This window comes from Amblyomma americanum, chromosome 7 (genome assembly GCF_052857255.1).
Source record: "Amblyomma americanum isolate KBUSLIRL-KWMA chromosome 7, ASM5285725v1, whole genome shotgun sequence".
NCBI lineage: Eukaryota > Metazoa > Arthropoda > Arachnida > Ixodida > Ixodidae > Amblyomma > Amblyomma americanum.
Window position 1 is genome coordinate 82657281 of NC_135503.1, and position 71744 is coordinate 82729024.

The 71744-nt window shown below is 47.1% G+C and overlaps 2 protein-coding genes across 6 annotated transcripts; one reads left to right on the forward strand and one right to left on the reverse strand.

Annotated features, from left to right (window-relative positions):
• The first annotated feature begins 21310 nt into the window (after window positions 1–21310).
• On the forward strand, window positions 21311–37843 carry LOC144099362 (uncharacterized). Of its 5 annotated transcripts, XM_077632594.1 has the most exons (5): window positions 21311–21813; window positions 24045–24146; window positions 24408–24626; window positions 26598–26700; window positions 34553–34818. In XM_077632594.1, the coding sequence occupies exons 1-5, from the start codon at window positions 21511–21513 to the stop codon at window positions 34684–34686; spliced, it is 861 nt and encodes a 286-aa protein (XP_077488720.1). In that variant the 5' UTR covers window positions 21311–21510; the 3' UTR covers window positions 34687–34818. The 5 variants fall into 5 exon arrangements, 3 of the variants coding, with proteins under 3 accessions (XP_077488720.1, XP_077488719.1, XP_077488721.1); XR_013307390.1 differs by lacking the exon at window positions 24408–24626 and having other exon boundaries at window positions 34553–34674; XR_013307389.1 differs by lacking the exon at window positions 34553–34818 and having other exon boundaries at window positions 24408–26131; window positions 26598–26719.
• A 1769-nt stretch (window positions 37844–39612) lies between these two features.
• On the reverse strand, window positions 39613–58697 carry LOC144099363 (calcyclin-binding protein-like). Its single transcript, XM_077632596.1, has 6 exons — window positions 58577–58697; window positions 55703–55919; window positions 52826–52922; window positions 48656–48755; window positions 46659–46753; window positions 39613–40501 (listed from the first exon to the last, which is right to left on the reverse strand). Exons 1-6 carry the CDS (start codon window positions 58592–58594, stop codon window positions 40342–40344), a joined length of 687 nt encoding a protein of 228 aa, XP_077488722.1. The 5' UTR covers window positions 58595–58697; the 3' UTR covers window positions 39613–40341.
• Window positions 58698–71744: the final 13047 nt, after the last annotated feature.

The following is a 71744-nucleotide window of genomic DNA, read 5'->3' on the forward strand; positions in this document are numbered from 1 at the left end:
GGTTGGACGTGTGGCACCTCCGGCTATTGGCACCTTAAGTTCTGGCACCATCACCTTCGAAAGACGCGGGTTTGATCCCGGCCGCGGCGGTCGAATTTCGATGGAGGCGAAATTCTGGAGGTCCGTGTACTGTGCAACGTCAGTGCACGTTAAAGAACCCCAAGTGGTCAAAATTTCCGGAGGCCCTCACTACGGCGTCTCTCATAGCCTGAGTCGCTTTGGGACCTTAACCACCATAAGCCATAAACCACCAAAATCATCAGGTTGCCCGCTCACAAGGCTCATCCTGGCAACGAGGCAGCTAATTCCATCGCTCGCGATAATAATAATAATAATTGGTTTTTGGGGAAAGGAAATGGCGCAGTATCTCTCTCATATATCGTTGGACACCTGAACCGAGCCGTAAGGGAAGGTATAAGGAAGGGAGTGAAAGAAGAGAGGAAAAAGGAGGTGCCGTAGTGGAGGGCTCCGGAATAATTTCGACCACCTGGGGATCTTTAACGTGCACGGACATCGCACAGCACCCGGGCGCCTTAGCGTTTTTCCTGCATAAAAACGCAGCCGCCGCGGTCGGGTTCGAACCCGGGTACTCCATATGAGTAGTCGAGCGCCCTAACCACTGAGCCACCGCGGCTTTTTTTTTTTTTTGGGGGGGGGGGGGAAGGAAATTGCGCAGTATCTGTCTCACGTATCGGCGGACGGCTGAACAGCGCCGTAAGGGGGGGGGGGGGTGAAGCAGGGACTGAAAGAGGAAAGGAAGAGAGGGGTGCCGTAGTGGAGGGCTCCCGAATAATTTCGACCACCTGGGGATCTTTAACGTGCACTCACATCGCACAGCACACGGGCGCCTCAGTGTTTTCGCCCTTAAAGAAACGCGGCCGACTCGGTCGGGTACGAACCCGTGAACTCCGGATGGTTTTTGGGGAACGGAACTGGCGCAGTATGTCTCACATATCGGCGGACACCTCAACCGCGCCGTTAGGGAAGGGAAAAGTAGGGACTAAGAAAGGAAGAAATAGGTGCCGTAGTGGTGTGCTTCGGAATAATTTCGACCACCTGTGGATCTTTAACGTGCACTGATATCGCACAGCACACAGGCGCCTTAGCGTTTTCCCTCCATAAAAACGCAGCCGCCGCGGTCGGGTTCGAACCCGGGAGCTCCGGATCAGAATAGAAAAGCGTGGTCCAACCGCGGTAAACACATGCTCTAGCACGCTTACTCGGTTAACTACGCTAAAACTCCACCAGATTTCTTCTTTTCTGAGAGGAGAAAAAATTCTGAGAGGACAAAAACGGCATCTCTATCACCAAGCAGCTGGGATACCAACGGGGAGGCCACACACACAACTGCCGTACTATGTGGAGCTGTAGCCAGTGGTTTAATCAGCAAAACGGCGTACATTTTCAGAGTTAGTTTATTCAGGCAACGTAGACTAAAAAGCAAATGAATATTTGACAAGCAGTCTGCGCCCTTCTTGCTCCGATTCGAGAGCACAACACATTCAGTCTATAAAATAAACACTAAACGAGATATTTCAAGGCAGACCCCTTTAACCACTGTACTGTAAAGAGTGATCGCTCTATTATATAGCAATGAACCCGAAGCAGAGTAAAGCGCCCCCCATTTACTCTGTGTTCCACCCTGGCTTGAACATTGGTACTTGTGGTTTTATTAAAAATAATAGCAAAAAGGCAAAGATTTTTGCTAGCCCCGGCAAGTTGGCCAGAGCCGTCATACACGAGGAGCTCCAGGACCATCTCCTCGTGTACACCGACGGCTCAGTAGCCCGTGACAGCTGCTCCCTTGCTGCGGCGGCCACCATTCCCGCCCTGCGACTGCACAGCCAGCAACACGCAACCTTCCTGGGCTCCTCCACCACGGCGGAGTTGATGGGGATCCGCCTCGGGCTGGACCTGCTGCTCACCCTCGGCCCTCCGCCGCCCAGGAGTGCTCTGCTGTGCGACTCCCGCGCCGCCCTAAGCCGCCTGCAATCTAACGGCCGCGGCACCCCACTAGTGCGGGAAATTCGCTCGCGCATCGAGCGCCTCGCGCAGAGAGGTTGTGCCGTGCGTGCACAGTGGGTGCCCGGTCACTGCGGCATCGCCGGCAACGAAGAAGCTGACGACCTCGCGACCGCTGCACACCAACTACCTGCCAGCGATCTGCCCCTTGCGCTGGAGGACGTGCGTGCGGCCATCCACGACCATCTCCGAAAGCAGCACCCCGACCCACGCATCGCGGGAGGTGAGCGCATCGACAGTGTCACCGGCTGTCGCGCACTTACACGGTCACAACGTGCAATGATCCTCCGCGCGCGCATTGGCTGCGTGTGGCCCGGGGAACGACGGGTGCGTCACGGAATCGCGACGAGTGATGTGTGTGACGGATGCGGTGCAGTAGAAACTCTAGAACACCTGCTCCTTCGCTGCTCCGCGTTCGCCGATGCTCGTCGCGATATGCTCGCGGCCTATAGGGCGCAGGGCATACTACCAGACTCCATCAAGACGCTATTGTGGCCGCAGGGCAGTGCGCGCACTCGTGAGCGAACTTTGGTGAGCCTCTGTGCATTCCTCGAACACACGGGCTTGACGTCCCGTCTGTTCTCCGTCAGGTAGTTACACGCAGTGACCGAACGCTCCGCGAGTTCTACCTTGAACGATTAATAACTGGACGCCCCACTCCAGTTGTAACCAACACAGTGCTGTGCGCGTGTGTGATTTAATACCTCTAAAATGAACTAATCACGCGCACAACCTGGACACATTTCTTATTGTGTAAATAGTTTGTACATATTACTTCTCCCCCTATCCTCTCTTCCTGTCCCCTCACCTCTTTAATTTCATTTCTCCATTCTGCCTGCTGTCCTTTATTTCCGCTGCCCCAGCTCAGGTGCTTCAGTATCGATGGCAGATGCCGGGGCTAGCAAAAATCTTTTCCTTCCTTTTTTACTATCTTTTTTTAATAAAACCACTACCACCACCACCAGCCCCGACATCTGCCATTGATACTGAAGCACCTGAGCTGGGGCAGCGGAAATTAAAATTGGTTTTGCGGGAAAGGAAACGGCGCTGTATCTTTCTCACATCTCGGCAGACGCCTGAGCAGCGCCGTAAGGGAAAAGAAAAAGGAGGGACTGAGAGGAGACAGGAAGAAAGAGGTGCAGTAGTGGAGGGCGGAAAAATTTCGACTACCTGGAGATATTTAACGTGCACTCATATCGAACAGCACACAGGCGCCTTAGCGTTTCGACCCCATCGAAACGCAGCAGCTGCGGTCGGGTTCGAACCCGGGTACTCTGAATCAGTAGCCGAGCGCCCTAACCACTGAGCCACCGCGGCGGGTCCTTCCTGGCTGCCAGAGTCCGACCAAGGGAAGATAGCGAAAACGAGGCATTTCTAGTAAATTTGATGTTTTAATCAGCGTCATAAACAATAACATAATAGGAGTTATAAAGCTCACACTCAATCACAGCGAACAACAATTGGCTCAAAAAAGCGAGCCGGAAATGTAAAACAATAATGAGGGTTCCACTTCCACCCCGGCGATCGGAGGCACCGAGGAGTGGACCGGTGCATGTGCCGCTGCCCCTGGACACAGTCGCTAGACACTCGAACTTGAACCAAAGGCTCTGTTTTGCCTCCGGGTGTAGAGGAGACAATGGCCACAGTACGGTCTCCTCGGCCATGGTGCCGGGTGGATCCCGGGCAGCCGCAACCAGCTGCCAAACTTCAGGGCAACGTCGCCACGAGTAGAGCTTGCGGTGACACATTGGTGGCGGTATCCCGACCGCCGCCTAAGCCCGGTCCAATGCAGTGAAGAAAGCAGAGGCTCCCGAATCTCCTTCGGGCCGGCTTGAGTCGCCTTCGACATCTGCATCCTAGACAGATACCGGCCGGGCAGCGTCGATGCAGGCCCGCAGCAGTCGAGTCTGCACTGGCGGCCGACGACCCCAAGCCGTGTGACACCGAGGCCTAGGTGCGCGCCGGCCGTCCCACCGATTGTCCACTGGAGAGGCAGCTCACCGCAGCTGCTGGTGGAGAGTACCATCTTGGGCGGTCACCGCCGAGTGCCGCCGCAGTGGAAGCAGCAAAGTATCGGACGAAAGCTCGGTCCTTTCCGGGAACTTGACACACTAATCGGGCGAGGCCGCGTCTTCAATAACTGAGGCGTCCATGCAAAGCAGTTCGTGAAAGCTCGAGGAGCGCGGACGCGAGAGAGGCAGTGCCTTCTTCTTTCTCTGCCTACCTCTTACACGTGATGAAAATTGGTGTTTCAAGAAAAGAAATGGCGCAGTCACCGAAATCAACAGTCACCGAACACCCAGGTGCATAGGGAAATTTTTTCTATTTTTTTAATATCTATAGCCAATCAATTGCCTTTAAAGAAAATTATTTATAAAAAGGGGCATATATCTGCTAATAGCTTAGCGGTGGTCTCGGTCCTGGCAGTCTTGTTGACATAGGTAGCATAAGAGGGCAATCGCATAGTTTCCGCCCTCGCCGTTAGATGACGTTCTACGTCACACTCGCGGTATTACAGGACGTGCTACGTCCACCGCTATGGTCGAGGGTGGCGCTGGTGTACACTCTCAAGGTTCGCTTACATGCGTAAACATAAATACCCACGAAAGCAGCAGATTGGACAGCCGTCGCCGTAGCTCAGTTGGTAAGAGCACCGGACGCGATATTCGAAGGTCGTGGGTTCGGATCCCACCGGCGGCATGGTTGTTTTTTCTGTTGCTTTATAAATAATTTTCTTTAAATCGATTGATTGGCACTAAAAATTAAAAAAAATCAAAAACATTCCCCTATGCCCCTTTGTGTCGGTGACTGTTGGCTTCCTTTATATATATATATATATATATATATATATATATATATATATATATATATATATATATATAAAGGTAAAGAAAATGAGGGGCTCGTTTGACAAACATATGAAGGGAGCCAACAGTCACCGAAACCAAGGTGCATGCATAGGGGAATGTTTTTAATTTTTTCATTGTGGTGCGCAAATCAGTGGGATAATAATACTTACATTAATCTATCGTTAAATAAATTTACTTATAAAGCCGCAGAAAAAACAACCATGCCGCCGGTGGGATCGGATTCGACCTGCGTCTCAGATGTTGGCTTTCGCTTTGGTTAGGTTTAGTCGGGTTAAACCTTTGCCTAGTTTTTTTCTTGGCAGGTCCATACCATATGGTACAGGTCTGCCTTCTCCCCAAAAACCCTGTATTTTGCTTCCATGGAATCAGGATTTACGGCGTGTAATATATAGGGGGTGTGGAATGTCTCATTATGTAGTCTACGGAGGGACATCTTGTTCTTGCTCAGGGTTTTAGCAGGCGGGGGAAAATTCTGCCGTCCCGACCGCGGCGGCTGCGTTTTTATGGAGGAAAAACGCTAAGGCGCCCGTGTGCTGTGCGATGTCAGTGCACGTTAAAGATCCCCAGGTGGTCGAAAATTATTCCGGAGCCCTCCTCTACGGCACCTCTTATGCCTTTCTTCTTTCACTCCCTCCTTTATCCTTTCCCTTACGGCGCGGTTCAGGTGTCCAACGATATATGAGACAGATACTGCGCCATTTCCTTCCCCCAAAAACCAATTATATTATAATTATAACTTGAGGGGCGGGGCCTCCGCGACACGTGGTCGCTTAACACGGTGCTGCTAGACCTTACATACACCAAAGCTTCCCACTGCAACGGTATCTCCCATTTCCTTCACTCCTCCCGCTAACCGATACTGACTCCCTGGCGGCCCCTCGGAACCACTACCTCTGCACCGAACCCCCGCTCCTCTTCCCACCTACTCCGGCTGGCCTAAACCCGATCTTGATGCGGAAATCTTGCTGGGCGTGGTTCGTGCGGCGCTAGTCACGCTCCGCACCCCCTCGGCCCCTGGGGCGGACTGCCTCACTAACGAAGCGCTCCGCAACTAGACAACACCACCCTCGAAGCTCTTAATAACTTTATCAACACATTGGCAGGCTGGAACTCTTCCCTCCTCATGGACCTATGCACGTGTATTTCATCCGCAAACCCGGCAAACCTATTGTGTTAGAACACTCCCACTCCATCTCTCTCACCTCCTGTCTCGGCAAGCTCATTGAGCGCGTCATCCTAGCGCACCTGCAGACACCTGGATGACCACGACATGTATCCGGACCCCATGCACTGCTTTCGTCCCCAGTTGTGTACCCAGGATGTCATGCTCCAGCTCTCAAAGGATGTCCTAAACCCTCGCACCACAAACGCACTCGAGATATCCTGGCGCTGGACCTCACCAAAGCATTCGGCAATGTACATCACACCGCCATTCTGGACGCTCTCTCCTCCCTCCATGTCGGGACCCGTGTCCATGCATTCGTCACCGCTTTCCTCGCCCACCGCAATGCCGAAATCTCATAAGGCCATCTTGCTTCTCATTTTTCACCCTTGGCAACAAGGGTACCCGCCAAGGTTCTGTCTTGTCCCCTCTTCTCAACATAACCCTCTTCCCGCTGGCAAATGCTCTGCACACTATCCCAGCTCTGTCTCATGTTTTTATGCCGATGACATCACCCTCTGGGTGACCACCGGCAATCTTGGCGATATAGACACCTTTCTCCAGGTGGGTGTGCACGCAGTGGTGACTCGCGCCCGGGCTATCATGTTGAGCTACTCCCCGACCAAAACCGAGCTGTTGTTCCTTCAGCCTCGGAGAGTGGCCCCATTGTCACCCTCTCCTTTCACCGTCTACCTGGATGGCACATCCATACCTCTTGTTTCTACCCTCCGCACCCTTGGACTATTTCTTCGGTGCAATGGCGAGCACACCACCTTCATCACTCGACTCCCAAACACCGTACATCAGACCATCCGCCACATATGCCACACTGCCAACCGCCACCATGGCATGCGCGAGCACTACCTAATCCGTCTGGTGCAGGCCTTTGTTCTAAGCTGCTTCATTTATTCTCTTCCGTACCTCTTTCTTTCTCGCAACGAGGAGGACAAAGTAAACAGCCTCATTCGCCAGGCGTATGAGTCGGCCCTACCCTTCTCGCATCTCCCTCGACGCCTCGGCTACTGTCCATGGGCTTCCACAACTTCCTTACTCACGGAGCTGAAGGAGGCCCTTCGCACGGCCCAGCTCCTCCGTCTCTCCCGCACCCACCCGGGTCCCGCACTTCTCTCCACTCTTATCCCCCTTCCCACCTCATTCCCATTCCTTAATACGTCTCCTCTCTCCTAACCGTCCATCCCCTTCCTAACAATAGGCATCCTGGAACACCCCTCGCGCGGATCAGCGCGAGCCTCCGCGATCTGGCGTGAGTACGGACGAGAACCTGCCGTGGCTTATGTGGTTGCCGCCCCGTACCGTCGCTACCTAGTTCACACCCTTGCAATCACCGACAACTCCCTCCGACCCACGCTTACTGCCTCAGTGTACACTTCGACTTCTGTAGACGCCGAAGAGGCAGCCATATTGCACTTGCCATCACGCAAACCTCCGCGGAATACATTTTCAGTTATTCCAGTGCCAGCGGTCTACAACTACACGGTTGGACGTGTGGCACCTCCGGCTATCGGCACCTTATGTTCTGGCACCATCACCTTGGAAAGACGCGGGTTCGATCCCGGCCGCGACGGTCGAATTTCGATGGAGGCGAAATTCTGGAGGTCCGTCTCATGTGCGACGTCAGTGCACGTTAAAGAACCCCAGGTAGTCCAAATTTCCGGAGCCCCTCACTACGGCGTCTCTCATAGCCTGAGTCGATTTGGGACGTTAACCACCATAAACCATAAACCACCAAAATCGTCAGGTTGCCCGCTCACAAGGCCCATCCTGGCAAGGAGGCAGCTGATTCCATCGCTCGCGATTCGACTCACTGAACAGGTCCGACCTCGCCCGCAATGAATACGCGCCACGCGCTCCTCACGTGCCACGATATCACCTTGCACCACTGCCTCTCTTGTCTCACTTTAACCCTCCGAACAAATTCCTTTGTCTGCACCAGCAACGCTTGTGGCGCCATCGTGATGTCAACACCTTTCTTACTCCCGCACGTCTTGCCCTCCTCGCAGGCCTGCCGCTTATGTGGCAGCCCAAACCGACTACGCTCATATTCTATTATCCTACCCAGCACATTTGCCCCCTGTCTCTTGGCACCTAACCAGTCGGCAGCAGTGGGAGGCTGCTTTGTCCAGCATCGAGCCGGATCTTCGACTTCGGCTGGTGACCTGGGCAGAGGACGCCTCGTCCGGGCACAGTTTGGACGCCACAGCCGGTAGCCTGAAGTCCGCCCGCAATTCTCCTGCGTAATTTTCTTTATTCTAGGCCTTCATATCAATAAAAGTTTTTCACTACAACCACCAGTATCTCGTTGTATATTGTGAGTAGATCAAACTGGTCCGATTCCGAGGTACATCTGTCGGGCCCCTGGGTTAGAAAAGTTCGGGGAGAGTTGTATGCCAACTGGTTCCCTCTATTCCGAGATGCATCTGTCAGGGCCCTGGGTTAGAAAAGCTCGGCCTGAGTTGTATGCCAACTGGATCTCCTCTATACCGTGGTGGCCAGGTATCCAAGTTCAGAAACAGGGATTATGGAACCGGGCCTATATCCTACATTATTCGTTAGTCAAGATTGGGGTCCCCGAACATATCGGCGGACACCTGAACCGCGCTATAGAATAATAGATAAGGATGGATTGAAAATAGACAGGAAGAAAGAGGGGCCGTAGTTGAGGGCTCCGAAATAATTTCGACCACCTGGGGATCTTTAACGTGCACTGACATCGCATAGCGCACGGGCGCCTTAGCATTTTTCCTCCAGAAAAACGCAGCTGCCGCGGTCGGGTTCGAACCTGGGTACTCCGAATCAGTAGCCCAGCGCCATAACCACTGAGCCACCGTGGCGGGTCCTTTCTGGCTGCCAGAGTCCGAAAAAGGGAAGATAGCGAAAACGAGGCAGCTATAGTAAAACTGCTGTTTTAATCAGCGTCATAAACTATAACATAATAGGAGTTATAAAGCTCACACTCAATCACATCGAACAACAATTGGCTCAAAAAAGCGAGCCGGAAATGTAAAACAATGATGAGGGCACCACTTCCACCCCGGCGATCGGAGGCACCGAGGAGTGGCCCCGTGCGTGTGCCGCTGCCCCTGGACACAGTCGCTAGACACTCGAACTTGAACCAAGGGCTCCGTTTTGCCTCCGGGTGTAGAGGATACAAGGGCACAGTACGGTCTCCTCGGCCATGGTGCCGGGTGGATCCCGGGCGGCCGCAACAAGCTGCGAAATTTCAAGGCAACGTCGCCACGAGTCGAGCTTGCGGTGACATATTGGTGGCGGTATCCTGACCGTTGCCAAGGCCCGGTCCAATGCAGTGAGGAAAGCAGAGGCTCCCGAATCTCCTTCGGCCGGCTTGAGTCGCCTTCGACATCTGCATCCTAGACAGGTACCGGCCGGGCAGCGTCGATGCAGGCCCGCAGCAGTCGGGTCTGCGCTGGCGGCCGACGACTCCAAGCCGTGTGACACCGAGGCCTAGGTGCGCGCCGGCCGTCCCACCGATTGTCCACTGGAGCGGCAGCTCACCGCAGCTGCTGGTGGAGAGGACCATCTTGGGCGGTCACCGCCGAGTGCCGCCGCAGAGGAAGCAGCAAAGTATCGGGCGAAATCTCGGTCCTTTCCGGGAACTTGACACACTAATCGGACGAGGCCGCGTCTTCAACAAGCGGCTTCTGAGGCGTCCATGCACAGCAGTTCGTGAAAGCTCGAGGAGCGCGGACGCGAGAGATGCAGTGCCTTCTTCTTTCTTTGCCTACTTCTTACACGTGATGAAAATTGATATTTGAGGCGCAGTCGAGCGCCCTAACCACTGAGCCAACGCGGCGGGTCACGTGATTGTCTTAAAACTGGCTTTTGAGGAAAGGAAATGGCGCAGTAACCCTCTCGAATATCTCGGTGGACATCCGAACTGTGCGGTAATGGAAGGGAGAAATAAGGGAGTGAAAGTGGTGCCGTAGTGGAGGGATCCGGTATAATTTCGACCCCTTGGGGATCTTTAACGTTCACTGACATCGCACAGCACACGGGTGCCTTTTGCGCGGCCTCCGCAGTCGGGTACGAGACCGGTACTCTGGCTCAGTAGACAGAGCGTTAACCACTGAGCCACCGCAGCGGGTAATTTAAGTGTGCCGAATTTTTCGTTCGCGTGGAGGTCGTTTAACATGCATTGACATTGGACAACAGGGACGCCTTCATCGTTCCGCCTCCTCCGAAACACGTCTGCCCCGGTCGCGACTTGGCCACGCGTCATTGGGCCGAATAAGCGAACACGGTGTTCATTGTGCGTTCGTTTCTTCACGATTGAAAACGGCGGACGCCTGAAAAGAACGCGGTCGCCTACACGCGGTCGGGTTCGAACCCGGGAACTCCGGATCAGTAGCCGAGAGCGCTACCCAGTGAGTCACCGTGGCGGGTAAGGGTCCAATTTTTCACCCGGAAATTTTTGGAAATTTTGACCACCCAGGTGATCAAAATTTCCGAAGCCCTTTACTACGGCGTCCTCATAGACTGAGTTGCTTTGGAACGTTAACCACTATAAACTATTTTTATTATAAGATTTTATTCTTTAAATCTTTTTTATATTACAACTGCTTTATGACCATGCAGCATGATATACGATTCCAATGCTGTTGAGTACTTTTCCACTCGGAGTAGCATTCAGTTTTTAGCCTGTCCGCCGATATGTGAGACAGATACTGTGCCATTTCCTTTCCCCAAAAAATAGTTTTAACGCGACATCGTTAAGGGCCCCGTGTCGCAGAAAAGCCGGTGTCGCCGTCGGCGTCTGCGGCGTTGGCCGTGAGCAAAAAAAGTCTAGCGGTGGCTTAACTCGTCTATGCCGCGACCTAAGTAGCGTGAGCGACGCTGAGCCGTTGAGCATCAATTGCCGCTTAGCAGCAATTTCGCTCTCCTTCTCAGTGGCTATACCACACTGGCAAACGCCCCGCTATTTGTATACCCCACTGATACCTCTGCGCATGCGCACAAAATGAGAGGCGCTATCAAGCGGCTCCGTCGCAGCGTCATACTTGGCTACTGCGCAACGGAGGCGCACAGCTGGGCACGCGCCGGCGCCAGTGCGTCTGCCGCGACTTTGAAGTCACTCCTCCGGAATGCGCAGACCGGCGAGGCGTGCGCGGCGGCGGCGGCTCCGGCGCGCCAGCTGTGCGCTGTGTGACGTCACTGCTCCTCGCGCATGCGCACGAGTAGCCATGCGAAACTGCTCAACCTCCGCCAGTGTAGCTCACGCTACAAAATCCCAGAAGCATTAAAAAAATAAACCCGAATAGGAGATTGGTCGAGTTGGGGAATAGAACCAGGGCCTCCGGAGTGCGAGACGAGAACGCTAACCACTCCGCCACGCCAGCTTCTTATTCTTTATTGCATGGAAATAGTGCCGAAAAGAAAACTCTAAGCATGTTTACGCCACAAAACGCCAGGCCGTCATGCCCCTGCATGACCCCTCCTTCCAAAACATCAGAAGTTGGGAGGCACACACATTCATCCAGATAAGGGAGCCAGCTATGCGGCTCTTGCAGGGCAGCATATACTGCCCGAACCAAAGCGCGTTGTTCACGAAACAAAGATTTCGACGATTATGGTGATTCGGCGTGGTGGTCCGTCATGCGGCTCTTCCAGAGACTAAATAGTCCCAGCAAAATAAATAGATCATATGGCACAACACAGTTTTCCTACACATGCAAAAAACGTATACTTTAGGGTGTAATGTCAATGTCGTTCATAATTGTTCGTTGCAGTATATCCCGGAAGAACGCAGCATCAATGCACAGAATAAAACAATGGCCAATTGTCCCTGGTGTACTACACAGGCGCGCAGTTCACCGACCACGGCACAAGCACCTCCTTAGCATGAAGCCATGCCTTCACAGGCAGCGTTGACGTGTGCAGCTTAAAAAAGAACGTTTTTGAAGCAGAAGAAATGCGCATTCGCCTAACATGTTTTAAAACACTTGTGTCAAGGAACTCCAGAAAAGGTTGCCAATACAACGGTACATGGAAAAATACTCTGTAAGTGCCTGAGCCAGCTGCCTTCTGGAGAGGCTATACAGGTAGTCTAAAGAAAAGCGCACAGTGAGGAAATTGAAAGTGTCAGCAACGTCCTTAAGGAACCCCTATAAAGGCCCCTGACGATTGTGTCCAGTCGGTGCGAAAAGGAAAGGCCAATGAGCACTGAGACGCCTAATAAGCACAGCTCCCAAAAACGGTGATTTGATGATTTGAAACTGATCCGGAGTTCCCGGGTTCGAACCCGACCGCGGCGGCTGCGTTTTTATGGAGGAAAAACGCTAAGGCGCCCGTGTGCTGTGCGATGTCAGTGTACGTTAAAGATCCCCAGGTGGTCGAAATTATTCCGGAGCCCTCCACTACGGACCTATTTGTTCCTCTCTTCTTTCACTCCCTCCTTTATCCCTTCCCTTACGGCGCGGTTCGGGTGTCCAACGATATATGAGACAGATACTGCGCCATTTCCTTTCCACCAAAAACCAATTATTATTATTATTATTATGATTTGAAAAAGAAAAAAACGTAAAAGAAGCCGATGCACGAATAAGTGAACAAGGCCGATTCCACCATACTCAAGAGAAAGAAATTGGTTATCGCGACGCCTGTCGTCCCATAGGGAACGCCATACTAATGTAGCAAATATTCTGTGCATCACCTGCACATTCTTCCTTGCACAGTGGATAACCTGCAGCACATAGTCAAGTTTTGCAAATAAAAAAAAATGTTGCAGACTTGAGCCCGAGCAAACACTGACAGTTCCCTACCCATCCAAGCCTGGGTTTGTCGGCTCATGGAAACTGTCTGTGAATCCCAGTAGGATCCACTGTTGCGAATTTAATGAAGAGGAACCTCTAATTAGTGAAGGGTACCGCAGTCCCAGCTTATGCCACCATAATGGCTTGGCATTGTACCCAATTGCCCAACTAAAACCCCCTGGATTTACCTAGATTAAGAGCCGCACCTCATACCTCGTAAAACTGTGCTGGCAAATGTAATGCCTCAAACACGCTCTTATTGGCAGAACAAAAGAGGGCGACATCATCTGTAGAGTCTAAAATCGTAATTTCACATTGCGCCAGGGAGAAACCACGTATAGTTGCGCAGTTAATAATACTGAGGCAAAGGGGATCAAGATATAGAGCAAACAACGAAGGCGATAATGGACACCCTTGGCGAACCGATAATTTCAATAGAATAGTCTTTGTTAGCCTGATAGCTTCTGCCAGCACTTCGCCTGTGCTTCCCTTGGTGAAGAAATACCCCGCTGGAATTTTGAACCTGGCGTGCAGCCCGCAGAGCAGGAAACACAACAATGAATTGGCGAGTTCACCCCTTTCCTGCACTGGCAGGAAATGGCCAAGATCTCTGATATCAATGTCTCCCAGAAAAGCGTCCCTCTGCCTGTGATATTCCAGCTTCTGTTTGATGTGCATCTCGTCTATGACTAGGCCACACACTTGATTGTGAGGTGACTAAGCAATCTAGCTCTGTGCTCAACCTTCTCTTGACCAGGCTACTAAACCCAACATCTCCTGAGCAGGTCCCCATGTATTTGTTAAGTGTGGTTCTACTAGGCAGGACAAGGAGTTGTTCTGCTCTGAGATGCTCATAGCACCTGGCAGAAATGTTGCGCAGAATATGTAGTGTCGGACGGTGACCTCACTCCACACTGTTTTTTTTTTTTTTGCCGTATAGTTAACAACCTGATCTAATAATAGCCTGGCTTTCTTGTCGTGTTCGGAGTCTGCCACAATCCGAAGGAACGTTTTTACGTGGAATTTTTCCTTGATGAGTTCCAGCTTTTTGTACGCGTCAACAGTGCATTTGAGCCTTTCATTTCGTGACTTCCAAGCACGTTCCTTATCGCGCCACTTTTCTCGGTCAAGGAAAGCGGCTGGTGATTTTTGTTTGTTTGAGTGCCGGACGAGAGTAAGACGGACGCGGTCTGACGAACGTGAACAGGATTTTCATACTGTGCATGCGGCATCACTTGATTCGCTAGCCGCCATGTAAAGCTCTACGGCGGTCACACCCGATGGTCCAGGTTCAGAACTGCGGACGGTGCCCAGAATCGAGTATTCGCGTTTTCGCTTTTTTATACTGCTGTCGTCGCGGGATTTCATTGGTGCCGGCGTTAGGTACGACGGGTACTGATTGAAGATGCTTGGCACGACACCCTTTTTCAACATAGTCAACTTGGTGTCTTCCCTAAAGTCATTTGGCTGGAAATGCAAGCTACAAACTACAGAATAATTTGATGTGGTTTTTGGCTGCCAGTTTTTCCTTCTAATTACCTTGAGCCATCTTTCCTGGGATTCTAAATCGTCAGGAATTTCATGGAACGAAACGCCGGGCTTCTTGTTTCGCTGACTGGACGTGCAAAACGGAACGCAACAGCAACGCATTTTCGCTCGCTACTCTCTCCAGTAACTGTAGTCATCAACATGTCACTTGTTAAACAGTGACACTAAACACACCACACAAATATTGTAAGAAACAGCGCACCAGAAGGCATACTTTTTGCTGAAACGGCAGTCACAAGAATTTTTTTTTGCTGCCTGCGTGTCGTCTGCTGGATGGATGAATACGGCTGAACCCTTTAAATCGGGCGGTGGCTCAAGCCACCTAACCATGACTTATGAATAGGGTGGATGGTTGGAAGGTAGGAGCGTCCCCTTAGAAACGGGGCAGTTGTTGTTGCCATTATGCTCAGATTTTTTTCCTTTATTTTTGTTTACTCTGCTGTAAGTTGTTAATACAATTCGCCATTTCCTTTAAAAAAACGTCTTCCAACACTTTAAAACTTATGTCACCTCTCTGAATTTGTGCCACCAACCCTCCAATCGCTTTTTGCTAATTTCCACCGCAGATTTATTTACATGACTGTTGTTATCTCTAAACCCTAAGCCCTCAGGAAGAGTGACTGTGCCTCCATCGACATCGGGATGGATACCATCGCATTTTAGGATGAGGTGTTCTATTGTTTCTTCAGATTTACCGCACACAGCACATGTGTAATCTTCTTCGTTAAATTTTTTTCTGTAGCTGCGCGTTCTAAGACACCCTGACCTAGCTTCAAAGAGGAGGGCACTGCCTCTTGAATTATCATAAAACGTTTCCTTCCTGATCTGCCTTTTCCAGCATCGATATAGTTCTACATTATGCTTCTTTTGCATTGAATCTATCCATTTTTTATCTTCGACGTTTTTAACCTGTCGTTTAATGCTCTTTCTTTCTCCTTCCTCGTCTCTGGCAAACTTACTGGCCAGCTTTCTAGTAAGTTTCCGCCACTGTGTGTCAAAGCTCTTTCTGTAGAGGTATTTAAATACCTTAGCTGCCCACCTGTTATCATCCAATTTCCTCAGGCGTTCTTCGTATAGTACTTTACTCTGAGATTCCCGTGCTTCGAACGTTGCTCAGCTCATATGCCCCTGTACTGACTCATTTGTGGTTTTCCCTTGGGCACCTAGTGCTAATCTTCCGACAGTTCTCTAATTTACTTCTAATCGCGACTGAACTGCAGCCCTTAAGCATAGAACCGCATTCCCGAAAGTAAGCCCCGGCACCATTATTCCTTTCCAAATACCTCTGAGGACTTTATACCTGTTGTACCCCCACAGTGCCCTATGTTTGATTATCCCGGCATCTCTTAGCCCTTTTGCTATGAGAGACTGTTCGTTCTTTTCGGTGTACATATGCCCGTTGTTTACCCATACCCCGAGAGATTTGTATTCGGCCACTCGGGGTATTTCATGGCCTTGTACTGTGTGATCCTGATCAGTTGTGCCGTTGAAAACCATCACACCTGACTTAGTTGCGCTAAAACTGAAACCTAGACTGTCTCCTTCGTCTCCACAGCAATTCACCAAAGTTTGCAAATCATCCTGGCTTTCTGCTAACAGTACAATATCGTCCACATACATTAAACCCGGTAGTCGTTGCTCAACAACATTTCCGCCTAATGTGTATGACAGATCATAACCTAGATTGCTTCCTTGTAGCCTTCTTTCCATACTTATCATATAAAACATGAACAGCAGCGGTGATAGAGGACAACCTTGCCTTAATCCTTTGTGTGCCTGGATAGTTGTACTCTTTAATTCCTTCCCATGCTATTTCAACTTCATTTTCTCGATATATTTCCTGTAGAAAATTAATTACCTCATGACTGACACCTTCACTTTTTAATATGTTCCACATGAGTTCCCTGTTCACGTTGTCGTATGCAGCGCTTATGTCCAAGAAAGCTAAATAGAGAGGTCTGTTTTCCGCCTTAGCTATTTCTATGCACTGGGTAAGCACGAACAGGCAATCATCTAAGCGCCTATCACTTCTGAACCCGTTCTGAAGTTCTCCGAGTATTCTATTACTTTCTACCCATGACTGCATTTTTATTTTCACTGCCTGCACCGCCGGTCAGAGGGATATCTGAGAGACGGTTACCTGGCAGAAGGTTAGGGTGCCTCGATGCGCGCCCGCTCTCCGCTTAGGGTGAGGACAACCGCGTCGTCTGCTAGCGCGACCGCCATTTTCTTGCTTCCGCTGGTCGCGAGACGCTCGTTTGCTGCGTGGCGCGCCTAGATAGAGGTGGCCCCGCTTGCATTGGGAGCTTGAATTTGACTTTACTTTTGAAAATCATTCATTTTATAGTTTAGATGAAAAGTAAGAGTAAAGATTCGGTGATGCATTCGCTATTTCGAGACGATTAGCGAAAGTATAGCGGATATCTTTCTTTGTTTTGCTATAGGTGATCACGGCGGGCAGCTGATCGTCGTCGTTGGAATACCGGCGCCACGGAGTTGCTATCATTGCGCTTACTTGTGGATATAGCGGAAAGAGGGTGAAGTGCGCCAAGTGAACAGCTGCATATTCAAGTACGAACGCATGACATACTTACGTTAACTTACACTATTATGCAATGGTGGCAAAAACATTTTGCAGTCAAAACATAAAAACCTAGGCGCACGCAAGAACAATCATTTAATGCCTTAATGCACAAGTACAATATCTACAAAATGATTACAAAAGACGATTCAATGCAAGCGTAATGCAACTTGTGTGTCTTACGCTTTAATTTTTCTCACGCTTATGTGCATGCACACGAAAAGTTCACACTTATTACAGCGTCTTCAAGGAAGAGAAACACCAGTACAAGTTTTACTTCCGTGACCACCAGCACGTGTGGCTGGGTACTGACGTAGATGTATACGTAGCCGCAGTCTTGTGTAGGCGGCTATCAGCATTTTTCCTATTGCTTCCTTGTGATCTGCACATGTGTTCAGGCATGGTCGGTCTATCTTTGCAAAGTATTCAGTGAGCGATTTCAGCGGGGACTTCATCGTGTGTATTTTGTTAGTGCACCACGCGGCAGCGCCTGTGAAGTACTCCTCGTAGTTCTTGAGAGTGCGCATCACTTCACTGCTAGGATAAATCAAGTTTCCTCCATCCCTCACATACTCCTTCAGAATTGTCAAAGAGGCATATTCATTACAAGCTGTTCCGATGAGAGCATCTTTGCACTGGGAGCAAGACACAGACTTTAAGACGCTTTTCAGGATGAACCCTCCCAGGTAGTACAAAATGGAACATTCCGTTGACGTCAGTTCTTCGATGAACAAAATCTCAGAGTCATCTATTTCTTCAGGCAAATTTTCTGAGTGCTGCTTCTTTGCTTGAGAAAGGAGATCGACGAGGTACTCTCGATCATCAAGCTCATAGCTTGTTGTTCGTGGCGTGTGTAGAAATTGGCTCACACTAACAAGCCTCAGAGCACATTTTAAATCATATGCCGTCGGCACTGGCTTCCTTAGGCGTACTACTGAAAAAAGATTTTCGAGGCAGTCTTGAAGTAGCCTGCTTGTTAAGAAAAACTCGTAGCGTTCATTGCCCAGAAAAACTTCTTGGAGGCGAAGGACAACTGTCGTGGAAATAAGCAGCCCAGCTTGGGATGGTTTCCACTGAGAGGTGGCGCCCATATTCATCCCTTGTATAGTTTCTGCTGCAAGGCGCAAGGTTTTCAGAGCAGCGTAATATTTCTCCATATTTCGGTGGCTTAAAGCTAAAGTGGGATGGCGTGATGACATCAGGGCATACCACTTTGACACCAGATCGAAGAACCATGCTGTCGTTTCGGCAGATGGGTCAAGCAGCCCTTCTTTCACCAAAAATCGGATAGCCGGTGCCGCCTCTCTGAAGAATTGAAGAGCTACTCCTACCTTCATTTTTGTAAAGTGGCCGGAGCTGACATGAACTTCCGATAGGGCAGGGGCTACTTTAAGTTCCCTCTCTGCGTCGTAGTCCACCACTGCCTGGACGTGCTCCAGTTTCACGTTTGGTGACGGGAGGTTGTTGTCGAGCACGGTGGCATCGCTCAGTGCAAACACTTTCGAGCTTAAAAGTTGCCCTCGTAGGTTCTTCAACACATGTGCTGCATCAGCAGTTAAAAAAAGCTCTTTCCCGTCCAAGCATGGATGCGGTATTGAGCACACTGTGGTAGAATTTCTGTGGCTTGAAAATCCTAATTCTCGCCACATCGCTCGATTTGCTGATCCCATGTCACATGTGACAGCACGGACTCTGAGGGAAATCTGGCCACAGCGCCGAATGATGTCGAGTACATAGTCTTTAAGCACGGCACCTTCCACGTGTTGGCCAGTGAATTCATAGCCGATGACCTGCTTCCACCGCTGATTGATTCCTCCCAGCATGAACACCAAAGCGTGATTGGCGGGCTCCTCTGGCTTCGAAGGAAGTGTTATACTTCCAAGGAGAACGTCTTCACCTCGATCCAGTTCAAATGCTGTAGCAATTTCCATCTCGTCTAGAAACAGCACACAGTCTTTTTCCACGTTTTCCATTGTGTCAGTCTTGCACTTCATGACATCAAAAACTTCTTGAAGAATGCCTGGAAGGAACCTCAGTCCCTGGATCCTCCGTGCCAACGTCCTGCTGGACGGAAGAGGGTAACCCAACTTCCTCAATGTCTCATATCCTGTCGTTCCGCAAGCAAACTTAATTTGCAACCCTTGCTTAACCGTCTCCGCAGACCACGTGTGACCCTGAGTGCTATTTTTAGAAATAGCGGAAATTTGGTCTGCATTCAAGAACCGTGTATTTTTTGCGAAATTATCAGCCATGCTTTCATGCTTTTGAACTTGCTTTTTGAGCTTTTGGATTGTCTTGTTAGCAATTGTGTGATGTTCTTGAAGCGTGGCGTATTTCCTTTCCATGTCTACCAACTGCTTTCTCAACTCAGCACAATCCGTTTGTGTCCCACTAGCTGTAGGTGTTTCATCTGTCGAGCTTGGACTTCCGACGTTCGAAGATTCTACATCTAAGCTGTCGACTTGGAGATTGACCGATGACGTATCTCGGGACACCATTTCGGTTGAATCGGGGAGCAAATCTGCCTCTGATGCGATGTGAAGTCCTTCAGCGGGGTTGTTCACCTCTTCATTGGCGGATATGGGCACAAGCTGCGTTCTGTCTCTAGGTGGCTTTCGGTTCCTTGGAGCAACTGGAAGCAGGAGGATGTACAAACCAATGATCAAACTGAGCACTATGTAAAGGAAAAATGCGGGAATCACGGGATATGGAAAATCAAGATAAAGAGCAAAGCGAAAACAAGGCATGACCAGCGTCTCGGCATTTTATTTTTCAGTCTTTAGTTTTGCACAAAAAATTCTAAGGGTAGGGGCCAAAAGGTGCACATAAGTACTTCACTTGTTCCCCGCTCCCTGTATTAATTACAATGCCGTCTTGGTTAATTCCATTTGTATTAATTAGAGAAGGCGACCGATTCTGCCTTTTCAAGTAAGAATGGGTTAAGTGGGCGTTTGAGATGAAGGCTGCTGCGTGAGCCGATCGACAGTAGAATTGAATAAGTGGGAGGCTTCTTGATGAGCGTGCGAGAAGACATGCATGCATGCACACATAACCTGTTAAAGGCGAAATAAGTGACCCATACCGGGCAAGCGGCTCAAATGCCACCACTTTTTTTAGTAACGAATGTATGCACTTATACAGAATCAGGCAGCGAATCAAACGGGAAATACCTACCCCTGAATGAGAAAACCGTTGGTACAGCATTAGGTTTCAGCTTTTTCCATCCATCTGCCCGGTTTTGCTCAAAACATGATTCTTCAAAGTGAGCCTGCATGAAAAATTTTTTTTGCTAATATAAATGCCTTATTCCCCGAAAAATAAGATTAAATTACGATAAATCAAGAAAATCAAACAAACGCACGCCGGCACGCATATGGGCTCACATCCGCACACATTTACAAAATAGAGATGTACTTCACACTACTCCGTTTTTTTTATTTCCATGCGCTACTTCCATGACATATAAGCTAGAATAAATGTCATGAATAACAATTTTCGCACTGAACAAAAGTATAAAAGATCTGAATTTGATGCAATGTGGACAAACACAAGCCTAAAACGCGTCCCATGCTATTCTGCACTCCGGGATTCCCTTTTCATACTGCTATACAGGTATGCGCCTGCCAAAATTAAGCGGGCAGCGAGGGCTTTTTGTGAAGTAAGCGTGATGCACTGCTGCTCAAGATTCGTGGCTGACAAAGATCGTAATAATTTTAGAAGGCTGAGCCTTATTGCCACGTGAAATGAACGGAAACGTAAATGCGCCAGAGGTTCCATATCGCCCCCCAAGCTCTAAGAGACTACGACCGTTTGCAGCGATCAAATATCAGAAACCTGCAAAAGCATGACATGACGCCTCCGACAGGAACACGAAATCGTAAATATGGTCATCAGAAACAGACTCAAAGACAAGCTGACACGAGCCTCGAAATAAATTTAGCACTGCTGAGAAGTCGGGTACTTACGCTGCATATGCAAGAGTAGTTCGTCGGCTGCCACTTGTCCCGCTTCACTTTCACAGTCCATAGAAGACGTCGTTTTTTGTCTCTAGGAAACGAAAACATTCTCCAGCCATTTTTAGCGCTGTTAGTGCACTGGGGAACGCAGCACCCAGGCATTCTGCAAAAAGACTGTGAAGAATGCCGCTTTCCGTGTCTAGCGTGGGCAGTCGACGGGACGCGGGAGCGGAATGCAAGAAAATGGCAGCGGCGCCTCCCGAGAACCGGTTTTGGCGGCGGCGACCCCTTCAAAGAGTGGCTCCACCCTCAGCGGAGAGCGGGCGCGCATCGAGGCACCCTAGCAGAAGGTTATCTGACAGCGCCGCCATGCGGCAGACGCGCGCTCTACGGCGGGCAGAAAAGCCCCTGACGCTTCAAGTTCTTCGGGAGGCATTGGGTGGATGGAGTGAAAAGCGGCATGCTTTCCGCTTCGTTCGCGGCGGCAGCTGTGAAATTTGCCGCACGAGCCAGATTGTCTGCACCAGCCACACCACTCACAGCGTTCTCTTCGTATTATAAGCAAGGCAGTCCTTTATGAACAATGAGCGATGCAACCGGTAGGAGTGCTTCGTCTGCCGCTGCTGCTGAACGAGCTGCCCGAGCAGAGGCTCAGCGGCGCCGACGCCAGAATCCAGAGGTGCGCGCCTCCGAAGCAGAAGCTAAACGCCGTCGCCGAGAAGACCCGAGATTGCGCGCCGCCGAAGCAGAAGCTTATCGCCGTCGCCGCCGACAAGACCCGGCCGTTCGCGCCGCCGAAGCAAAGGCGAAGCGCCGCCGCCGAGCAGACCCTGCTGTTCGCGCGGCCGAGGCCGAAGCCAGACGCAAAGCAAGGCTCGCAAAGCATGTGGGTGCAACAGAGATTTTACGGAGACCGTTTAAAGGGGATCCGCTTGGTACTGTGTGATCGGCTCTGTTCCAAAACGACCTGAAACCGCTACCGGAGAGCTGTCACGAGACCCTTCAGCGGGCAATTCCCAACTCGAAGCGGGGGCGGATTTATGGGTCATTCTTGGTCACCTCCCCCTCCCTTATAAATCGCCCTGATTCGAACGTGTGCCAATTCATTATGCTCTACGTGGTCTTGTGCACGTTACTGAAAATAGGTAACCCACTATGGTTACTCCATCTGGAAAGTAACTGATTACAGAGGTCAGTTACAGCCTTGGAAAAGTAACTGAGCAATTACAGAAACATAGTCAATTACTTTAGCATTATTTGCCTTCCAGGTTTTTTTGCCATAGCATAAATTTTGCTGAGGTATATTTTGTTACGGGTTATTTTTCAAGACAAGTTGTTTCTCGAAGTTGTCATTGCTAATTTTCCCACGTTTCCTCATCAAAAGATCTGCAGCTACTCTGAACTCTCTGTCAAGGTTTGCACTGGGAAGGGAGGTATTGTAATGTATGAACACCTCACACACCAGCTCGTAGTTGCACGCACATGAGGGCAAGCTTGTACCACAACAGAGTGACCTGCTCACAAGGAGCTATGCTAGTGTGCAGGCTTTTATTTTTTCTTACTGATTTTGAAAGCTCACTCAGCTGCTCTTGCTGCCACTGGAGCTGCAGGGTGTCCCATGTCACCATGATGCTGCCTGCTAACGTTTCTTTGTGCCTGTTTCCCTGGGTTTGATTGATTGGGCTAGGTAGTGGGCACGTGCTTCACTTGTAATGCTATGGGTTGCAGCCAACATTCTGCAAACTTATGAGGAAGCTTGTGATTTTCTTAAAATAGTTACGTGGAATGCGATTTTTTGCTGCCAAGTTGCGCTGTGCAAGCCAAACGCCTGTACAGTAGTGCGAACTTTTTTCACAGGTTTTCTCCAGCTGTACTGCCAAACTGGCGGCTTAATACGATATCCTGAGAAACAGACAGTGAGCCGATAAATGAAACATCCATGAGGCACAAGGCTCATTCGAGGGTTGTTCACAGTGGTGGGATTTGAAAAAGCAGAGCAATCAAGAGAGCCAAGCACCATGTCGGGCCATGGCTTGTGCCCATTTGAAAAACCCAGTGAATACCTGGGTCTCTGGAGTGCCGAAGCAGTAGGCTAGTGGCCAGAACATCTGCCTCGCATTCGGGAGCTACTGGTTTCACTCACCAGTGCCACCATGTACCCAGTGGTTTTCTGGTGGGCATAAGGTTTCCCCAAGCATGGTGCTCAGTTCATAAGGGATTAAATGCTTTGGAAAAGGGTCCTGTGCCAAACCACACTCACTTGCGATTACAATTAAATATTGTTACCTCCGTACATAGCCAGCCACACCTATGAGTACCACATGCCTTATTAGGTTTTCAAGGCATTCCCAAATTGCCACCATTCATGCTGGTTCCGCATATATGTGGGTACTAGCAAAAAAGAAAAATATACATGCTCCGCTGAAGATTAAAATTTTTCTTCCTTGCAGTTTGATGTCACTGGGAAAGTTCACTCTGTAGGCATACATATGCTTGTTTGCCAGTCTGCCATTTCAGTGCTCTTGATTTCTTGGTTGCGCTGTTAGGTGCACCTTGGATGGGGGAGGGGGTCCATACAGAGCGGCCACGAGGTGTTTCTCGGGACGAGAACTGCCATAGAAGTTAGTGCTGACCCAGTTGTGGATATTGTCCACAATGCTTCTCCGTATCAGTCCATTGCTGCTCTGTCAAGCAAAAAACATCCCTGCTGGCAGTAGTGTTGGCCATCTGTCTGTACCATTGGCTAGAACGTATTCTTGAAAAAAAGAGAAACTGATTGCCAGTAAGCAGGTACAGAAAGGAGTAATTTACCTGAAACTACCGTTTCAAAAAAAAATAACCGATTACTTGTGAAATTACAAGAACATATAACTGATTACAAGTAATCAATTACTTTTAATGCATTACATACAACTCTGGTTCATGCTGCATGCAATCTGTGCAGAGCGGTGGCATTCCTCATCTTTCTACAACCAGCAGTTGCAAATATCCTTGAAGCCAGTACACCTACCACAACTGAATGCAGTCTGTTTCTTTTGGACTAATGAGGATACTGATGAGTTGACTTTGTGCTAGGAAGATGGATAACTTATGCTTCATGTATTTTTATTCATGCAGCCACAAGCACATCGATCACGGAACAAAGTGGCTGTACCGGAAACATCATGCTCATCTGAAGTATTATCGTCTGAAGAAGTATCATCTGAAGTATCAAAACAGGTGAGTTTCATTTTTAACTCTTTATGTCACATGTGGCGGCAGATCTATGTGTAATGAATTGTTTTCCTTTTTTTTCTGTATGGGCTTATCTCCTGCAACACCAACAAGCTTATATAGCTTGCCGAGCCGCCCCTTCTAGACCACCTTTTCTTCTTTGGAAGCCACTGCGAGGCCTTTGTGTACTGCATGTTCGTAGATCAGAATGCAATGTGAAGGCGCAATTGAACAGATAGAGTTGAACGCAATTTGACTTCCTTGCAGGCTTTAACGTGCGGATGCAACTGCGATACCCAGAAGACTATGGTTGGCGCTCAGACAAAAGACTGGCTTTCTGTGAAGAACGTCACTGGCAGTCAGACTGCTGTTGTTGAGCTCAGTGTTCGTGTGAAGTGTGTGGGCTGCACCCGGACTATGGCAGTCAAGCACTACCTTCCTGAGAAGGGCTCGGCGTCCACTCAGACGATGCCGATATTATGCATGGTGGGCACGCAGACAGCGACCACCCGGTGCTTGGTGGCCACGCAGACAGCGACACACAGACACGCAGACGGGGCACGCAGAAAGTGCACAATTGGCTTGCAAACATCACTATGGGAGATGCCAGGTCCCTTTCGAAATAATCTATGGATGCATGGTTATGCCCTGTAAACAAAAAAAAACAATACTGTAACCCCTTTGGTCACAGTGTCACCATATATGCACAATCACACTCAGTATTACTTGCGGCTCACAGGCGGTGGCCGCAGTGCTTTACGGACACATGGTGCTGCCAACAAACTGCATGCTTGAAAATGAAGAGAAGGGATGTTGCCATTCCGATAATCAACAGCTGTTCCCAGTGTCATCTGCTCTTTGCAGTCAGAAGGCATCATTGCTCCCAAGTGCCAGCGTGGGCACTTTAGCACACGCCTGCTTTCTGGCTAAAGCCGAAAACGTAACTACGTATTACCGACCGCAGCCCATGTGTTGCTTCAGGGCTTTAAACCCCACAATTTAATTTTACAGCAGAAGCCCGTTTGCAGGAACATTTGTAATTAGGTAGCAGCATGCACTACCACGTCTTCTAACTTCTTATTTCCTTTTAGGCACTTGAAAAAAATAAGCTTTAACGAGGGTTTTCTTGTAGAAACAAAATAAAAAAGCATTGTTAAACAAGAGTCGCTCAAAAGCACTCCATTCCTCCACGGGCACTCATGAACTGATGCATCCTAGGTAGAAGGGATGCATGGGAGTATTGACATAGCTTATGTCAGCTCAAATGCCGTTCCAAACTACTTTCTGTGCGTTTTATGAGTCGCATGACATGCATATAGAAAGCATGACAACAGAAAAGACTGCACTGGCGCTGTCATATCTGGACAGTTTTGGTGGTACCTAGAACATATGATGCAAGGGATGTTACCAATTGCTGCAGTGACAAAATTCTTTACCTTTCATTCTCGGGTGATCCAGTTGTCAGCAGCACCATGTGTCCAGGCAATGCTGTAGCCACCCCTTCTGTGTTGCAAGTCAAAATGGGCGTAACTATACATAACTTAGATTAATCTCTGTTAGTTGCTTTTACTGCTGGGGTGTAATGTTCCGGGATTGGCTGCAGCTTACATTTTAAACCATAGAACCACCGCAGCCCTAACATGTGGAATGAAAGTAGTACTTTAAAGTTGCATACCTCCTGGTTTTACAAAGCACTGGTGTGTCTACGAGGAAAATATGCTTTCTTGTGCTTGTTAAGCATGCAGCAGTACTTTAAAATGCCTCATATAGAAGTTGAACTGTTTACTTTGATGGCTTCTTCTGATGAAACTGAGTCCAAAGAAGTGCAACTTTTCTTTTACGGAATAACACCGAAGAGCAGTTACTCTCCTGAGCCGTAATTACCACCAAGTCCGGTCTTCCGTCATAGCAAGAAGTGCAAATCAAGATTCTGAATGGAGATCAGAATGCGATGTACAAGAACTACAGAAGTTGCATAATTAATCACCAAGGTGGGTGGAATTATTCTCAGTGCTATCAGGGCATGTCTTTTTTGAAGAAACCTGAAAATTGGAACATTTTGAAAGTTGCTTCCACTGAACAGTAATCCGTGACTGAAAAGAATAGAGATTCCGCGCGAGTTTTGCGGTGAGCGGTGTGCACCATTTCCAGAACAAATGTTAATGACATACATAGTCTTCTTTCATGTACCACTCTTTTTTGTCGTGAATATGCTGTCATTTTAAGTGCACATGTGAAATTTCAGGTTCTCTTTTGCATTGGGCATAGAAATTTGTGCAGTGTTATTCTGAAGACTTCCTTCTTTTAAGCAAACTACTAGGCTTGTTTCTCAAACCAGTTCTTTGAAAGTGCAGATTTTCTGATATAAGAGAAATTGTGCGCTTAGTTCTTGCACAGGAGGAGCCTCATAAGAACGCATATAACATAACGGCATATCTTGCTGCCACCTTTGCGCAGGCTTCATCACTACTATGTTCCACCATAAAAGAGGCCGCGACAGCCTTTACCAGCCCGGAGCAGTTCTGCCCCAACAGTCCAGACAATGACCATGCAGCAAAAGGTTTTAATACAACTGCAAAAAACCATCGTAGCCATGCAGTGTGTCTCAAAAATTAATGACCATTACAATTTTTTTTTACTCAATTTAATATGATCTGAATGGATTTTCACACCTTTTTGGAGGCCACTGGATAGTTAATGTTAAGTTTTTCACCACATAAAGTAAATTTTCTCTGATCAAAATGATTCTGTAAGTTTCTTGGGGGCCATTTGATACCTGAATCTTGAGGTAAATGAGGTTTTTTTTTGTGCATGTGTGTGTGTGTGAGCAGGAAACATGCACTTTGTTCTCACTTAAAGGAGTACAGACACCTAATTTTGGTGGCATGTTTTTTTGTCTACAATGATGCAGAAGGCTCTACTATGCATTAATCACCTTGTGATATATGCCTACAACCGCTAAATAATTTATAATCGAATTCTTTCTTCGTGCTGTTTCGGTTTCAACAGCTGAACGATGGCTGTGACGTCAAAGAGCACTTTTGTGTCACGTGAGGTATGGAAAAACGTCTATATAATCTCTGCTTCATCATTTTAATTTACTGCAGTGCTGAAACCAGCCTTCCTCAATTGCCGGAATGACAAGAAATGTGGAAGCAGCGATTTTATTGCAGTTTTTTCGACCTGTAAACATACGTTGACCTCAGAGTCCTCATTCTTTGTTGAAACCGAAACTGAAGCAGGGTGAAAAAGAAATGCGATTATAAATTATTTAGCAGTTGTAGGAGAACATCAGGTAGTAATCCATGTATAATAATGCCTTACGCATTATTACCAACAAGAAAACACACACCCTAAAGTTAAGTGTCTGTACTCCTTTAAGAAGAACGTCTTAAGAACACCTGCGATATTGTGACATGTCTTGTTACGATGTAACAAGCTTTTGTAAAATAAAATCCTTCCCAGAAGAAGCTCAGTATACTTGAAACATTGGCAAAGAAATGCCGTATACAGTGTTAAACAGAACTTCAGGAAAAGAAGTCCCTCATATGCTGCACTTAAACACATGAGCAAAGGAATAGCCAGGGCCTCTGGGATGAAAGGCTGTTTATGCATCTATGCTGAATACAAAAAAAGCACTGCTGCCACCACACATATGTGCTCTCAGGCTATGCCGGGTGCGACCGATGTCTTGAGCCATGTTTTCATGGGTGCAGGGTTTAAACTAAGGAGCAGCATATCAGAAAAGTTTGATAGTAAGTCAAAGTGTTCTGGAAAGGGAGGGGTGCCTACGTGCACTGGAATTGTTTAAATGAATGTTTTTTTTCTCAATCTGTACACCTTGTGCCGACACCTTAGTGCTGATGCATATGCTAGTGCAATTTTTGCATGGTGCTCCTGCACTCTACGAAACAGGCTTTCATGATCTCTGCACACACTTGCTCAAGACATTAATGTGCTATCCTGTGCAACCATTCCAAAGAGTCGATAAACATGGATAGAGAAGTTGTTAACCAATGTCTCTCGAGAGAAAAGCATATGACAGTTGCATCCTGCAGTGCTTGTAAGGTTAAAGTAGGAGTGCTAACGGGAGGAAAACTATAAGTTTAAAAGCTTGAGGGGCCGGAAATGAATTGAAGTGATTGATACCTTAGAAGAAGTAAAGAGGAGAAATGACATTTACGTGGGTTGTGTGATGTGGGAAACGGATAAATGATAGTCCTTTAGGGTGATTGGGTAAATTCGAAGAGAAGATTGACAGTGGTTGGCTGGTATTTCTTTAATTTAAATTTACTTTTTATACTAAGTAAGCCTTCTCACGCATTTGCATCGTTTTTCATCGAATGAGTCGCACAATACCTGTTTGGGGTAAGTGGGTTGGGGTAATAGAAAAGACGTGACTGATGTTAGTGGGCTTGCAATTTTCGATAGCTAATGAAGTTTCCAGACCCAGTGAACTCTTGTGAAATTTGAACTTGCTGAATTCAAACTTCCGGTTCATTCGCACTCGCACTCCACATAACTAGAACAGATATTGAGTGTATTCCTCTTTTAAGTTTCGGTTACTGACAGTCTGGCGTACTCTAACAAGCCATGCCCCGTAGATTTCATGGTGAAGTGTCTTATATTCAAAATCTGACGGCCTTTTACAAACTGCACACGTCTCCAGATACCTTCACCAGCCCTCTTCAAATTCAGTGGCATTCCTGTATGAGTCAGTGTAAAGATGTCTTGCTGCAAAACCAAGCTCATTTATTTTGAGTGTGCTCGTTTGCCAGTGTAAAAGGGGAAATGGAAAAGCACCACAGGACGATCAAAGCTAGGAGAGGGAACCTCATGTCCCACACCAAATTGCTATGGGCACTCTGTATTGGGATGACTGTTCTGTAGCCAGCACATGTTGTGAAGCACAAAAGCGTTTTGAGCACAGAAGCTACCGATGCTCGTCTGGAGTCTGTTCTGTTTGCCATTATGTTTAAAATCATGCAGTGCAGGTTGAAGCACGTAAACACATTTGAAGTGCCTTGTGGTCCACGAGACACAAGATAGCACTTCTTGCTGTGATGAAGCATCTACTATTACGACTGTTCACATCCCAAGAACTCTGTGCTCACTCTGCTAACAGCTGCTGAACGTCGTTTTCAACATAGCGCATGGGGAGAATATTTTCCGCAGCCATTCATGTAATGCAGGAAATGGTAACACGTGTTAACTGGGCGCCTTGCCACTGTAAAGCATGAAACCACACACATATACAAAAAGGCCATTGCTGTGGCATTCGCACTCTCGCTCCGCCTTTCGCTGGTGTTCCATACTCGGAATACAAGGGGCGGAACACATGGTAGAGGCACTCAGGACAAAAATACATGGGTTCCAATGGGCTCCTTGCATATTCACCTTGTCCATTGTTCGGACAGCGAGTTTCCATATTAATGAGACATAAATGCATTGAAAAAGTTTGGTCCCCACAATAACTGTACATAATTTGAGTTTTCCATATTAACGAGGGTCTTATTGACATGGCATGTCTCTATCTTCACAAAGTTCAAACTTAGAAACCTTAACCTTTGAGATATGGTTATGTATTCTGCTGGCAATATCCACACTCATTTTGGAGTGCCTAGTAGGATCCCTTCATATCTAATAATTTACACAATTGCAGGCAAAACACATATGTTGTCATATTTTGAAATTTTTAATAAAATTCCACCTTTAATTTATAACTTTCAAAAATGATGTATCAGAACATGTCCACTCGCATGGTTAAAAAATATGTTGCATTTTTTGTCTCTAGACTTGAAGAGTGGCAAATATGAATCTTAACGAGATTGCTTCTATTATTAGTTATTAGGTCAATGAATTAGAGGGGTCGGGTCCCAACTTGTAACGACTATGACTGGTCAACGAGTGTGAAAAACTTCGCTTCTTCTTGATACCTTTCATAGACTTTTTGATCAGATAACTGGAGACAGATAACTGAATAACTGGAGATCAGATAACTGGATAAATGGTGATAATATGAATTTCTTTCATTGACATTGGTTTTGGTAGAGGAGTTAATATGCGACAGCACTCATTATTGGAATCAGAAGTGTCAAAGGCATGCTGAAATTAACTGCCCACTCGGAGCAGACACCACAACTATCTGCCATGGTTGTAGCTGTGGCTCCCGCTCCGTACACTGCAGTCATACTTGACCAGGTCGTCTTGTTCAAATCATATTCAATGTAGAGTAGGAACTTCGACCGCGTTTTTTCAGCGCTGATGGTAGTTTCAAAATTGACTTTTGAGATGTCAACATACCCGTTGAGCTCCTCAACAGTGGCTTCTTCGGGAACAAAAGTTGTCAGGATTTTAACATGGTTAAACTGATTATAGTGCGAAAGCACTGTTTTTTTTTTTTGGTAGAATTTAGCCAAGTCCAAATTTTGAGGGTGGCGCTGGCCAAACTTTGGAAATGGCCGGAGCTTAAATTTGGATGTCACCATCACACGTGTTCGGCACCGTAGAATATGGTTGGATGGAGATTTTGGTGCAAATCGGCCAAGGTCAAATTTTGGGGGTGGCCCATATTTCGAAATGACCCAGGCTAAATTTAAAGGTCACCATCCTGTTGGGCATGGTCAGTTATGGATTGACATTGATTTTGGTGCAAATCGGCCTAGGTCAAATTTTAGGGGTGGCCCAGGTCAAATTTTGGAAATGGCCTGGGCAAAATTTGGAGGTCACCATTGTGTTGGGCATGGTCAAACTCAGGATTGCCTGGGTCAGGTTTGGAGATATCTATGTGTTATGCTTTTTTTTTTTTTAAACTTAACATGGCGTCGCTGTTGCTAGGTGTCAGCACAAGACCGGAAGGACAAGGTTCTTGGTCGGTGTTGGTGAGCGTATAAGTGCTTTTGTACTAAGTATCCTCTGGTCCAAATGACTGCGGTGATTCCCTCAAGTGACGAAAACAGTTTCCGCACACAATGTCGACCTCTCGGACTGGAAGACACATTTCAGGCAGACGTCTTTTCAGCAAAACGATGTCCAGGTCCCAGGTGCTGCGAAAGTTCCTCTGACAGGAAATTCTTTGTCCCCTGAAATAATCTGAGGAGTACATAAGCTTTAGAAACTAGTTCTCCTGAGCTGTAACACAAATCAAGGCATGAGGCGCTGGTGAACTGTTGCCGGCTGTGCTCATGGGTGTTGTGTGCCAGCCTGGCACACAGGCTGGCACAAACCTTGAAGCCAATGTCCACAACCTGGCACTGCCAGGTCATGGACACTGCCTTCAAGGAGTATAGACACCTAACTTTTGGGTGTGGATTTTCTTTTTAATGATGCGTAAGGAATTATTATACATGGATTAGCACATGGTATTCTCCTACGACCACTGAATAATTTATAATCGAATTTCTTTTTCGTGGCGATGGCTGTGACGTCATTGTGTGCTTACAGATCACATGAAAAGGAACAAAGATCGCTGAAAAGGAACAAAGGCCCCAGTGGCTAGCATTTTTGGATATGAAGGGAGCCTACAACAGAGTTATTCAAGAGGATTTATGGGTACTGGGCACATTGGAGGTGGCGGATGGAGTAACTGATCTTTTAAAGTTGTCTATAAAAGTATTATAGAGCTAGTGCTTGTAAAATGGGAAGAAAAAAAATGTGCGGGGGCTTAGGCAAGGATGCCCTCTGTCTCCTTTGTTCGTGTTGTAGCTACAAGGATTAGAGACCAAACTAGAGAGGAGCGGACTTGGCTTCAGCCTTTCTTTTTTCAAGCAAGGGGAATGGATTGAAAACAGTCATTACCAGGACTGATGTATACGGATAATATAGTGCTGATGGCTGTCAACAAGAAACATTTGCAGAGGTTGGTGTACATCTGTGGTACAGAGGGAGGCAGACTAGGTCTCATGTTTAGTAAGCAGTCATAAATTTTAATGATGAGGGTGGCGAGCATAGGACACAGGAGGTCATGCTAGAGGTACGTAGTGGATAAGTACAAGTATACTGGGGTGTGGATAAATAATGGTGCTGATTATATATGTAACACAGTATGAAAAATATGTAACGAATAAAGCTAGCAGGAATGCAGCTGTCATGAAACATAGGGTGTTGTGGAATTGCAATAGGTACAAAGTGGTAAGAGTGACCTGGAAAGTGGTGATGGTCCCTAGTCTGACTTTTGGCAATGCGCTCCCGTGCATGAGACCAGAGGTTCAAGCAAGGTTAGAAATCAAGCAGCGCAGGGTAGGTAGGCTTGCTCTAGGAGCACATAGCAATACATCAAGTCAGGGGGTACAACAGGTGACAAGGGATGTGCACCATTCGAGAGCAAAGCCAGCAGTAATATAGAATTTGAGGAGCGATTAAATGGGGGAAAAGCAGTGGCCTAGGAAAGTTTTCAGTTACTTGTACATGAGGAATGCCGACGCAAAATGGAGAAAGCGAACTAGAAAACTGAGAACTAAATATCTGGACAGTAGTTAAGGGGAAAATCAGGAAACATCAGTTAAGAAAAAGGTTAAAGAAACAGAGAGGGGTCTGTGGAAAACAGGGATTCAGATAAAATCGGCACTGAGAACATGCAGTACGTTTAAGGAAGAAATTACCAAAGAAAATATCTACGATAATTATGGGGAAAGCTCTTTGTTGTCCGAGGCCAGAACGGGAATAATGCGGGCTAAGACATACCAAGTCAAGTACGAGAGACACGTTATGTGGTGCATGTGGAGAGGAGGAAACGGCTGAACACTTAATACTTTGCAGTAAAGAACTCCACCCTACAGTTCAAAGCAACGTGGCTGATTTATTCAAAGCACTGGGCCTTAAGGACAGTAGAGGAAAAATAGATTTTAAACGGGTAGAAATAACCAAGCGAAGGTAACCTGATAGGTGGCTAAAATCAAGACAAGAGTGAAATTTGGTGAGTCACAGCTAGGTAGTGTGAGCCGCCGCCCAATTTAAAGGAGGGTTTAGCCTTATCCATCCATCCCCCTCTGGGAAGGCATTCTCTTGGTTCCAAATTTGTTGTACTACGCAGGTGCATTGTTGTACTCCACTGGGAGGCTCAGGATGAAACAGGTCGAAAAGAAATTTAACACCAGGTTCAGTTACATAAACATGCAAGAGGGTAGAAAGAGACAGAAATGGTTAGAAATAGAACAGCAGTTAGAGGAATTTGAAATAGGTGCATACGCTCTGTGCAAGACGCATCTCAGGAATCTCGAAGATCCGCGGTCTATCAATGGCTGTGTGTGGAAACTATGCAACAGAACAACAAAGGAGAAGAAGAGGGAAGGTGTAGGTATATGATACGCCAGGGAACAAACTGGTAAAGAATTAAACGAACTTGCAAAGAATTTCAGTATCAGGAACACTTGCCGGTAAAAAGACATGGCTACGGGTAGCTTATTTATGGACAAGGGGCAAATGCAGGCAAGAAAACAAGGGTCTTTAAATGTCTCAATGGCAATATAAAACAGTTTGGAGACAGTGCTAGTCGCGAATTTTTTTCCTCTTTGTCTAGTCATGTTGGATCCTGACGTTGACATCAAGTGGCAGGAGGCGGGTCTCCTTAGTGACCATGGGGACTTACTTCACGATTGGTGACGTAGACAGGTTTGCAGGTCTTTTGATGGGGAGACACTTGAACGGCTTTCCTCGAGAAGTTATTTATGATTGCATGCATTAAAGCGCTGCGTAAAAGCACCATACATAGGTGCCCTAAAATCACTCTTGTGGAAGAAAGTGAATGCAAATAACTTAAAGCATGCAATGCAGTCACGCAGTATGAAGGGCATGCACAGTACTGCAAGGGGCATGCTAGCAGTATTTGGTGGAAACGACTTTCTGTCTCATGGCCGAGGCAAAGGACGTACCATACGGTACTTGATATGGGTTTCCGTTTCGAACCAGACTGCACAGCACTGAATCCTATAGTTTGCGGCCAGCTCAGTTATGTCGTGAAGATATGGCACCTTGCAGCAAAAAATGTAGCTGGCTGGAGAGGCACATAAAAAACATGCAAATCTGGTTATTTTGGACTAATGAGGATACTGATATGTTTACGCTGCACTACAAAGATAGGTAATGTATTCTTTGTGTGTTTTTCATGCAGCCACATGCACAGTGATCACGGAACAAAGTGGGCGTACCACCAGCATCATATTCATTTGAAATGTCGCAATGAGCGAGTTTCATTTGTAACTTTTATATCACGTGTGCTGGCAGATCTGCATGTAATGAATTTTCGTTTTTTCTCTACGTTTTCTGATATGGCATGCGGAGTAGCCCTTTTTAAATTGCCTTTTTTTTTTGGCAGCCATTGCCAGTCCTTAGTGTACCGCATAATGTCAGGTCACAATACGATGCAAAGGCACTCCTAAGTGGAAAGAGCTGAATGCAGTTCAACTTTCTTGCAGGTGCTAATGTGCGGATGCAGCTGCGGTACCCTGAAGACTACGGTTGGCACTCAGACAGAACGCTCACTTTCTGTGAAGAATGTGGCTGGCACTCAGACTGCCGTGGTTGCACTGACTGTTCGTGCGAGGTGTAGGGGCTATGGCCGGACTATGGCAGTCAAGCACTGCCTTCCCGAGAAGGGCACGGCATCCACTCAGACAGTGGAGATGGCATGCATGGTCGGCACACAGACAGCGACTACCCGATGCACGAGAGGCTCGCAAACTCCGCAGTGGCAGGTGTCAAATCCTCTCCAAGAGAACGCATGTACAAATGCTTACATTACATATACAAAAAAAAACATGCTACAGCCCCTTTGATCAGTGTCTCCATGTGTGTACAATTGTACTCAGTATTAATTACAACACATAGGCGGCGGCCACAGTGCTTCATGGCCTACAAGCAGTGTGCTTGAAAATGAAGAGAAGCGATGTTGCCATTCCGGTAATCAACAGCAGTCTCCAGTGTCATCTGCTCTTTGCTGTCAGGAGGCGTCACTGCTCCTAAGTGCCAGAGTGGGCTCTTTACCGCATGCCTGCTGTCTGGCTAAAGCCGAAGACATAATTGCGAATTACCAACTGCAGCCCATGCGTTGGTTCGGGGATTTAAACTCCACAGTTTAATTTTACAACACAAACATGCTTGCAAGAACATTTGCAGTTAATTTGATATCGGCACACACTACCGCATCTTCTTTTTTTATTTCCTTTGAGGGGTGTAAAAAATTATGAGCTTGAACGAGGTTTCTCATTATGGAAATAAAATAAGGAGGCATTGTTAAACCGGAGTCACTAAAAAGAACTCCATTCCTCCACAGGCACTCATGAACTACTGTGCCCTAGATAGAAGAGACTCTTGGGAGTATTGGCATAGCTTATGCCAGCTCAGATGTCATTCCAAACTATTTCCTGTGCATTTTACGAGTTACATGGCACATAAAGCATACGGAAACGATCTCAGCCCTAGAATGTGAAATGAAAGTAGAAGTACTTTAAAGTTGCATCCCTCCTGGTTTTACAAAGCACTGGTGCGGCTACGTGGAAAATGTGTTTCCTTCTGCTTATTTCGCATGCATCAGTGCTTTACAAGGCCTCATGTAGAACATGAACTGTTTACATGATGGCTTCTTCTGACGAAAGTGAGTCAAAATAAGCACAAATCGGGATTCTGCATGAAGACTAGAGTTCGATGTACAAGAATCCAACAGAAGTTGCATAATTAGTCATCAAGGGGGGTGCAATTATTGCTGCGCAACCTGGCATGTCTTTTCTGCAGAAACCAGAAAATTAGAACATTTTGAAAGTTGATTCCACTGAAAGTAATCCATGACTGAAAGGAATAAAGATTCTGCGAGAGTTTTGTGATGAGCGGTACACATTTTCAGAACAAATGTTAATGACATGCATAGAGTCTCCTTTCATGTATCCCCTTTTTTTTGTCTTGAATACACTGTCGTTATTAGTGCATATGTGAAGCTTCAGGTTTTCTTTTGCATTGGGCATAGGGAGCTGTGCAATGTTTTTTCTGAAGACTAACTACTGGGCTTGTTTCTCAAACCAGTTCTATGAAGGCACAGCTTTTGTGATTTAAGAGAAGCCGTGTGCTTAGTCCTCGCACAGGAAGGGTGCTTAATACGCACGTAACATAGTGGCACGTCTTGTTGCCACTTGTGTGCAGGTTTCATCACTGCTATGTTGCACCATGAAAGAGGTCGCGACGGTCTTTACCATTTAGAGCAGTTCTGCCTCAACAGTCCCGACAGTGTCCATGCAGTAAAGGATTTAATAGAACTGCCAAAAATCATTGTAGCAATGCAGTTTTCATCTCAAAAACAGATGACTGCTGCGAATTTCTTAACCAAATTTACTACAATCTGAACGGCTTTTTGCACTTTAAAAAGGCCATGTGATAATTTATTATTGCTAAGTTCTCCACCAAATAATTTTGCTATGATCATAACGATTCTCAACAGCTTCTTGGGGGCCATTTAATACTTTAATGCTCAGATAATTCGTTTTGTTTTTGTGTATGTGTGCAAGCAAAACTGTGATCACAGAAGAAGGCAGTAAGAATGCAAACGACATAGTGGCATGTCTTGTTGTAGAGTAGAATTAAGCTTGTACTCTTGCAGGTCATCCCCAGTGTACAGCGCAGCCAATGCTTTTGACGGAACTGCCTTTTTAGGGTAAAAAAAAAAAAAGCTTCCCAGAAGAAGATCAGTATGCTTGCAGCATTGAGAAAGAATGCCGTATACACAATGTTACTGAACTTTTGAGATTCAGGAAAAGAAGCCCCTCATATTCTGCACTTCAACACATGTGCAAAGGAATGAGCAGGGCTACTGCGACAAAAGGCTGTTTATGCCTCTGTGCTGAGTACAACAAAAACACTAATTATACTTTACATGAGCATTCTCAAAGTGTGCCGAGTGCAACCAATATCGTGAGCCATGTTTTCATGGGTGCCAAGTTGAGCTACACAGCAGTGCATCAGAAAAGTTTGGCAGTAATTGAGGTGTGCTGGAAGGGAAGGAATGTTTACAGGCTTTGGAATTTGTCTTTAAATCAAAAGGTTTCTTTTCTCAGTCTGTATGCCTTGTGCCGACACTGCAGTCCTGGTGCAAGTGCTATTGCACGTTTAGCATGGTTATTCTACACCATACTAAACAGGCTTTCATGATCTCCTCACAAACATGATCAAAACATAAATATGCCGTCCAGTTTAACCATTGCAAAAAGCAGATAAGCATGAATAGAGGAGTTGTTAGCTCACCACGTCTCTCAAATTACAGCTGCATCTTGCCAGTGCTCACTTGTGGGCTAAACCGCAGAGGCTAATGGGAGGAAGTGTTTGCTATCCACTAACCCAAGACAGTTTTGGCAGGTACCAAACTCTGATCCATATTGCCCTATTGCCCCAACCATTGAATCAAACGAAACAATTACCGATACCAAATGCGCTGACAGTTTTCACAAAAGAACTTCACACGCCTTTTTCTTTGCCAATAACCAGCATTGAAAGTGCTATGCCCGGTATCACATTTTGTGCAGATGGGAGTTTCATCCATAATCGAGAAAATTAAGCCATCATCATCAGCTGGCCTTGACAAAGTAAACTCTAAAATACTGAAAAACACAAGGCACATGACTGCAGCATATTTGTCTCTACTCTTCTTCCAACCACTTTCTTCAGGAACCATGCCCAATGATTTGAAAGTGTGAAAGGTCGTTCCAGTTTACAAATCAGGTAATAAGAATGTTATGCTAAATTACCGCCCTATCACATTAACAAGTGCACCATGGAAGATCATGGAACATCTTATTTACTCTCAAATCACAACTTTCCTAGACTCAAGTCACTTTTTTTCACCCCTCACAACATGGTTTCTGCAGCTTTCACTGTTCATTCACCACTTACATGTCAGTCTTGACTCAAACGTATAAACTGACGCGATCTTTCTAGACTGTGCTAAAGCTTTTGATGAAGTATCACAGTGTCACTTTTGCTGTTTAAATTTTCAATTGCTAAACCCAGACCCTAAAATTCTAACCTGGATTAAATTTTTGACTAGCTGTTCACAATTGGTCCTTGTCAGTAATAACTTGTCTAGCCCCCTTCCGGTAACTTCCATTGTCCCCCTGGGTCCGCTGTTGCTTTTAATATATACGAACGACTTACCTCACAACTTCTCTAATATACACGTTTGCAAACGACTGTGTCATCTACCGTACTCAGTAACGCCTCTCACAAAGCCACTCTGCACTCGGATCTTAACCGTGTTCTAGAATGGTGCAGCAATTTGATAACGATCCTAAATAGCAGTAAAAATGTATGCCCTTCTCGCGCCTTCATAGCCTTTTTCTCTTTCTTTACAATATCACTAACCTGCTACTAGAGCTAGTTCAATATAAGTACCTAGGTGCACATACTAGTGTGTAGTCCTCCACCAGTCGAAAGTCTGCAATCGAGAATGTGCTCGTAGTGCCCTTCTCGACCTCTCGGACTGGGCTGCCTATGCGAATGGGTGGAGGATCCGGAGCTACCTACGTGTAACACTTTCTCACGACTTTTTTGGTGTGCACACGTTACCAATATTATCTCTGCATCTAATAAAACTTTACGCTTTTTGAAATGACATCTGTGAAACTCCTCGCCATGTGTTAAACTACTCGCGTACAAGATACTTGTTCGGCCGAAACTTAAATACGCCTCACCCATTGGGATCCCGCATCAATAGACTCTCATCGACTCATCAGAATCTTCAAAATCTCGTTTACTAGATTCATTCACACCATATACTCGTATGAAGTCAGCATTTCATTTCCAAAGCAAGAATCTGGCTTACCAACACTCTCTAGTCGATGCCACATTGCCAGCCTGTCTTTGTAGCACAAGTTCTTTTTTCCTTTAATCAAGCACCATACGTCACTGCACCGGTTATCAATTTCAAGATGCACGAGCTCGAACTGCTACATTCACTGCTTCCTTTTTCTTCCGAACCACCACAGAGTGGAACGGACTTCCCCCAGTCATCACTGCTACCACCTGCCCATCTGAATTTTTACAGCTGTTCATTGACCATTCTGTTTATTGCTTGCTTATCACGAGATCCTTTTCTTTATAAACCCACCCCTTATGTACTGCCCCTACGGGAAACCTTTTTAAGGTAATAAAATAAATTGAACTGACTGAAAAAAAAATGGCTGTGCAGAAAACTACTGTAAATGACTTAATTTTTGCAACCTGAATTTTTTGCAATTTGGCGAAGTCATAAATTTGGAATATTTCACAAGTACTAAATTTTACAAAGCAGAGGTGATAGACCCCTTAGTCTCCTTTCTCCCAAATTATTCGTGGGACCAATCTGTTGCAATGTCTATGCGATTCGTGAAAAATGCGAAAATTAAGTCTACAGTATCAACTTTTTGCAGGGGCACTCGGGAAGCTGCCACGTAACGCTGAGAAATGGTCGATGCTAATGAACGAAAAAATTCTCTCCAGACTACAACAAACAAGCTCCGGTGTTTGCTGTACATTTATTTTCACCACTTGTCCTGCACACACACACAGACCGGAATACGTAGCTCCCTTATAGGAAGCAGTCTTCATGACCACATGTGTGCCGTGTTTGCCAAAAGTAGCCCAGCAACGGGGTTCGTTTCTTAGCTGTAGGGCAGAGCACTTATGGCAGCCCATAAGCTCAAAATCTGCAATCACCTTGTGAGTGATCACCTTTTGGTCTCTAGGGGTGCCGTAAGGGCACCACTACATGACCAGAAGCAAACCTCATTGCCTGATTACTTACGGCAAAGACTGCAAAAAGAAAAACTTTGGTCGAACCAGATGCCCACTTCACTCAACCCCTTCCCCAGTGCAGGCTCACAGGCCATTGTACAGCTTAACGGCATTCACCACTAGCAAGGAAGCACACAGTGGGGCATTGATTTCATTCCCCTTGTCGAACTGCCTAAAGCTCTGCAGGCAACCTGCGGTAGTCAGTGCCAGGGTGAAGCTGCAAGTGAATGGAAAATGGAGTCTTTGCTGCAGATGGAATTGTCACTCGGTAAGGGGACCATGGTACAAGTCTGTCCCATTTGGAAGATTGATCCTCTTCTGTGTAGCCAACCGGGTCACTCCAGGAGGGCATCATCCGTTTGCCAAAAGAGACAGACTCGACACTAGAGCACTGTGCACCCTCGACAGAGCCCACCACTAGGCTTGCCAGCAGTCCTGTGGCCTCGGCCATGCCTCAGAGGTCCTCTCCGTTAGCCTGCTGCTTCTCCCGCGCTTCTGTCCAGGCCTTCGCAATGGTGCGCTTCATCTCGTCGTCTCCTTCGTCATACAGCTGCTTCATCATGTTCATCAATGAAGAGCCCGGGTCGCCGCCTTCCACATCCGGCCTGGGGAGCCTGCACCCATAGAACAAGGCTTCTGGTTATGACCTGAATTAATCAAAGCATTCCGCACTGGTGGCTTTAAAGCTTCGGGCAATAGAGGGCCATAAAGGATACAACAAAAGTGGAAGTGCTGTAGAAAAAGTTCAAAATGCCTTAGGGTTTCTCTACAAAGCACCGGGATGATTTCAATCTTCACTATAACAAGGTTGTCCGATTGAGTTTCAACATTTGTAACAGTTAAACCTGGATATAACAAAATTCAGGAAAGTCTAAATGACAATGCAGAGACAAAATCAAAAGGAAAAAAATTAGTGTGAAAGGAAAATGTTTTAGCACTGGCTGTATGTAGTGTGGCAGCAAAGAATTTTTGTCGGACGCTATTTTTTTCTTGCCAAGTCTGACGGCTGCAGGTGAATCTGGGCTAGCCCATGAGAGCAGTAATACATACAGTGGGTTTCGGTTGGTTTCAAACCAACCAGCTCATGAAGCGAGGGCAGATGCCGAAGTCATTAGCCTACCTGTCACCTCGCACCCTCTTCCCCAAAAACTTGGATGAGGCTTAACCTACCTTTAAGAGTACAATGCTCTCATGTTAGCAGCAATTATAATAAAATAAAATCTTAATTCAACCTCTGTAAATTTAAAACGAATCAACCGGGTTGCATGTGTAGTCCCAGTGAACACCCATGTATGTCTACTGAGCTGGATGATCAATTAAGATGTTGCTAAGCTCGCATCAATTAATTCAGATGGGCTCCCACAAAGGGGGGGGGGGGGGGGGGGGGGGGGATGTTAAAGTGGTAAGGTATGAATGGCTCGGCAAATGGTTGTTCAATGTTCCCCTTGAAGCCTGGCTCACATGATGCACAGTTACTAGCACAATGGCAGGCTTGACAACGATTGAAGCACTCCTGTCACTAGGCCAAGAAACAGCCCGGCTATGCAGTTTTGCTTTCTGAACTTTGCTGCTAACCTGGCGCAATGGCACCTGTCTGCCATGCATTGGCAAGCTAGCCAAGCTGAGCTTGCACACTGCTCTGGATGCACACTGCCACATCGGCAGTCTATTTCTTGCTTTATTTTTTAAAACGCACCTTGCTGTTCTGAGGTCGGCAAGCACTTACCTCCACTTCTGTTCACAAAATCCATTCGTTCCCTTAGTGCACTGCAAGTGCATGCTCGTAACGTGCCGTTCACAGTTTGTGTAGCGAACCATCCTTACAGCCTCCTTACAGTTTGCGCAGCGAAGCCTCCTCACTGCGTGTGAGGAGGCTTTGCTGCTATTGTATCGCACTGTGAAAGAGGCCACCAAGGCCTTTATCACTTTGAAGCAGTTCTGCTTCAACTTTCCAGACTATGTGCATGTCAGTATCTACTAGAGCATTTATTCAAAAGGCAAAATATCGTCACTGCAGCCCAGTTTTCGCCTACAAAAGAGACACATGACCACTGCAAAGTTTTCGACTAAACATAAATTTACTAAGACCCAATCGGTTTTTCGCAGTTTTCTGATGGCCAACTGACAATTTTACCATTGAAAAATTTGGGAATTGTTCTCGGTTCCTCGCAGACCAAATTAAGAGGTCTTGCTGTTCTTGCTTTTTGAACTAACGTGATACAAAATCAGCGAATGCCTAGGCAATGTACAGCCTGGGTTGCAATAGCATAAGGAGCCCGTCGAGGCATTGTCAGAACACTTCCAGTTTGATGAGGTCACATGGTATGTGGTATGGTATGTGATCTCACGCTCGCTCAGTCACGATGAGTTGACATAACAAGCTTGTCTTGACCACGCATTGCTTGTCATTAATGATGTCATCAACTGTGACACGATATAGCGACACCTCCTGAAGAGCACTTTATGCTCTACGTAAAAATGTCCTTATCGGGTATCTTAAAATGCCAGCCTATCAATCTAGCATGGCTTGGTGCTTTGCTCTAGTGTCTTTTGGTTTGGTTTATGTGGCTTAACATCCCATGGCGACCTTGGCTATGAGAGACGCCATAGTGGAGGGCTCCGTATAATTTCAACCACCTGGGGTTCTTCAACATGCACTGACAATGCACAATACATGGACCTCTACCATTTCACCTCCATCAAAATGAGATGTCACCAAACACTGTCTGTCACCAAACACTACTAGTGTGTAAACCACAACGGTTTTGAAAGGTTCCGAGCACTACAAACAGTTGAAGAAGACAAAAAAAAAACAGTTGAAGAAGACAATATGTGGTACTGTGCAGTGCTACCCCCTTTGCAAACAGTAACCAGGCTGCCCGGTTTGCTTCTCAGTTCTATAGCGGAACAGTTAACGGAAATTTCGGCCACCTGGCGTTCTTTAAAGTGCACTGACATCGCACAGTACACGGGCCTCTAGAATTTCGCCTCCATCGAAATTTCGCCACCGCAGCTGGGATTGAAACCTGCGTCTTTTGGGTCAGTAGCCGAGTGCCATAACCACTGAGCCACTGTGGTAGCAAACACACCAATGCACAATTGTCCGTACAGTGTTGCATTACAGGCCTAAACATAGCAGACTTCAGCCGCCTCTGATGAAATCAGCACTATCATTTGATACATCAGCATGCACGGTGTTAGCAACCAGCCATCTGCAACTCTGCCCCTCATCCTCTCGTCTGTGCGAGCTACCAAGCCTTGTGCACTAATACAGTAGAATCTCGGAGATACGAATCTCAAGGGGAGGCAAAAATATTCGTATCACCCGAAATTTCGTATCGCCAAAACACGAGTGAAATCCGTCTCGAAACCATGAGACACGCACAAAAAAAAAACATTTATTTACGTGGAAAGAAGTCACGTATGTCCTGCTGAGTCCTCTCCGCGAGGTCGGCCAGCAGAGAATTTTCAAGCTGAAGAACTGAGCTGTAGTGTTCTCACACAAAGTCTCGGATGTCACAGCACGCTGCAGAGTATCGAGAGCGTGCATAGTTTCGGCTGCCGACAGTGGTTGGTCATCACCATTTTGGCACTCGTTTTCTTCCCACTGGTGGAAATTCCAGGCTGCGACGATACATCCTCCACGATGTCTTCCACTGTGAGCAGACCACAGGTGACGAGATCGTCGTTCGCGATGACGAAATTGTCGGCACTGCAGTCAGCGCCAAGCTGGTTCCAGGCATCAAGCGGAATTGGATCTGGCACTTGCGAGGTGGTAGCCACTGTGGATTTAAAAATCTCACACTTTGCGAAACAACTCGGAATGGTTGCAGGGGAGACGCGCTCCCAGGCCACTGCAATAAAATGCATATCGTCCAAAAGACTAATCTGCATATTTGCGTCTTTACGGTCAATCTTCACAAGGAGGCGGCGCACCAACAAACCTTTGAAGAGGTGCTTTACGTTTCTGATAATGCCAGCATCCAGTGACTGCAAATGACTAGTAGCGTTCGGGGGCAGGAATACTACTTTGATGCTCTGTAGCGTCATGTGCTTTCGATGCGCCGCACACTGGTCCAGCAGCAAAACAATCTTTCTGTTCTTGCATCACATCCTATGATCCAAGTATGTGACAAACTCTACGAACAGAGCCGACATCATACACACCTTTTTATTGGCTCTATATGTGCAGGGCGAACAACCGGCTGCCTTGAAGCATCAGGGATTTTCGTATTTTCCAATGACGGTCAGTTTCATTCTTTCTGACCCGCCAGCGTTGCAGCTGAACAAAACCGTCACACGCTGCTTATTTTTTTGTCCTCCCTGACAGGCTTCACCCTTGAAGCAGAGACTTTTTTCGGGCTGAAGACTGTAAAACAGCCCTGCCTCGTCAATGTTAAAAACATTGCGAGCGTCATATCCCGCGATGAAAGACTGCAGCGTGGATGCCATCCAATCTTCAACGACGGAGGCGTCGACCCTTTTCCCTTTGCCGCAAACGGTTTTGTAGGAGAGGTCATGCCGTGCCTTAAATCGGTGAATCCAGACACCAGAGGCCTGAAAATTTTCAATTCCAAGCGTGAGTGCGATGTCCGCAGCTTTCTCACGCAGAACTTTTCCATCAACGTTGACGCCGGCCGCGGTGACCTCTTTAAACCATGTTAGGAGAACATCTAACTTTACATGGTGAGCAGTCTTCGCTTCTTTGGAGTTTACGTCAAAGTGCTGCACATTCTGCATAATTTGGTCGCGCTGACCAACGATCGTAGACAGCGTAAAAATTGGCAGGCCTAATTCCTTGGTCATGTCAATGCGCCTTTTCTTGGGTTCTTCGTCCACCTTCTTCAAAATATCCGTTTGTCCTTCAAGGACAGCGCCTTCCGCTTTCGCAACATCGTACTGATTGCAGTACCTTTCGGGCTGACGCGATCAATGCTCATAAAACGATACACGCAAACAACACGATGCACTTCCGTAGTTGTCGCGCACGAGGGAACTAAGAAACAGGAGCTGTTGCTGGTGTGACAATCTGCGAGCTGGCTGTAGCAGAAAGAGTGCCGGAACGGTCGCGCACGGCTGCGAGAAATGTGGATAGGACAAATCATGCCCGACCGGTTGGGTTGGCTGGCTCGCAGGGTGAAAGGACCAATAGGCAGCGGCGCTAGCCTCGGGCAACAACAAAGTAAAAAGAAGAAGGCAAAGAAGCCGCCCCCAAAAAACTAGAAAGAAAGCTTCGCTTGTCTCGTCAGCCTCCCTGCTGCTGCGGAATCCCAAACTGGCACTGGCGCATGCTGCGCTGGTGGCGGCTCGACGGTCGCGGTACCAAAGTTCGTATCACCCGGCGCGACGTGGAAAAGTGTTCGGCACATCCAAATTTTGGCCTGTTTTACGCAATGCATTTTGGCAGGGGAATTTTACGAATTCGTATCACACCGAAATTCGTATCAGCCGGGTTCGTATCACCGAGATTCTACTGTATGAAAAAAAAATTCGCGGGTGTTTAGCTCTGGAAACCTGGAGTGGCGCAATAGCTAAAGCTGGCTGAGTGGAACTTGGTCACATGACCAATCACGTGATGAACCACGAGATCAGCCATGGCACTGCGCCGCCGGCAGCTGCTCTGCACCACGTGACGGCGTGGCGGCGCAGCCACAGGGTGACGGTGCCGCCACGCTGAAGGCTCGAAATGCTACCGTAATGTAGCTGTCGCTACAAAAAAAAAAAAAGGGTAAATCAACAAAGTTTGAGAATAGTATGCCCATTCCATAGTTATTTCATTCTCCTCGTTGGTTTTGGCCACCATGCAATGGCACAGGAAAAGATAAGATGCATAGTGCTGCTGGACAAGTAAGTGCCCACATAATTTGCCAGACAACCTGCCAAGTCCTTTCAACTACTGCAATACATACCTAGACATGGCACCTGAATACCTCAGCCAAATGCAGAGGGTGCACAGCGTGCTAAACGAGGAACACATGTGGCCAAGTCTAGATGCTAATTCAGCAGCCTGTGTCTGCTCACTGAACAGCCTGACTTTTCGACACTGTTGCATGACGTTATGCTCAATCTAGCAATCCAGCTGAACTGGCTGCTGGCATTGTTATTATGGAAGACTTGTTCACCTCTGCTTGCGTATGGTCTGTACCAACTGTCTAAAGTGGCAACTCGATGAACACTTCCTACGCGTACATGCGGAGCGCCTGCATGCCCCATTGCCACGAAGGGAAGTGAAATGGGGCATGCATCTCCATGCTCCTGGTGCTGGCTCGCCCTCCCTCTTGAACCAACTGAAAGGATGTCAAGCCATGAAGAAAAGAGCCAGGGAGGAGAACTCACACAGTGAAGAAAAGTTGGGGGACCCTGAAAGAGCTTAAAGCCAGGAAGAAAAGAGTCACTGAAAGCCCCATATTCCTTCGATTGTTGTAAACTACACCCCACTTCCGATACGTGTAAGTGCCCGAGCACAGGCGCCAGTATCTGAAATGCACAGATATCTGCGCGGCGCTCGTGCCTGCTCGCGTGTTGTACTTCCCTAACGTGCAGACCGGCTCCGATGCATGCCCAGGTTCCCCGCGCATACACCTAGGAAGTGTCCATCGCGTAAGCACTTTAGGCGAGAGCTGCACGCCGCTAATATCAGGAGGCTTGGCAGCTGCACTCACTCAAAACGAGTGGCACAGTGCAGCGACCACAGTAACTATTTCAGGGAAAAGCAGGCCAAATGAGAAGAGCAAAGAAACGCAGTGGGCAGACATCCACTACTATACTCACTTAGGCTCCTTGGCTTTCTTCTCCAGCTCAGTCACATGCGACCAGTTGGATGCAGACGTCTTGCGCAGGAACAGGGCAACCATGTCAGTCTTCACCTGCCACGTAAAACGTTCTCTTCACAAATTCAGCCTAAACTTGCACAGAGCAACCACCAACACAGCAATCAATCAGACACATCCAGCAAGTCTGCAACGATTTGAAAGTTTTTCAGTCAAATGGCCAGTTGCTTAGATTTCCCAGCGGTCCCAATATTTACCACAAATTTTACAGGACAATCTGATCGCCCGGTGAACCACCTGCCAAATGCCATAAAAACTGGACTATAGGTCGGACCGGAATATAGGTCGACTCCTTAACTAACCAATTCTAAAAATGAAAAAAATCTTTTTCAATGGAAAAAGTACCGAAAGACACCCTTACCTTGAAACAAATGCGACTCAACAGGTTGCACAATGGCGACAGTATTTATTTTCCTTTAAATGCTGCTCGTATATACACCTGGCCAATTTCTTAACAGTATCCCGTGCCCACCAACTCGCGTGTTTGTTTCTGGCACACAGAAGTACGGCGCCGTAGAGCGAAGCCCTTCCTCTTTATGAATCATCGCACCCAGGATGGCGAGCCCTTGCATTGTGCCCTCGTGAGTCTAGAGGCACGCGCGATCTCTACCGCATTCACGCGGATGCATTCCGCAGTCACAGGCAGCGATCTTGCACGCAGCGCAACCTTTCCTTCCAATTCTGGATGCACTGCGGTCCACCCACGAAATGTTTTCTTCTTGCTGCTGCAAGTTGTAATACGCAGCCTTCTGCCTCCGCCAGTACTGAATGCTCTTTTCGGATACTCCAAATTCGTGCCTTGCTGCCAGGTTGCTGTGAGCTTCCGCGTATGCAGTTACGTTTTTCTTGAAGGTAACGGTGAATTTCCACCGGCTTCTGCTCATTTTGAAACAAAATGTGAAAAAGGAGGCTTTCAACCAAATAGCTTCGCAACAACGGAAACGCAAAATGGCGGTGTGACAAAGGTGCGCTGCTGCTGAGAGCGATGGTTTTGGAGGCTGTTGACTTCAGCTGCCCATTTGCAAGACTTCCGTAGTTTTTCCGCCAATGACCGGTATATAAGATGGGGGTCGACTTTTCGCCTTTGTTTTTTGAAAAAAAGTTCGACCTATATTCCGGTTTTCACGGTATCTGCATACCGGTACTTTAGTTGCAGCTGCTGAGACTCCCGACATCGGTGAGTGCAGCACTAGCACCCATTTTGCAATAACACTTTGCACACATTTGCAATTGCGCTCAGTGTCATCTCATTTAGGACTCAGTTCGCTTATAGTTGTGTGCCTCATGGATTCAACAGTTTTGGGCGGCCTTCTTCACCTTGCTTCCTTTTTTGCAGCAAGCCGCGCCGTGAGCACTCATGTAGCTGTGTCCATTCCTCTCACTGGCATACACAGCTGCGCTACAGAAAATGCAATCAGAGGCTTCGCTCTATGCCTAAGGGCAGGCCTAATGTTGGGACCTCAGCCAGGAATCTAAACTGTGCACATGTTTGAGAAGGCACCACCCGGAGCTGCACATCCTTCATCAACCTTTACGATACTCTGTGATCTTTCACATGAACACATGAACAGCAGCGAGCCTTACCATGGGCTTCGCTGGTTCCTGTTCCCATTGTAATAGCGGTCAATCATTGGACAATGACCACTGCTGCGGTACAAAGAGCCTCACATGGCTAAACAACATTTTGCACTTGGTTTTTGCCATTTTCATTCCATTTTGCACTTGGTTTTTGCCATTTTCATTCCATTTCAGATTGTTTGAAAACCTGCATAACTTGAAAGCTTTGTGCATTTCAACAGACTGATTTACTAAGTTTGCACTGCAACTAGTAGAGAGAACATGCACGCTTCTTAGTTCAGGGGATTTCAATCTTTTTTTAAGCCTTGATCGGACCCGATCGCATTCAAAAGGTGCTGAAGAATTCCATGTGTCGTGTACCTTGTGGTAGCTGGATTCCGGCTGGATGTCGTTCATGAGGTTCGTGATGAGCAGCTGGTGGTTGCGGCCGGCCAGAGCACTCACCTCCAGCTCCAACCGCCTGCACATAGAAAGGCACCACATGAATGCCATGCTGCGGCAACACTTGCAATGAGGCAAAATAAGATGGCATCAACGTGGCACAAAAGAGCTAGTGCACTGCACTAGAAACACTACACCAGAAGAGACTCTGTATGTTAGTATCCCAGCATCTAAGCCAGGGAGAGGTATAGAGTGCACACATTGCAGTATAATCTTGATAACTGCATCTCAGTTAGTTTGAAATCCTGGATATTTCTGGAATTCCTGCAGTCCCATAATTTCTAATGTAAACTTTACTGTACAATTCAGGTAAGCAGCTTGCAATGGCTCAGCTAGTGATTGGAAGACCGGAGTGCCATGCGGGAGTGTCATACCCCTGTCACACGGGCATTTCGAGGGCCCTCGAACCGATAGTCGATCGACTCAAAGGCGATCGAGCGCTGCCGCACGGGCAGTTTCAATGGCGATCGAGTCAATAGCCTATCGAGTCAATGGAGTAGCGCAGAACTCCATCAAGATTTCGAGGGTCTTCGAGCGCTGCCCAAGGTTGCTAGCGTTGCTTCGAGCGGCGCCAAGCGCACTTTCGTACACGACACATTCAAGGTACAAAAGCATGAACAAACATTATTCGCCTAGACTTTAATGCTAGCAGTCTGTACAATAATTCTAAAATTGTATCAGACTGATTTTAACCGCATTAAGCGCATTAATTTGGCATTGCGTTCTTTGCGTTGTTTGCGTACTTTGCGTTGACAACATGGCGGCGCCCTGCCCGCCCGCTTCGCAGTGATAACAACTTCGTCGCTAATCCCTCAAAGCAATATCGTGTTCTAAGCTGTTGTAGTCGCCTTCGATTTGCCCATTCTTACCCTCGCATAAAGTTTCAAGAGACAAATAGCTTTTGTTTTTCAGATACCAAGGCGACTTCCCATGTGTTAAGCCTGACGAAGCAGCGCTCCGACGCAGTTGGACTGGCTTGGCTTTGGCTCGTCTTGTATTAGAGTGGCTACAGCAGTTTCTGCATCTGTCCGTCGCGTGCGTGCAATTAAAAGGGTTTTAAACAACGTGCACGTATGCGTGTATTTAAGCATTTCGTATACATTTATCAAATATTTTTGCTATTTTTGTAAAATCTAAAGTAGCGATTGTGGCGCCCCACAAGCGTAGCGTGAGACACGAGAACCATTTCAATGGCCATTGAGATTTGCCGTGTAGCAGCGACACAACTCCTTCGAGTTCGATGGTGATTGAGAATTTCGAAGACCCTCGACTCGATCGGCATTGAAACTGGCCGTGTGACAGGGGTATCAGTTTGCCACAAACTTAGAAATGCCAGAGTTCTACCAATAATGCAGCGCTGCACCACTTATAACAGCGTGTGCGACACAATACGTAGTGCAACACTGACTCTGTGCATGGCACAGTGACATCGTGCCGGCCAAGGTGACGCTGCATAATTCACCGGTACCTAATCAGCAATGTGTTAGGCAGCATAGCATCAGTCACCTTCAACCCACACCGTCACCAATACTGAGTACAGTTCCTATTACAGTAAAAGCTCGTCAATACGAACCCGAAGGGGACCAGAAAATTGTTCAAATTAAGCGAAGTTTGAATTAACGATTGGGCACTAGAATGAGCGGTCATTGCACCCCACCAAACGGGCTGAATCCGAAGCAGTCATACCTAGACTCGTTATCACGAGCTAGGCGCTACTACACGTTTGTGGTGGGCGATTCTGAGAATTAAATTCATGCGGTCCTAATGGCAAATGAAATAAATTGATTGACCAGTTATGCGCCAGAAACAAGTACTGGAATGTATCCGCGTGAGCGGCGAGCTTTAGTGCTGGAACATAGGATGCCATTTATGCTCCAAAACATATTTATGTGGAAGGGTTGTCAAATTAAAAGTAATCAGTGATGTGCATTTTCGTGAGTTTCTTCTGCAGAGACTCCATCAGCATCATTTGCAGCTTGCCCAAGAGCTCCAGCACAACGTCCGAGTTCTCGATGGCAGAAAAGTACCGTGCTGCAACACCGAGCGCCGATGCTACTTTACATGCACTACATGCACTTGGCAGTGGCATGGGCTCATTGCTGCAGTCGGTCTCATCTCTGTCGGCTGTGCTCACCGCACGTGAGCCCTATGGTGTTTGCCGACAGCATGCAGCCTTAATTATATCGGCATCACTCAAGGGCTCCAACGTCTCCACACTGCTGTCCACGTAGCTCGTGGCGCCAACAAAAAGCCATCATCGCCTCAATTTCTTAATTAAATAGACGGAAAGCTGGCGTCCCGTCTATGGGAGTATGCACGGAGCTTCCTCAGGACCACCTCAGCCATCATGGGCGCTCAAGCATCATGGGACAGAGAGCTACCGACTGCAGAACAACTTTGGGTCAAAAAATAACGCAAAAATAAACGTTCGATAATCAAGAATACCCTAACATTCAATACACTGTGTATAAAATGCAACAAATGAGCAGAAGAGCATGTGAATGCAAAGTTTGCCCAAAATAAGAGATGGCTTGCTCTCCTATTGTCCAAGTATTGCACACCACATAAACTAATATTTCGTGCTTAACAGGTGCACTTTTAAAAATAAACAGTTAAAGAAAATGTTGTTGCTTAAACACTTCCAAGAGATTTTGTTTATTGGTACTGCGGACAACAGAAGCCTTTTATTGGCGTATTGTGCTGATGCATTTTCACTACTATCGCTTTTGTGCACCATGATAGTCGTCTATAGTCGTCTGATAGTCGTGATCGACAAAGTTGTATTGCTGTATGAAAGCGTGAGGTGCGCGGTACTTTTCTTTCTTTTTTTTTGTCACAGAAAACGGGTGCACGTTACAATCAAGGAGCTTTGTTTCTTCAGGGGGGGGGGGGGTCACGAAAAACAGGTGCGCGTTACAATCGAGGGCGCGTTAGATTTGAGCAAATACAGGAAGCTGCTGTACCCGACCTTGCTTGCTGCTCTGCTCTGCGAGAACATTCTCTGCCGCTCTGCGAGAATGTTGGAATACAAAAGCGCGTACGAACAACTTTGCCAAGAACAGAGTGGCATAAAGATGCACTACCATGTTCTGTGGCCATTAAAACCGACCTGACTGATGTTCTGGTCACCAGCAATGACGCGCTGACGAGTCCTCATGAGGTCACACTGTAGGAAGAGTTAATAACTGAGCATCAACTGCGGCACTGTCCAGTGCAATGGTGGCAAGTCCAAAGAGCTGGATGTGGGTCAAAAACATTTTGCGATTTTATTTTTCCCATTTTATTTCCTTTTTCGGATAAATCGAAAGCCAGCATAAATTTATTATTTACAGAAAAAAGCAGCTGAGAGCTAGGATTCCCTCTTATAACTATTAGGTAGGTCCCGACCCAGATGTGCTACCCATTAAGCCACTTGAACAGATATTTATGCATTCAAAGTACCTTACAGGGCCCAAGAGGGCAATGAGCAAGGGGGACAAAAACATTACAAAAGTAATAAATACCAAGCAATTTTTTAATCTTCATAGATTTTATCATAAACAAAACCATGAGAGACACGTCAGGGTGGCCTGTGCAGGTGGACTGCATAGCAATGTGGACATTAAGTATGTAATGAATCTCAATTAATAGACAGCTAATTAACCAAAGTTAAATAATAAAATTCAACTATTTTTTAGGGTGCAAGATCATACTGCGATGTCCCAGGCAGTCAACATCGAAGGCAAGCCAAGTTCGAAATTTTTTTTAGAATCAGCACTGTGGTCTGAAATATAGAGCATCAAAGATGCACCTTTGAAAACTCATTAAGTTGGCTTTATTGTGTGGCTTAATAAATGACACCGCTTGCATTTCTAATGCAGCAAATACAGATGCAGTTGGCTTATTTAACGATGCAGCCATTAACGAGATTTCGGCAGCAAGACTATGCGCAGCGAGGGCATAATTTGCAGTCACTGTGCATACAAAACTGAAGGAAAAGCTGATAAGATTGGCAATGAATCGGTGAATTTTCTGTTCCCAGGTGCCCATCATTCAACACCCTGTATGTACAACCGTGCAAGCATGTTCTCGCTTTGGGCAAACACTTACCGTGGGCCAAATACTGACTTGACATTCTCTGCAGGCAGCTCATGCACGCCAGGCAGCGTTATGTACAGCTTGACGAACTTGTCCGACTGGTCCCAGGCTGCAATGTGTGGCACAAGACAAGCAGAGCAACACATCACCATTAGGGCATGCTCCCTGATAGCCTGCTGCAGTTAACCATTACCGCCTCTATCTTGCATTCAAGAAAACAACGTTCCAAAGGTTAAAACATTCCATGCATCGTGAATCACCATTGGGTCATGTTGCATATGCCAGCTGCGTTACCAAAAATGCAGTAGCCGACGGCTAATTCGGACTTGTAGGATATTTCGGACCTCGATGAGGCACCGTCAGTCATCCCATAGAAGCACATACACATTCGCGACAGATATTTCGGACTTCAAAAGTCCGAAAGTTCGATTTTTCGGACTAATTTCAGTCGCCTGCGGGCCAAACTCGGCCATCTTATCGGCTTTTCGCCGGCGCAAAAGGCGCCATCTTGGATTGAGGTGGATTTACGCTGCAGTTCAATTGGCTTGACATACTTTCGGTACCTCACTGTTACCAGTAGAGCTCACTGCAATCTCTGATACTTCGAGGTAGCAGCCGGACTATCATCACCGACAACTTGCTTTTGTCGGCGACGTTTGTTGCGGAAGTTATCGCTTGTCCCGTACTTTGAAAACTGGTTGTTAGGGGAAGGAAATTGTGCAGGAGCTATCTCACATTTTAGCGGGAAGGGATAAAGGAGGGACTGAGAGAAGAAAGGAAGAAAGAGGTGCCGTAATGGAGGGCTCCGGAATAATTTCGACCACCTGGGGATCTTTAACAAGCACTGACATCGCACAGCACACGGGCGCTTTTGTGTTGTTTTGCCTCCATCGAAACGCGGCCACCGCGGTCGTGTTTCAACTTGTGTACACCGGATCAGTAGCCGAGCGCCCTAACCACTGAGCCACCGCGGCAGGTCTCATACGTTCGCCATTCGCCGTTTCGTCACTTGGGTTTCTCTCGTCGCGTTGACCAAGTGGCGCTCAGTCTTCACGAAGTTACACCCGTTCGCCGTTTTGTGATTGCGTCCGGCGGTTCTGCCGCTTTGAGCAAAAAGTGCCTTATCTTTGCATGTGTTTGACGAGCGGTGTGGTGCACACTCGTGCTGTGGACAACATGGCCCCGCTGGGTCCCTCAAAGAAGCGTGGGAAGTATTCCAACTAAATGCGGTGACCTTGCTGTCTAGCGTACACAGTGAAAGCACAACTTTGTGGTGTGAATACAGGCGCAAATCATCGCCAGCAAGAGAAATTTGCCGCGAGGTAAAATCAGTGACATTTTTAAGCCGATTTCATCTCAATAAAGTGATTTTTTTGTACTTCAAGGATTTTTTGGGCTGTTCGATTATTCGGACCATTTTTTGGGTCCCTTCGAGTCTGAAAAAATCGGTCAGCGACTGTATTTCTTTTATGCAGTGCAAAGGCATGAGAAAAACAAAGGTAGAAGAAAATCTCATTGCACCGTGCTTTATTAGGTACAATTAACCTCAGCTGGAAGAAGTGCTGTGAACACAAGACATTCATTATGCATCATGATAAAACAGGCTTAACTCAGTGCTGTTTAGATCAAAAGTGTCTCATACCCTGACTGCTCCAGCAACCTATCATACCCTTGTCGCATGGGGCACTTTCAAAGGCTACTGAGTTGAGAGCTTTCGAAATTATCAATCACTACCGAACTCGAAACTCAAATGAGCTGCACCACTGCTACATAGCAAACTTGATCGTTGTTGAGAGATTCTATTATATCTCATTGAAGTATTGTGGCATCATCATCACCACCAACAATTTCGCAGGCATGTAAGAAATCAACTTATAAGTTTAGCCTGAGATGGTTAAAAGCAAATTGTTTATTCATTACGGGAATAATAATCCCCATCGAAGTAAATTTCGCTGCTTTGGACAAACTGCGCAGCATTCAAGCACTTTTAAGTAGGCTGGTGTTGGCTGTTCTTGTGCCGCTGGCAACAATAGTATCATGCCTGCTGCAGTGTTTTGTAGCCCGGCCCATTCTTTTATCTGCAAAATAAGCTGTACATTTTAAAGTTTCATATTTTGCACAGATGATACTGCTACAATTTTATTCTGCACTGCATTGGTGCGAGTACTCTGCATCCGAGAGTTCATGCAGCCGGCACTCCAAAGCCAATAGAGCCGCCAGTGTAGCAGCTGTGAATTGGCCTTTGAGTTGATAAGACTATCGATCCTCGAGGGCCTTCAGAATGACCATGCGATTTATGCCGAGTTATGCCGCCCGACTTTGAAAAGCGCAATTTCCGTCACTTACAAAGAAAATCGGCAAATGCAAAGTCACTGGTCTTAAAATTGAAGTTGGAGTCAACGTTTTCTAAAACAGGTGGACAGGGGGCTCGTCCTCACGACGACACTGCATTTTTTTTTATTCCTGTATCCAGTGGTATCAGTTCTTGGACACACAAAAGGGCAACACTCTGCTACGTCAAACCACACTATGTGCTATTAAAGTGTGAACTGAAGTGCACTTGCTGAAATGACACTAAAATAACCCATCTGACCGGGTTGCTATAGATTATTATGAAGAGCAGCACTTGGACACCATGTGCCAATAAGAGTGGCTCAGCCACAGTTACTGCTATACCACACTAAGAGAACGCTAATTCGCAAGGTGAAGAGCTTAATTTTAGCAAAAAAGATGCAGTGGCTGCACCCATACTGCACAAGTTTTTTTGCTGCTATCCCTTCTGCCTAAGCAGTACCACACACACACACACATCACCACTGTGAGGTCTTAGCTTACGCTCTCAATGTCCACACCCTGAACCCGAGCAACATCAGGTGGACGAGCACTGACCATAGTCGGTGATCTTGGTGGTGAACAGGGTGTTCCGCGGTTGCTGCGGTGCAGCCTGGGCACCTTCCGCACTGGCCGTCGCAGCTGCACTCAGGCGCTCCCGTTCTCGGGACAGCTCTGTCTCTAGCTTGCGGACCTCGATGGAGAGGATCTGCTGGATGCGACTGCGCTGTGCGCCTGCCTCCAGAGCACGCAGCTCTGCCAGGTCTTGCTCCAACTGCAGGTGCATGAAAGGCACATAAGCACCATTCCCAAACCCTACACTTGAACCTTGTCCCTTCCATTCAAAAGAGTAAAGTGTGCCGCGCCAATATTCTGGAAGTGACCACTTAAATGGACATATTCATTTCAGTTCACACCAAACAATTAGAGCCCAAAATGCGGAGGCGATGGCAACACTGAGAACAGTGAACCCACCTTTCCTGTTTTGTCATCTTGGCTGAAACTGCACTTGCCACTGTATCGATAATTGCAGTATAAAAGTGAATATCAGAGAAATTGCCTGTAAATACTTAGAAACTTATGTCAAAGCTTTTGAAAGCAGAAACAGGAGGCTGTGTTTGCTACTAACGCAGTTTGAAATAGTGGAGGTGCTGCTTGCGAATTTTCGAATCAAGAAAATGTGCCCAGTTTAAGTCACACCCCTTCATGGAGGCGCCGGTGTAGTGTGCGACATACAGGACTGCTGCTGTGTGCTGAATTCACTGATATCGAGGCCCACCTTGTGCACAGCTTAAGTTTTCCGACAGGCCAAAAGATTAAAGCGTACAAATCTATGAAAGTGCAAATGCTTGACAAGCGGGCGAGTCTAATGAGCCTGCTGATGGCTGAGTGCCGTTTTTTGAAAGGTAATTCAACGTGTCTGTTCACTTAGCTAGCTCAACTTGTCACCTTTGTCGGCTGAAAGTGACGCGTTACTATGAAGTCTAGCGAAATCACTGAACACTGCATTCCTGCGGACCGGCCTAGACTCCGGGTCTTGTGCATTCGAAGCAGCAATACACTGCTACAATCAAAACTGCAAAACATTCTTGCTGCGAGTGCATGACAGTATTTGCTCGATCGTTCTGTTGTGTAAATAAGGCAGCGATGACGCTTTGCCTTTCTGCTTAAACACATTTTATGAAGCTTCAGCAGATCGCGTACTACAGCCGCTCGAAATATGAGTTGCTGCGGCGTCAGTTTTGGAATTTGCGTAATTAATAATGTGCTGTGTATCCACTGTGTGTACTGCATGAGTAGCAGACAGTTAGCTGATCTTAAAAGCTGCAAGTCGTGTACATTTTTGCATGCAGTGCAGCCGGCCAGTTTTGCTGCCAAGTTGTGGATAGGGTGGCCACTGAACAGGCAGCTCAATTTTATATCACAGCACAGAATTCTGCAGCAAACTTCACGCACACAAAGAAAAGTGGAATTTTACGCATTTAACGACGTGCAAAGATGCTACGGATCACTAACAACATAGGCTGGGTAACTCGCAGCGTACTTGACACTGCATGAGCTAGTGTGAAACAACCGCAAACATGGCGCACCAGCCGTGACAATGCTCGCGCCGTCTGGTAGCGTGGCCTTGGTGAATACCTCCTATAAAACTTCCTTTCAGAACATGGCTACTCTTGACAGGTTAGCAAGTGCCTAAAGTGACTAATTGGAATACATCTTTTGACCACCAAGTACCAAAAAAGTCATGTTTTCAGGCAAAACTTGCCTAAAAAAATTACAGGCCCCAGGTTGAGCAAGGGGTGCAGTCGTTTCAGCACAAACTAAATTAGGTTATGGTAGAACCCAATTACCTAGACTGGCACACTTAACTGAAACTATGTGAAATCGTCGATGTCGCAGTTGCCACATTCTTTACAGGATATGTCAATAGGCGAAACAGAAACGATGTAAAAAGTATCGTTCGTGCTGACTAGCATAGAACAGGTGCAGGCGATCGGCTCAGTCAACTAGAGGAACAGTGCAACCAAAAGACCCGTTTTTTTTAAATGCCAGTTTTTCGCAGCAGCTGGCACACGCGACGAAATGAGAACTGGAAACAATAGCAGTACCAGTTACTTCCGCCAAAGGAAGACAAAAAGACGACATCAATTGCGCTGCGAAGCGGCCCGCTCTGTTCGTGACCGCTTCCAAACCATGAAATGAAGGGAATACTACAAGGCGAACAGCAATAAGCAGAATGTAGTAATCTCCGTAAAAGGCAGCACTTTATGCTGCGAAGGTCGCGCGCAGTGACGTAGTGATGCGTCCCATTTACCAAGTTGACCATCACGAAGCGTGTTTCCTGAAGCGGTACTCAGACATACAGAAATAAATACCAAGTATTCTTTTCTGGCCAAAAATGTTTTCGAGGCCGCAGTCGAGCCAACGCTTTCGGCAAAGTTCGCGCGGACTGATCAGCGTGGGCCGTCGTGCAACAAGGGAGAAAATTAAGGGGGAAACCCAGCAACTGCATCATTATTTTTAGACTCGCACACATTACATGTGTCTGAGTAAATCAACGTACCGCCTAGGTCACGAGAGCGAATCGGCCACGAAGAGCTGCAGAACTGTAACTGTAAGCATGGCCCATCTTGGAATCAAGATCTGCCCGCCAATGCACCATCGCCAACAATATATTTCCATGCGCAATATCTCCACCGCTAAAATCACAGCCGCTTGTCCACGACTTTAGTGCGTGAACGGGTGATGAGATATGAGGCGAAAACTTCGAGGCAAGCTCGCTACATACTTTGGCGCCGGGCGCGCTTTCACACGCACTCGTGTTTACTACTTGCTCTTCACTACGCTTTCGCCAGAGCAAAAACCAGTCTTTGCCAGTAAGCTATCGGTCGCTGCCGTGGAAAAGTAACGAGAGTGATAGAAGCATCTCACCTCGTCAATTTTGGGCATTTTTACCGGGATTTGATATGCAGAAACTAAGATATCGCTTGCGCCGTCGCAACTAGACCAGACTAGACTCAACGGGACGCGAGCACGCCGTTTCGTTAACTCATAGAATGTACTAGAACGCACGTCTTTTGGGAGTTTTCCTAGATGCCGCCACAAGCTATGCACCTAATTATAAGTTGTAAAACCGAAAAAGCAAAACTATAATATAATAACCAAAAAATTTTCTTATAATAAATTAGTTTTTATTAATAAAGTAATACAAATAACTATTTTTGTAGTCGCGGACAGCGTTTGTCGCAACGTCAGTTTGTCGCTACTATAGTGCCTAGAATATACTGGCTAGTGTGCCGACCGTGGCCTTCCTGGCACCGCGAGCGATGAATGCCGACGGCCGCCGCATGGAGCGCTGCAAGTCGGGAGTTTGCCGCCGAGCCGCAACGCTCTCACAACATCGGCAAGAGGACTAGTGCATTTTTGCTTTCGTTCAGCTGTAATCGACCAAAGCTGTCATGGAGGCAGCTGACTATAGGTTTCAGGGTTTGTTTTGAGTTTCTGTCGAGGAGCTGCACATTTAGCACTTGTCGCTTGTGCGAAAGCTGCTGTGAAATTCAGCACAACTTCGTGTTTCGAAACACGAAACTTGGGCTGTACATAGATATCTTTTATATATATATGAAGCACTTTTTCGGTAACACTTTCTCTAATAAAGTAGGCGAAACGCTTCGGTTAATTTTATTGGATTATATTTAGGTGCTCTCGCTTTGTACGTACTAAATTTGCGAACGAGTAAACACATGCAATGTGAATAACGCAGGAAACACAGTCGTGCAACACTCGTTTTTATTCGCGTGCAATATCAATCGCGGCCATGTTACAGAAGTACAGCAAGCAGGGCCCATATGTGCACATGAGAAGCATTTATTGGCAGCGACGCAGTTTTAGAAACTTATGCCGCTGCCTTTGCGCTTCCCTCTCTTTGTTGAGGCCCTTGACAAAAAAAAAGCGAAACCTTAAGAGAACATAAAACTTTACAACGGTAGATAAAACTGCCTTTTCATGCTCTGAGCAGCCAAGTTGACGAAAAGACAGTGTCTGTAGCTGACTCGAAAATTCAACTAAACTCATTTCATGGAGCTTGTTTTTACTAAAAAACACAGTAAAGGCATCTTCCATGGCCTTTACAGCAGTTGACAAGCTCTGGCTGGGGTACACTAGGCCCCCATTGTCAAAATGGCTAGTAAAGTACGAAGCGGCGTCGGCACTTGCTTCAGCTTTGCTTACACATAGGCAGCCTGCACACTGTGGACAACAGTTCTTAGCAATGATCTTTCTTGCCACGTAGCCTGTAGTGTAGTAGATCAAAGCACTGTGGCTCTTCTTCTCTATGCACGATGCATGGTCACTGCTAGACACGACAGCTTGAACTACATCTTCAGCTTCACTGACGTTTCCGTGGTCAAGAAGGTCATCTATTTTGTCTGAAAGGAACTTACGCGTAGTTTCACACACCTCCTTTGGGCTCAGCAGTGCTTTGATTACGTCTGGGGTGCAGTTCACTCCTCTAGGTGGCTTTGCCAGGTTGTAGAATGCGAGTAAATTCACAGTCATCAGAAACTGTGACACTGTCGGATGGTCGTTACAGCCAGACGACTGTCTAATTATACCAAAAAGGTTTTCAAGCTTATCCTGGCTTAATCTGGATGTTAAAAGATACTTGAAGCCCACAGTCGACGTCAGGTAGGACAACAAGCCAAGTGTACTCTTGATGGTAACCCTTAGCCCAGCAGACGTGCTTTCTGCAAGAAAACAACCACCAGCTGGTTTTGCAGTTTGCTCCCATTCCTGCAGATACTCTAGGAAGCCTTTCAGAAATTGCACATTTGGACTGTCAGGCTTGAGTGCCTTCTCGCTTGTTCGCGATGTCATAACGCGAATCAGGCGATTCATTTCTTTTACGAAATCTACTGTCGGCTGCACGGTCCTATGCGAGGCTTCAATGTGTTTTCTATAAATGAAAAGTCCTTTGATGACCTGGTCGCTGAAGAGCTGAAATGCGATGCCCACTTTCATTTTTTCAAAGCAGTTTGGCTTAAGGTGTGCATTTGTCAGGCTTGGCATAACTTTCAGTGTAACATTTTCTCGATCCGCTTCGAAGGCTGCTAGTACAATACCAATGTGAACATGCCCAGCTGGTGTCAGGTATCCTTTTCCAACAAATCCATTTCTCACATTCTTCAAAAGGTGTGGAAAATCTGACAAAAAATAGAGCTGCCTTTTAGGATCCACTGGGTGTACGGTGCTGCTCCGAACGTGGCTTGGAGAACCTTTGAAAAAAAAAAACAACTTGCGATCAGTTTCTTCATCACAATATTTAAACATTAGAAACATGAAACCTACACTAGCACCATGCACACTCTAAACAATCTTGCATTTTGCGTGAAATTACAGCCTTACCCTGTATTCCAAACAGCCGCCACATGCTCTTATTCCAGCTGGCGCCGTCGCATGTTATGCAATCCACGAACAGACCAGCCTTTTCCGCAAGGACTGTGGTTTCCAAAATGATTTTCGCCAGTGTTGGGGCCTTCACATTGCCCTTTGAGGCAAAAACATTGAGGATTTGCGTCCATTTTCCTGCGGAAAGGTAATCTCTCACAAATGTACGTGCGTTTTACGTATAAAGTTGCGCACTGTAACCAAGAGAAAAAAAAGTTTACCAGTAAATGGCTGAAACAGCACAATCATCCCATGGTCTGCCAGCACATTCTTCTGGTCAGCAGGTGTATGACCTCCAAGGTCAACAAAGCCTTCAATATCACCTGAATTGTAAAAAAAAGCACAGGAAAAACACCTTGTTTTATGCGCAGACATCTCTCAACACAGATCAGAATATGGCAAAGGCGCTAAACCAGCATAAAAGAAACACGTGCTAAAAGACTTGACGATCGAATATTACCAGGGCACTGCATGGCTCGAGCAATATTGTAGTGCTTAGCAGAACATCGTATTTTTCTCATACTGTAAAAGCTCGCTGATTCGTGCTTCAATGGACCGGAAAAAATGTTCGCATAGTATGAAATTAAGTTCGAACTATCGAATGATCCCGAAAAGAAGAAAACTGACAAGAACCGCTTGCATCGCGGTAAATTTATTTGGCGAATGACTTGGCAGTAGTTGCTTGTTATTTTAGATGAGAACGGCGCAACAATCACTATTTTTGGCGGTGGAGCTCTGCCGCTAGTGCATCGCACGCCGCAAGCGCGGAAGATTCACAGGCGATGAATACGACATTGCTCGGCAGCTCCGAAGCGGCAAGAAAAAAAATGTGGATAGGGAAGATTAGCGAAACAGCCAACCAACGCTATAAACGGCGCGTAGCTGGGTTTGGCTGGCTGGCTAGTGCGGTTGGGCGTACGTTTCAGAAAAGCAAAATCGAAACTATCAGTGTGTCCGCTCTTGTAGATGAGGCCGTCCGTCCGCCATCACGCCTGCCGTTCAGCGCAAGTCAGAGGTGCGCGAGTGATTCTGCAGCACAGAATTCAGCTTTGAGGGGGACTATTTGGACGACCGCTTGCCGAACCGATACCTGTATGTACACAACTTGCTTTGGGAGCCCGTTCGAATTAACCGGTGCGAGACCCGTAGCTTCCGAAACAGCGAGCGTGCAACACCATAGACTTGCATAGCGTTGGCCGGGACCGCGCCGGTAGTTCGAATTATGCAGATTTTCGCATTGCGGGGTTTGAATCAAAGAGCTTTTACCGTATACACAGAACGGTCCAAGAATTCATTGCAGCTATACTCACCAGCTGATTTCACATTTAGGTGCCCCGAAAGCTTTATTTCGTCAATGACGAGGCCACCGTGACGACTGTAAGCATCCATGGTCTTTGTTTTTTCATTTAGGGCATCGAAGACCTTTGTACTGAGGCCAAAGCCACCCTTGAAGCGCTGTAGGTACTTTTTCAGGCAAGTTCGCCCTGGCAGAACCATAATAGACTGTCTGCGGAGATGTTCATACAACTTCGGGCTTCGCATCCTCATCAGCATACATTCTAAAATCCACTCATCATCGTATCGCATTCCCTTGTGAGATTTTCGCCTTGCAGCAAGGAAACAACTCTTTACAACCAGCTGCTGTCTCAGCTGGATTTTCCCGCGACTGGCAGTCAGTGCGAAGGCTGTTCTGGCATTGTGGGCCAATATTTGCAACACCTGGGGCCGGGGATCTTGTAGAGGTGCTTTGTGGACAGGACGCTTGCTTCGCGGTCCATTCCGCGGAGGTAATCTTTTTGTTGCTTCTGACTTGCTGTATGATATATGCTCTTCGCTATAGATGAGATCATGGTGCCCAGTGGTCTTGTTTTGTTTTCTCTCCGGCTGCGTGATGGTTGATGTGTATTTCGTTTCTCGTTTCCTTTTCAAGATATAAAAGCTGTTTTTTGTCAGTGTGGCCCCATTTTCATAATCTACCAATACTAGCCATCTTTAATTTGTCTCTCATTGTCCCTTTAAAGCAACCTTTATCGCCATATTATAGACAACAAAGGATATTACCTTGTGGATGTCAGCTGTTCAAAGTGGCGCTGTATATTTCTTTTGAACGCTATTGCCTATTGTTCTTTATCGAACTCCTCTGGACGTCCAACAGAAACCGACTACGTGGAAAGGCTCAATCTGTCAGCAAAAAGAGGTGAAAGAAAAAGAACAGCAATGCACGAGGCCGCGTTGCTTGTGACCACCCGAACACTGGCGCCGTGTAGCAGCACATCAAAAGGCGGTCGGCTATGACGCAGCCTCTGTGACCTCTCAGAGTCGCAGATTTTCTACGAACAGACCCGAATCTTCGGCCGCTTCATGCACGCAGTAGCTGGGAAGCAGGCACTCAAGATGACCGGCCCGCCAGCAGCAGCTTCGGTGAGCTTCCGCTTCATGGGGTTTCCTGACTGGTGTCCTGCATCGACGTCGAAGGAAGAGGACGCAGCATCGTTCGGAACCGACTATTCTGCACAAGGCGGCAGACTCAGCCATCAGAGGCCTGTGTTTATGCTGCCCGGTTGCTCGTGTCCTGTAGTTCCCGCGGCACAGGCGACGTACAACGGTGGAGGGGGCCCTCGGACGCTGCTGCTCCTACCGTGCATAGAGCTGGGCCGTCGCGACGCTCGGAGTCCCATGCATGAACAATGTGCCGCGTCCGGAGGTGCCTTCCGCCAGGGACCTGTCGGCATCTGGGTGGCCACACGGAGGGCGCCGTTGAGTGCAGCCGCTACAGCACTCATCTTCTGGTCCGGAGCCGCCTGGGAGCCTGAGGTTCATGTTGCTCTGGTGAGCAACGGTGTCCAGGGGTGCACAGAGGACGAGCATCCGTGACCAGTGCTCGGCCGCCAGAGATGCTGAAGAGGACATGCGCCAATTTTGTGTACTCGGTCGGCGTAGGTGGCCGTGGCGATTCGCCATGATTGACTGGATTGATGCATGTGCCCGTCATTTTTCATCCGCGTTTAATAGAAATGCATCTTTATTACGTTTATTAAAGTAGAATCTTCTCAGAAAACGGCTTAATTTCTTAAAAAAATCAAATTCGTTTCATTGTTTGTCCCCGGCGCACATATGTAAAAATTAATAACGACCTCTGTTATCGTGTCGCTTTTTTTTGATTTAGCGGTTAGAGTGCTCACTTCATGCTTTGTGGCCCTGGGCTCGAATCTCACTCACGGTGTTCATGTGTGGGATCTTGTTGATATCGTGCAGTTATGAGTGTATGTGTGTATTGTGTCTGCAAACGGCGATACTTCGCCGAGGGAGGTTCAGAAGTACAAGTTCTTTCTTCAGACTACTCGCCGATGAGCAGCAATAGGCGTAGTGCCGCTGAGCGAGCAGACGACTTAGTAAGTTGAAACATGACTTTCTTCTGTATAAAAATGTATCGCTTAATTACGTGGCCTCGCCTTTCTGCAGCATAGAAACTGCGACGCCTAAAAAAAAAAAGCCGCTTGCGCTTCGCGCCGCACGCGTGAACTGCTTAGAATCGCCCTAAACTCATCGCCTGCGCGCGCTCGAAATTTCAAGTCCACGTACTTTATGCGCCTTCTGTGAGGATCCGCCTCAAAAACGATCGTACGGCGGCCCGAAAAGTGTACAGCGTGGTCAAAGCGTATGTCACATTTAACCTTCTTTCATATAACCCTAAATACAAGCTTTATTTACGTAGGTGGAGCTTGCAAGTGATACGGACAAAAATTTGAAGGTTTTGGCGGCATTAGATATTGCAGTTCGATATTTCTAGTGTACGGCCTTCCAAACAGAAGGGCCTGTGTTTCAGAAACAGCCTGAATAAAGTTAGTTTGCGGAGTACAAAAATCGGGAGGGACCCCTTCAGTTACTTCTAAGAATATGACACAATAGCGTTAACGGGCTAATGCCCATATATGCAGTTAAAACTGGAGTTAAGAGCAGCCACGAATGATTTCGTCAAATCAAAAAATTCGTAATATCGAGGAGGGAATTTATCCAGATTTTGAAATCTAAAATCGTAATTTAGGGACACTGAAAACCTTCCGCGGCATCGCATTTGCCGATACTCGTGCCTGCGCGTATGAAAAGACCGCGAAGGCGGCCCCAATGGCAAGTGAGTGAAAGCGCCATCTCGTGGAACGAATTCGAAGATAGCGTGGGAAGCGTCGCCGGCTGTCGAGTCCTTTGTTCCGTGAAGCGGCGCAATTCGCAGCCCCGGCACAGCAAAACCAGGGCCGTGACTTCGGCGTCTCGGTGTTACCACTGGCATGTTGCCAACAATCTGCGAGAAGTCGTGGGCAAAGTGAGAAAAATCATCCTTTTTTTTTTTTGCTCATTTCTTCCTCGAAAAAAGTGCGCCATATGTGACTTAGTTGTCATTTGTTCGTTACCACGGGTACTTGCCGGGAATTCAAAATTGGTTCTTTAGGTCGCGAACTTCACGAGTTTCCTTAGATCGAGTTTTAACCTGTATAGGATATTGGTCCTTCTCTACATTACATTCGAAGATGGGTGAAAGTACTCCTACCCCACCTGGCGCTGTGGTGCAGCGGTTAAGCGATGCGCCACTGTCCTGGTGGCTGTTTCGAACACAGCCACCGGTGGGGCTTGTGAGACCCTCGCTTGCTCCTCCCGAGCAACCTCTCGTGGCCTGTTATAGCTTTAGCTGCCACGTCCTACGGTAAAATTCGACAGGCAGATTGTGATGACGTCACAGGATCACGTGACCTAGGAGGCAACGACGACGACGGCATAGTGTTTCCACTGTGCAAAGCCCTTAATGCGGTCGCGTTAAGAAAAAGAGCAGTCTAAATGATTGTTGGCCGAAAACGGACGAAAAGCAGAGCTCCATAAAGTTACAAAAGTCGCTTAGAAAAGGTGTAATGCTCGGCTGCAAATTAAACGGCAAGGTCGCGCCTGTCTGCCTATACAAAGGCTAGGTTGCCAGATATTCACAGTTCAGCCTTTCAAGGTTCAACTGCAGGCAGAACGTCTGGGCGCGCGCTGCCTGACGCTGTCGAAAGTCCCAACTTGGTAGTAGCAGTCCATTGCATGTAAAGCCTTTACTCATTAGTAATGAGCATCTTTTCTGCGGCCGGCTAATTAATTTATACAAGGCATTGAAACAAATAACCCGGAAAATTGTTCGTCACAACAAAGCCCATCGTCCGCGGCGTTTTGTTTGTTTTTTCACCCCATTAATACCGCTATATCAAACTATAATCATTTTGGAATCAAACTTTTCGCTCTGCTTTAATTTCGTGCGAGGAATGTTTGCAACCACCAAGGCCGTCATTTTATTTTTTCACGCCCGTTTCAAGTCTCACTGCTCGCGTCCAAGGGTTGAAGTGTGCATGTGCGTTTGCACAAGCCACTTGCTTTCCACGTCTGTGGGGCAATGGACAGCCAGGGCTTCATATTTCCTGGGCCACGCAGTCGGCCCGGCTGCGTGACGTCGGCCTGCAGCCACGATTACCAACTTTCGCTTTTCCATCTCCTTATCCACCTCCCTCCGCAAGAGACGCTTGTACGGTGAATGATCCTTCTTTTCGCCCGTAAAGGGTTTACCCCTTTCTCAAAATGACCATCAGCTTCGTCCTTCTCGCCGCCGTAAACAATGCACCGCCACAGTTTTCGCTGGGGACAACGTTAGAAAGGCCACTCACCTCCGCATACTCCCTCTGCACCGTGCTGCCGCCAACCCCTTCATTTTTTTCTTTATTTTTATTCATCCCCGCCCCATTCCGTACCGGCAGGAACGAATAAAGCACCACAGTTCCAGCCAGCCCCCCGCTGGTTTCGCAGAAGACGCCGCCCCGGCTGCTGCATTCCACAGCCCCATCTGCCCTTTCCTGCTGCACCGCCCACATGGGAGGGTGGGGACCGAGGGGCGACGGTACACAGGGGGTCACTGCCGGGGACCCCCAACACTGGCGCGATCAAAATACGGGAGAGTTGATGACGAGATTGCACTGGAGCAACTCGTTCCTTCGGTTGCATCATGCATGCGCCTCTGGTCCTCGGTGCGAAAAGGAGGAGGGGGGGTTGCACGTCCAACATTCTCGGACAAAAACTTTTAAATATTGATATATTGTAAGGTTTTGTTATGAAATAGTGAAAGTAATGGTGTATTCTTCTGATATGTAGCTAAACCTTTCTTTTTGAAGTGTTTCCATCGATCGCATAGAACAGTCAGGACTGCCATAGAAAACCAATGGAGGGCCCTTTTGAGGAAAGCAAGAACTTTAATAGATAAAAAATGCAATACTTCCGTCGGGTGCTCTGCGACTATATTTATAGTTGTGGCGAAATCTTGCATAATATGAAAAAAAATGCGTTCATAAAATGTTTCCCGCTGAAAAATGCTTTTGTCGAGAACTGTTGGGTATGAAGAACGACAACGTTGTGGCAATCAGTGCTGTGATCGAAGTTTCATAATAGCGAAATGGGAATTTTTTCTTCACGGACGCACTAAAGCTGACAAGCTTCGATATTTTGCAGTGTTCAGTCATCGCCAACAACTTCAAGCTTGTCAAGCAGCGTTTATGGGCTTTCAAACACCGAAGAAACACTGCAGGTTGTGAGGCAAGGGTAGCGGTGGCCACCCGTTTCTCTTCGATCGCATGGGTTTCATTTAACGTGCATGGAAGTCATACTAAGAGCTCGTTCTTGCATTTCGTCCACACTGGAATGAAGGCGCTGCTACCGGAACTGAAACACCTGTCTCGTGCTCAGAAGCAGCAGTAGGGTGCCGTTGCCACTGAGCAGGTCATAATTGCTCTGAATTCTGTTCAATTTCGTGGAACACCTGGCTTGGATTTTCAGCGTCCCCTCCTGACTTCTCCGAACTGGAGGCTTCTCTTCCGCGCATACGCGAATGACTTACAACGTCGCTCCGTCGCGTGCTTGCCAGTGCACGCATGCTTCCCTACCGGAGCGAGGCCTGCGATTACAGAGGTGGCAATGAACCAAGCGGCCGCCTGTTTCTTGCCCCGGCGCTTCTGCCCCCTGCTCGTCTGGAGCCCCGTCTGGCAGCCGCTGCAGCGAGTCACGCTGTTGGTGCAGCCGCGTAATTACGGCCAAGGCCAGCCGCCCCTACTAGAACAATCACCGCCGCTGTAATTTCCGCCTCCTGTTGATGGTGAACACAGCGCAAGAAGTATATAGAGGGAGTTGCACGCAGCCTGAACAAAGGTTTAAAAATAGGCTGGTACCTTAAATGACAGCGACTCTAAAACTATAGATTGTTGGCCACACACCAGAGCGATACTATTTTATTGGTTCTGTGAAATCAGTTAAGTTTAATTAACTAATTAACTTTAGGGAACGTTTAATTCGCATATTTAAAAAAAAACGCTCGTAAAACAAGGCCCGTGAAGTGTGTTGAAGGCGCAGGAGAAACCCGTTCGCGCACCACGGTGTCAGCGCTCTCAGACGAGCAGTTAATGGCGCATAGTTCGCTATACCCTTACAAAAATGGTCTATAGACAGTCTCTAGACTTCTGATTGACTATATTGCCTTCCTATAGATATATATTTTTGCCTATTGATAGCCTATAGACTTTCTATTGACAAATGTCTACTAAAAGTGTATGGCCATAAATCTATAGATTGTCTAAAGACTGTCTATAGGATTTGTATTGCCTATAGACTGTTCTTTAAAATTTGTCTATGGATAGTCTATAGACGTTATAGACAGAAGTCTGTGGACAGTCTATTGACTGTCTAAATAAATTTTTGTAAGGGTACCGCTCGAGAACTGGGACTCCAAACGTACGCGCAGGCATGGCATTCAAGATCAACGGCTAGGTCTCCACGACAGCTTTTTGGCGAACGAAGACAGCTCATTTCTATCGCGAACAGCCACACGCGTTGCTTCACTGCTCCGCGAAACGAGAGTGAACACACAACGAAAGGTCACGATTCGAAAAAAAAAAGGCATTTCTGCAATTTATTTTCTCGAATCAACGAAAACACGACAATTGACGCAAGCCCCGCTACTCTCCGTTAGATTACATTATTTTGGTTTGGCTTATAGGTAGGATAGAACAGAAGCGTTACGTTTTGGGCGAGTTGGTTCTTCGTGCTTTTGTAAATAATTGCGCAAACATAAGACAGGACACGAAAGGGAACACATGTGCCCTTTTGTGTCATCTCTTGTGTGTGCGCAAATATTTTCAAAATAAAACAGTGGGTAGTTCAGTTAAGCGTTCTCGATAGAAAATCCTGCAGTGCATCTGACCTTGCGGCACCCAGAGCAGGGACGGCGAGCTACGCGCCCGAAGCCTGTTCAATTTCCGGCATACACCTGACGCTCTCCCGGCTTCTGTAAGCTAACCGACGTCCACCCTCGGCTCGCATTGAGTGAGGCGCTGGCGCTGCGCCGACGGCGTCGAGGCCAACGCTAGGTTTCGCTACTTGTCACTCACAGGAGAGGGGGGGTGAGGAAGCAGCTCTGCTAGATTAGCAGAGATGGTAACTCTCTCCGAACGAGAGGTGGTCAGTTTCCCTGGTAGTGTCGAAGTGGTGACGCGGAAGCATAGCGACCAGGCAGACTGTGAAGGACGCCTGTCCCTTTGCAGCAAGGGTTGAACGCAGGCTGACAACGCTGTGGCCGAGTTGCCTGGCGACCAGGGAATGGAAGGAGAACTTGAACGTTTCATCGTCTCTCTAGAAGAATAAGCCGGCCCTCTACGATTCCGTAGCAAAAATCACCGCTTGTATCCCATCATTTTTCATTTTCTCGGGTCTCGACTCTGGAATGATTTATCGCACACCTTATCAACGACGTCTATTTCAGGACGCCATCGCCCTCATGTATTGCCTCGTGTTCAGAGTTTTTGAGGAAATAAATCAATAGATTAACTTTGCCGTCCAGCATCGTATTTCTCTGGTACGTCCTGTCAGCATTTACAATTGCTGGGAGGTAGTACTCTACTGCAACAGCCATGCAATGAAGCTGGCATAGTTGAGACCCAGGAATTGCCTTCCGGATACAGAACTCTGCGTGGGTTTGCAACAGGAGCAAAAGAGTGCTGCACAGTGTCGCTAATGTTGCCTGCTGTGTCCGCCCACAAAGGTGAGAAAGGGGCCGCGGAGGATGAACATACCGCAAAGGCCGAAGAAAGCAGACGAGCGCTGCGAGGAGTCAGGAAGTGAATGAATGAATGAATGAATGAATGAATGAATGAATGAATGAATGAATGAATGAATGAATGAATGGGCCATTCTAGCATGGCTCATTCCAACATTGGTCATGCGAAGCATTTTATGCTGGAACCTTTTCTCGCCGTTGTCGTGGCCGCTCACTCTCCTGTTCTCTCGCATAACGCAACTGGCGTATGGCGTCATCATATAATCTGTCGAAACCAGAAGTTATGTCGACGAAAGAGATGAAGCATAGAAACGAGTGGATTGATTGAAAAAAAAAATAGACACAGCAAAAAGGGGATGGAAACCTTTAAAGCGAAAACTGAAACGTTGCATAAATAGTTCCAACGTGTTCCTACACGTGAAACGACCTTCCCTGAACGCAATACATTTCTTTAGACATATGCTTCATTTCACAAAGTACTTGCAAAGCACAGCATAGACTATAGTGTCGAACAAAACCTTCCCTTCTTCTCCGATTACATCGTATCTCAGCACAGCTTTTGAGCATTTCACAACGTAAATATTCTCCGTGGCCTCACGCGGAAGCTCATTCTGCTCTCACTGGCTTGTATCGCATAAAGATTTTCAGGTCAGTACCAGTCTCCGACCGTTAATTAAAACCGCGATATGCACGAGTTCGTACCCACCGAGGTACAGAGGAATGGTTCCGAAGGAGTCTTATATCGTCGCCTGCTTATCTACCCTAATACTCGAGGCTGCGGATAACAGTTTTTTCTGAGCATAGCTCCTCGAATTTTTCGTTTGTTTGCCGGCAGAAGGTGTAGAGCTTCATGAAACAAGAGTTTGTCGTAATGTGCTGAAGGTACTCTACTGGCGAGGAGTCAGGTATAAAAACGTTGGAGGGGTCCTTGAATCACGACGTACGTTATTAATCAGTTCAAGGATACTTCGTGATGGCATGCCTACTCGACAGGCAGTTTAGTGCGCTTCGAAATTAGATAAACGTTAGTGTAATAGTGAACTAGTCTGGAAACCATGCCACAGCTCAAGAACTCCTCCCAGGTGAAAACCACCACCTGCCGGTCGCTTAAAAAGTGACCGGCCCACAACTGCAAGTTGTGGTGATGGACAATAACGTAGAACAATTGCTAGAGATTCCACTACTGCTTTTGGAACTTCTGGATTTTTAACTTGACAGTTGTAAAGCTGCCTCATTAGGCTTAGGTCCAGCTCTGCAGCAGACTGTATAGATACCTGTAATTGATCAGGCTCTCTATACCGCCTTCTCTCAGAGAGACGCGGAAGGACTGCTTTTGGAAGCCAAGAGGATACTTTGTGTACATGTTTTTATGGCCATCGAAAACTGGTAAGTTTCCATTGAGCTGTAAGCAATACTCCTCCACAAGTAGACACTATGGCAGATTAGAGCTTTTATTATGAGAGGTAAACAATTTATGTTTGAAGATAATGCCAGAACACATGTAGGGTCTTTATCATGCGGTCTGCTTCTCGTGTGCAGCAG

Excerpts from the sequence above, each read along its gene's own strand:
- LOC144099362 (XM_077632593.1), top strand. The coding sequence starts at position 21,511 with ATGAGCGATGCAACCGGTAGGAGTGCTTCGTCTGCCGCTGCTGCTGAA. Across the intron at positions 21,814-24,044 it reads AAGCAAGGCTCGCAAAGCAT|CCACAAGCACATCGATCACG; the intron begins GTGGGTGCAACA and ends TTATTCATGCAG. Across the intron at positions 24,147-24,407 it reads CATCTGAAGTATCAAAACAG|GCTTTAACGTGCGGATGCAA; the intron begins GTGAGTTTCATT and ends ACTTCCTTGCAG.
- LOC144099363 (XM_077632596.1), bottom strand. Across the intron at positions 52,923-55,702 it reads CACCAAGATCACCGACTATG|CCTGGGACCAGTCGGACAAG; the intron begins GTCAGTGCTCGT and ends CACACATTGCAG. Across the intron at positions 40,502-46,658 it reads AAGAAAGCCAAGGAGCCTAA|GCTCCCCAGGCCGGATGTGG; the intron begins GTGAGTATAGTA and ends CTATGGGTGCAG.